General features: G+C 48.9%; 1 protein-coding gene and 3 non-coding genes across 4 annotated transcripts; 3 read left to right on the top strand and 1 right to left on the bottom strand.

Moving 5' to 3' along the window:
* Nucleotides 1-7,140: 7,140 nt before the first annotated feature.
* On the top strand, nt 7,141-42,465 carry Hsd17b3 (hydroxysteroid 17-beta dehydrogenase 3). Its single transcript, XM_047526936.1, has 11 exons — nt 7,141-7,294; nt 10,190-10,236; nt 24,105-24,180; nt 25,597-25,704; nt 27,042-27,109; nt 29,129-29,164; nt 33,126-33,160; nt 34,223-34,304; nt 35,144-35,209; nt 38,300-38,449; nt 42,127-42,465. The coding sequence occupies exons 1-11, from the start codon at nt 7,141-7,143 to the stop codon at nt 42,235-42,237; spliced, it is 933 nt and encodes a 310-aa protein (XP_047382892.1). The 3' UTR covers nt 42,238-42,465.
* On the top strand, nt 7,966-8,040 carry Trnai-uau (transfer RNA isoleucine (anticodon UAU)). The gene has a single exon. It is a non-coding gene; the product is annotated as a tRNA-Ile (tRNA).
* On the top strand, nt 23,811-23,887 carry Trnav-uac (transfer RNA valine (anticodon UAC)). The gene has a single exon. It is a non-coding gene; the product is annotated as a tRNA-Val (tRNA).
* Nucleotides 42,466-46,665: 4,200 nt separating the features above from the next.
* Nucleotides 46,666-46,739, bottom strand: Trnat-cgu (transfer RNA threonine (anticodon CGU)). The gene has a single exon. It is a non-coding gene; the product is annotated as a tRNA-Thr (tRNA).
* Between the last annotated feature and the right edge of the window lie 14,209 nt (nt 46,740-60,948).

Raw genomic sequence — 60,948 nt, 5'->3', positions numbered from 1 at the left:
TAACCTATCGTGAGGGCTCTGACCTCAGGGCCTAATTGTCCCCCAAGGGTCCCATCTCCAAATACCATCACATGGAGGGGGAGAGCTTCAACATACGAATGTAGAGGGAGCAAGAACACAATTCTGTCCACTGCGTCTTGTGAGCAGTGAAGTACAAGTTTATTTAAAAGCTTTGCTGACTTTATAGTCAGATAGTGGCTTGTTATTTGTCTATTACATGGAACTGGATGCGTTTTTTGACGTTGTCAAGTGAAGTTGGGGAAACGGTGTAAGACCAATCGTGCAAGTGATTACCAATCCTGGTAACAGGGAAGTCTATGTTACCCCACACCCACACCCAAATAGCTGCAGGATAAAATTTATTTAAAATTGAGAAATAGTTTAATGTAGAAAAATGTACAGTAAAATGAGTTTTGATTAAGATATACCCCATGAACACAAAATTACCAAGTACAGAGCATCTCCATTCACATGGAAAATTTCCTCAAGACCTAATCTCTGCACCTCTATCAAGCAACCAGTGTTCTGAATTATTTTGCTGAAGATTAGATTTGCCTGTACATGTTTGTAGTAGGTGCATGTGGTAGGCAGCTTCTAGAATGGGTCTCAATGATCCTGCTTCCTCACCTACGGTTCTTTGTGTAACATCCTCCCTGTGAGTGTGGTCTGGACCTAGAAATTTGCTTCTAAGAGATAGAATACAGCACAAGTGATGAGATGAGCCTTCCCAGATTAGGTTACATAAGAGTGTGATTTTTTTGTCTTTCCCTCTCTATCTCTCTGACTCTTGTCACTTTTTGGATGGGATGAAGCTGACCACCATTTTGTGAATTACCCTTTGAAGAGACCCACATTGCAAGGAACAGCTGGGGAGGGATTTACTTCAGGCAGTAAACATCTGAGAGAGCTTTGAGGAGCTCTTGGCCCTGCTGAGCCTTGAAGAGACCTCAGTCCTGGTTGCACCCTTACTGTTGCCTATGGAAGAATTTGGGCCAGAGGATCCAGCTGGTCTGTGGGTTGGGTTTCTGGGTTTCCAACCCACAGAAACTGTGAGCTAATAAATGGCATTGTCTTAAACCATTAAGTTTTGGGTTGATTTGTTCTACAACATAGATAATGAAAGCAGTACTTTTCTGTGTTTGGCTTTGTTGAGGATCAGAAAACAACACTCCTATGTATGGCACTTTGGTATGCCAATTCCTTCAAACTAGGGAATTTAGAAAGCAGCAGTTATAGGGAGGAACTGTCTCTGAAGTTCTCTAACCGACCTAGAGGTTAGATTCTCCAGATCGCTGTGAATCCCTTCCCCTGATATTTCATCAACTGTAAGAGACTGAAACGTATGGGAAGAAGAAAGACCAGAGTTGATGCTGTGTCTGAAGCCCAGGCAGACTTTGTCACAAATTATCACCCATTTGCCCGTCCATCTACCTCCCCTGAAAATCATTTACCCTTCCTTGAAAATGCCTACTTCCCCCTTCCCTGTGAGAAGGTATATAAGCTTCTAAATTCCATTGGGTTATTGGGTACTCGCCTTCCTGTAATGCCCCGAGGGGGCATTAAGATAGCAAAAATTTCCAGTGTAAGAGAAAGTGGCAATACAGAGAGATGTACGTAACCAGCGCCATGTTGGATCTACACTTGCTGGGTGGGGTGAATGGGAGCTTCAGTGCTGGTGACGTGGAGGAAGAAGCTGATGCTCGGGAGGAGTCCACTAAGAACACCTCTCCCCCAGGCTGAGGGCCTCACAGGCTTTCATCTTCTCAGGTTACAAGTGATTCAGAAGAGACGTGGATTGTAAGGAAGCTGAACAGAGAGAGGGTGGCAGGCAAGGAAACCATCTGTGGGTCTCTCCACACAGGTCAGCATGCTGTCGCGGGCAGACCAAATTCACTTCACCAGAGTGGTAGAAAAAAGAGAGGAGGAAGAAGGAAAGGAAGAAGGAAGAACCCAAGCCTTCAAGCCACAAATCTAGTTTAAATTGGTCCAAACTGGTGGTTCATCCAGGCAAGAGGGCACCATGAGTGGGGACCAGAAGAGACGGGAGGCCCATGGAAGAGGCATCGGCTGGAAGCCATCCAGCCCAGGTTAATTCAGCTCTGCTAAATGAAGGGAGGTCAGAAGTGATGCATCCCAAGGAACAGCACTACAACTAAAAAAGGTCCAGTTTTGAAAAGGCAGAAAAGAACTCTCAGAAGTGAAATCAAGATCAAATACAAGCCCCCGTGGGCGGACTCAGCAGTGATCAGACGTATCTGAAGAGACAATTGGTGAACAGAGACAAGACCGGAGAAATGAGGACTAAATCTGTCAGACCAGTGTCAAAAAAAAAAAGATAGAAATATAGGGTGAGCATCCCTAACGCAAAACTCCAAAACCAGAAATGCTTCCAAATTGAAATTTCTGAGTGCTGACAGAAAACAAGGGGAAAATTCCACCCCTGACTCTATGTGCCCGGTTGCGGTCAAAATGCAGGTGTGCTTAAAACTACTGTGTGGAGTTATTTCAGGCTATCGGTAGAAGGTTGTACGTGAAATATATGTGAATTTCATGCTCACACTTAGATCCCAGCCCCAAGGTATATCTTTATGTGTATGCACATTTTCCAAAATATGACAAAAAAAAAAAAAAAAAAAGAAAGAAAAACTGAAATCTGAAATCTGAAACACTTCTGGTCCCTAACATTTTGGATAATCAAGACTTAACCTGTGCACAGAAGGAAAGAACAAAAACCACATAGAAAAATGGCCAGGAGAAAGGAAAAGAAAATACACAGAGGAAAAAAAAAAATACAAATAGCCCTTGGACCCATGAAAATATCTTCAACTCTACTAACAAAATGATTTAAGCTGAATGAGGAGGCACACACCTGTAGTCCCCTACTCAAAGGCTGAGGTCAGAGGATCTCAAGCTTGAGGCTGGCCTGAGCAACCATCTTAAAATTAATAATAAAAAATAAAAGGGTGGGGAGGTAACTCAGGGTTAGAGCACCCCTGGGTTCCATCTCCAGGATCATAGAGGTCAGGTAGAGAGGAAGAATTTAAAATTAAAATAAATCGTATGCTATTTCTCACCTTTTAGAAAAATCCCAACATTTCCCAGCATACTCTGTTGCCAGGGCAACATATTGCCCTCATACATTGTTTGTAAGAATTCAAAATTAAGCCTATTTGCAGCTCAGGAGAAAGTTTTTTTAAGTTGCTTTCTGACCAAACACCATGAGTTCTCTTTTGGTTCCTGGTTACGCTCTGACCTCAAGCATAACGAGAAGCGCCTTTTAGACACAATCTGCAGTACAAGTTAGGTGAGAGGAGGCATCCTCAGAGATGGGTGATCTCCCTCCCAGGCCAGGCAGTCTTCCTGCGCCTTCTGCTGCTTTTCACAGTGTTCAGAGAGAACTGGCATTTCTACCTCCTAAACCTCCAGTCCTTAAGGAATGCTCTCACCTCTAAATGTTTCCAAATTTTTCAACAGTTATTACCTATGCCACTGTTTATTTTAAACTGAAGCACAATTATGTCACAAAGCACTAATAATTATAAGTTTGATGTGTATTGGCAAGTGAATTCATCCATGTGTGACCATCGTCATAGTCAAGTTATAGAATGTTTCCATTACCCCAAGACGTTCATTTGGCCACTTTCTCCAGCCCCCAGCCTCAGGCAACCATTACTTTGTTTTCCATCACCATAGCCCTGTTTTGCCTGTTCTAGAACTTTACTTAAATGGAAGCATAAAGAGAGTATCTCTGGTGTCTGACTTTTTAAACTTAGGAGAATGTTTTGGATATTAGTGTAGTTGTGTGTATTAGTAGTTTATTGTTTCCTGAGTAGTGTTCCTATTTTGTTATATAAATTACAAGTAATATTCTATTTTCTTTACTCATCCATCTGTTCACAAACATTTGGCTTACTCTTCATTTTGGACCATTATAAATAAAGCTGCTCTGAATATTCATGGGCAAAAACACATTCAAAGTGAATGAAAATTTGACAATACCTAGCTGAAGGACATAAGAATTTACCTTCTGACCCAGCAAGTCTACTTCTAGGGTGAATGCCCAAAGCTATTTACCATAGCACTATTTTTGTTAGCAAATGACTGGAGATAATCCACAGATTATGCACAGGGGTGTCAATGAATATGGTACATCTTCATTAGAATGCTATGGAGGTATAAAAAGGACCAAAGGGAAGAATATCTCTATGTCCTACTGGGGCAAATTATAGAACCTATTGTTAGGGAAAAAGAAGCAAGGTGTAAAAAAAGAGTGTTGTGCTACAGTTCATTAAAAAAAAAAAACAAGTGTGTGTGTGTGTGTGTGTGTGTGTTTGTGTGTGTGTTATACCTAACTCGTCTGTATGCATATAGATGTGTCTATATGTGAAAATGTATCCTTATAAATTTAATGGATATCTTATGAAATGGATGAATATCAAAATCTAAATAAAAATGTAAGGTTTCCTGTAGGGAGAGGAAGCAAGTAGAATAGAGAGCATTAAGATCAACTCAAGACTTTTTTCAAATGCATTTCCTTTGTAAATTTGACTTTGAAATCATGTGACTGTTCTACACTTTTATAAAACAAAATGAAATCACAAAGAATAAAAAAAGATGCAATTTCCAAACAAATAAGAGCAAAAGAAACATCGGTATATACACCCCAGACATAAAAACAAAGATCATGCTAGGAATCAAGATTATGAGTATCAGAGAAAGACAATCTGAATACAAAATCAAATAAGTAAAACTCAGATAAACCTAAATTCTAATGACTCATGAAGTATATTCACTTAAAAAAAGTTTTTCCTAGTTTTGTCCTAGTAAGACTTAGAAATAGTGACAAATTCAGTAATAGCTATTAGGTGTTCAAATGAAGGTATCAAGTAGGTGGTCATGCAAGTCTGGATGTCAGCCAGGCTGACTAGCTGAAGTGATAAACCTGGGGCTTCTCAGCAAGCAGGGAGTCCATAAGGTCAAGAGGCTGGATTATATCACCCAAGAAATGAGCAGAGGGCCAAAGATGACTCCCAGCACATGCTGGTGTCATGCCCTGAACCTCTAGAACTGTGAACTAAATCAACCTGTTTTCTTTACAAATTATCCAGCCTCAGGTATTTTGTTATAGCAACATGAAACAGATGAAGACAGTCATAAAGAAAAATGAAATGATGGCATTTGCTGGCAAGTGGATGGAAATAGAAACCACCATGCTAAGTGAAATAAGCCAGATGCAGAAAGTCAAGGGCTACGTGTTTTCTCTCATACGTGGAAGCTGGAGCAGAATAAGGGAGGAAAGGGGGTGGATATTGGATATCAAAAAGACATAGGGAAGATCAGTGGAACAGGAGAAGGAGATGAAGAAGGAAGGAGAAGGAATGGGAAAGGGGAGGAAAGGTGGAATAAATTTAGTAAAGTCATGCTCTTTGCATGTATTAATACACCACAAGGAATCCCACCTTTATGTATATCTATAAAACTCCAATCAAAAATACATAAGTGAATTAAAAAAAATGGATGCAGAAGATGATTTCACAGTCTCCTCACCCTCCATCTCTCCTCACTGATCTTCCATCTCTACCCCACGGCCGCCTTCTCTCAGCACGTACTGACCTTTTGGAAGTACAATTCCATAAGTCCCTGTGTGGCTTCCTGCTGCCCTTAGACTAAATTCCAAACTCCTCACCAAGAGGACCTGGTGGCTCCCCCTCCTCCGGCCTTCTTTCCCCTCCCTGGCTCTCTGGAGACCAGTCCCTCTGCTCTATTGTCCTAATTATTCCTCAAATATATTGATGTTCTCATTTCAGGGCATTGAAGTAGCCACTCCAGGAACCTGGAGGGAAGACCCCCATCTCTGAAGGCCTAGCTCCTTTTCATTCAAATTTTAACCCCAAAGTTCATCTCATCACAATTCTTTCTGGAAGCATCTGCCGATGAGTCACTTTAAAACATCACTCAATAGCACTTTTCTCCCCGAGCACTTAAATCCGACTTTACCTTATTTGTTTGTTTACTGTCTGCCTCTCTTACTGGAATCTGAGCTCCAAGACAGAGGCCCTGCTTCCTTGCTATTATATTCCTAGTGCCTTGAACGTGGCTGCCACAAGCAGGCAGCCAACAAGTATTCATTGAATAAATGAATGAGTGAGTTGATTGGGCATCCTTTTTGGGTTCTGTCTTACTCAGTTTTTCATTACTATAACAAAATATCTGAGTCAGGCTAACTTTATAAAGAAAAGAGGCTTATTTAGTTCACCGTTTTGGAGGCTGAAAGTCCAACCAGCATGGTGCAGGCTCCGGTGAGGGCCTCCTCTGCTGCATCACCCTGTGGTGGATTACAAGAGGCAGCTGTGCTTACAAGGCAGCAGTCACATCTTGAAAGAGGAAGTCAGAGAGAGATTCAGGGGCAGTGTGGGGCATTTGTAACAACTTGTTCTTGAGAGAACTCTCTAGGAGGTCAGTATTCCCCTCTGAGTGCAAACCCCTCTGCCCAGTGACCTAAGGACCACCTCTTCAAGTTCCACTGCTTCTCACATCACCATGCTGGGGACCACACTTCTAGCACAAGAACTTGGTGAGACCAAATCATAGCAGTTTCCAAATCCTTGGCAAGAACTCTGGGCTGCCAATTCTTCTTTGTCTAGGCCTTGCTTTCCTTCCTCCTTTTTTTTTTTTGTACCAGGGACTGAACCCAGGGGCACTTAACCCCAGAGCCACATCTCCAGTCCTTTATTATTTTTTATTTTGAGACTGGGTTTCCCTAAGTTGCTTAGGGCCTCTGGCTAAGTTACTGAGGTTGGTTTTGAACTTGGGATCCTCAGCCTCCCTCCCGAGTCACAGATTACAGGCGTGCACCACCGTGCTCGGTTTGTCATGTCCACTTTTTGTACCTCCCCCAGCTCCCCCAAAGTGACAAAAGTCCAAGAGTGCCACAGAGATACCGGAAAGAATACTCCATTCAAAAGCCCGGGAGTCAGAGGCCGTGTAAAGAAGTTACTTTAATCTCAGTGCCCCGGAGTTGATGGAATGCACCCAGTGACTCCCAGAAGGACACTCGCTGTGCCCTAGGCGGCCCCATCCCAAGAGGCCAGTGGAGGGGGACAGGGCCAGGCTTGAGACAGTATCGGCTGCCATACAGTCATGGAAGAATCCCTAGAACAGTTCTTCGTTCTTGTAGGGCTGCTGGTGTGCCTGGCCTGCCTGGCAAAGTGCGTGAGATTCTGCAAATGTGTTTTACTGAGCTTCTGGAAGGTTCTGCCGAGGTCTTTCTTGCAGTCGATGGGACAGTGGGCAGGTAAGGGGAGCTGTCTATCTCTAACTTATTTTGAAGTTTCTGCCTCTTTTCTCTTTCAGAACAAAGAGATAAATATGGAATTTCAGTTAAATTTGATTTAATTGGGGGGATCTAGAAAGCGTGAGTGAAATTAGAATTGTCTAAAATGCAAGATGTGGTAGAATGCTCCTCTGTCCACTCAGCTTCCTCACCTGGGCTTTCTTCTTTTTGGCGTTCTCTCCTGATACAAATAATGAACAAGGCAGAAACTTCTGTAGCCACATCTCTAGATTTCTAAACCCTAGGTTGTATCTATTTGCTAAAGGGTGTTTAAAAATTCTGAAATACAAATAATGCTAATTTACTTCATTAAAAATCAAACTGGTCAAGCTCCCTTACGAAGTGAGGGTATTGCAAAGTCAAGGCAGCAGAATCTCCATGAAGCCGTTTTCAATATAGTTAGATGTGGCACCTGGTTCGCACCGATTACAGCACTGTCCCTGTGGGATTTGTCTAGTGGAACCACCGTGTGGTTCAGGACTGGGGTTAAGATGAAGACCATGAGGTCTTGGTTTTAGCACCTCCTTAAAGGAAATGCTAAGGTCTTTGCAGGGGCTTATACTTCAAAGTTATACACACACACACACACACACACACACAAACATAGCCACAAAATCCAATAATTTGGGGCTGGGGACATAGCTCAGTTGGTAGAATGCTTGCCTTATAAGCACAAGGCCCTGGGTTCGATCCCCAGCATGCCCCCCCAAAAATCCAATAATTTGTTTTAATTTTAATTTTTAAAAATTCTTTTTGTAGTTGTAGGTGAACAGAATGTCTTTATTTTATTGTTTATTTTTATGGGGTGCTAAGGATCAAACCCAGAGCCTCACCTGTGCTAAGGCAAGCACTCTGCCACTGAGCTGCAGCCCAGCCCCCAATAACTTTTTTTTTTTTCAAAGAATTTCAATAGCTTTAGAAATATCATCCAGGCTAAATAGGAAAGAGTGTTATACCTTTACAGAGCTTTCAGATAAAAAGACAGAATACCCAGTTAAAATTGAGTTTCAGATAAATAAGGACTGACTTTTTTGAATATTGCAACCCAAATAGTGCATGGAATACATTGCACTAAAATATTACTGGTTGTTTACCTGAAATTCAAAATAGCTGGGCATCCTGTAAACTTCCTTGCTAAACTTGGCAACCTTACAAACATAGCAATGGAAATTTAAAAAAATTACCACATGGAAAATTGTTTAGAATGGCAAGTGGTGCTTCTTACATTTGCAGAGGGTGTGTGTGTGTGTGTGTGTGTGTGTGTGTGGGCACTTCTTCCCTCCTGGGATAGTATGCTGTCTCCAGTGAACCTACCAAGTGCTGAGCCTGTGTGTTTTGGATCTAAACACCCTGCTCCACAAAGATCAAATGCTGACCCACCGAGTGGACTCGGGACTCTGTTTAGCCCCTGCACCCCTGATGTAGGATACGGCTCCTCAAAAAGAGTTCAAGTGGACCAGAGAATTAGACCATTTGTAGACTCAGAGTGTAAAGTCTAACCTTTAAAAAAAAATGTTTTTGGTGGGAATTGAACCCAGGGGAGCTTTAACCACTGAACTACATCCCCAGCCCTTTTAAAAAAATAGTTTGAGACAGCATCTTGCTGAGTTGCTTAGGACCTTGCTAAGTTGCTGAGGCTGAGTTTGAACTTGGGATCCTCTTGCCTCAGCCTCCTGAGCCTCAGGGATTCCAGCTCTGTGCAGCCACGCCCAGCCAACCTAACCTGCTTTTATGAGTAAGACTGAATAGTTACCACTCGCAAGAGTATAATGTTATTAAGTCATAGGAAGATTTCAGGGAGGACAAGCAAGGGGCAAGAGGAAACCCAGGCACTAGAGACAAACATTTTCAACTCCACAGATAAGAGAACACTGATTTCCTTGATTACTTCACTCGTATGTCTTTATAGGCTTGTGGTCCCACAGTCAGATGGCCTGGGTTCAGATCCTTTGGTCCTCACTTTCAGCAGTGGTTTCTTGATCGGGTTGAGAATGTCTCTCTTTTGGAGCTTCCTCAACGATGAACAAAGTATCACGATGCCTTCCGGTCTTGCTTTGAGCATGCGATGAAGTCATGCACCTAAAATGCTTGAAAAGGTGCCTGCAGGAAGAATCATGATCAGTCATCATGATGGAGACGTTACCTTAACAACAGCCCGTGGTTTTGAAGTCTCCCCACGTGGAGGGGAAGCCCAGACGTACAATGACCTTGAGCGAGTACTTCACCTTGCGTTGTTGGTCAGAGGTCATTTGTGGGCGTGTGTGGACTGAAAGCAGTGAATGTCCAAATTGTGACATTCGAGTGAATGAGGTTCATTCGGGACCTCCTCACTAACGTGTACAATGTTGGGGACAAAAGGACTATAAGACCTATTTGACTGTCGGATATTGATAGAAAGTTCTATCGAGTGCAAATTCTCCAAGTCCCTTCAAGCCACTGCATTCCCTTTGTGCATTTCTCTATTTTCTGCTTTGCTAGGTCCCTTATCTTCCACAGGCTTTGAGTGCTGCAGGGGTGCGGGGTGGCGGGGGCAGAACCCCGGGCACAGTGAGGAACGGCAGGGAGCACTGCTTGCCCTTGACCCAAGTTATGGCTTAGACTGTTTAGATGCTCAGGTCTGGATACAATGTTTCCAGGCTGAATTTCTCTGCTGTATTTCCCAGCACATTTCCCATAGTCTCCCCAGACCCTCAAACACACCACCACAAAGGAACAAACCAAACCCTCCAAACCACATGCCCTTCCTGCTGGAGGTTTAGAGAGAGTTGGCCAAAACCTGGAAACCCTGGCGCCCAGAAGAGAAGTATAGAGCGAATTCTCTCCTCTGTTGTTTAAAACCGTTCCCACCTTTTGCAGTGGTCACCGGAGCAGGAGACGGGATCGGGAAAGCATATTCACTGGAGGTAAGGTGTCTTCTACTCTTTTTTTTCTTTGAGACAGAGCTTTGCTGGCTTGCCCAGGCTGACCTTGAGTGCCTGGGACACGGGTGTGCACTAACCACTGAGCCGGCTTGGAGACTGTCTCCTTAGAGACAATGTCCCTTGTACTGAACACAGCAGGGTCAGGCGACACCCACCTCAGACACTAGTTCTTTGAATATATAAAAGCAATAGACATTTACTTAAGAAGGAGCATTTCTATAGAAGAGAAGACTTGAAAAAAAAAACAACCCATAATCTCATCCCCTGGACACTTTCTTTAAAAAAACAAAACAAACAAACCACACCAAACCAAAACAAAACAAAATAAATATAGTGGTACTTAAAGGTGACAGTTTCTCCACCTAGGGATTATTTTAGGAATTATGGGGGCATTGCTATTTTCTGGTGTAATTGTGTCACAGCATTTATGTAACTTATATACTTAAGAACAACTTAAAAGTTGGGCGCGATGGTGCACACCTGTCATCCCAGCAGCTCTGGAAGAGGCTGAGGCAGGAGGATTGCAAGTTCAAAGTCAGCCTCAGCAATTTAACAAGAGGCCCTAAGCAACTCAGCGAGAACCTGTCTCTAAATAAAATATAAAGAAAGGGCTGGGGATGTGGCTCAGTGGTTAAGCATCCCTGGGTTCAATCCTTAGTACCAAGAAAAAAATAAAGAAAAAGAGTCCCCCCCCAAAATTTTAAAAACTATAAACACTTTCTTTTTATTTATGCTTCACATACAGCTAGGGAAACTATTGCTTTAAAAATTATTTGCGTACGCAAGTTGTGTTACTTACGACTTTCATTTCAATAAGGTTAATATGTGTTGCAAAATATTATATGAAAGAATGTCTGATGGAGCTGAGAGGTTTGGGAACATGGATATGCTGTTCTGTGCTTGTTTTTCTGCAGATAGGTCGAGAGACTTTTCCTTTTTGTTTTTGTTTTTGAGTTGCTGGGGATAGAACTCGAAGACCCACATATCCTAGGCAAGGGCTCTACCACTAAGCTACACCCTTGGCTCAACAGATATAAAAACAAGCACTTACAGCGTATGTGGTTTTATATACTATTATTATTGCAAATTCTACATTTCCATTAATTATTGTTTCCTATAATTACTATTCCGATAATTACTGTGATTTTCTATAATTACTATTCATTTTGTTTCTTCCTTATTTCTGTAATGCCGACTTCTAGAACTATGTCAGTACAACGAAAGAAATAGAATCCTGGAAATTATAAAAGGAAGTCTGTTAAAAAAATCAGTGACATTTTAAAAATTCAATGAGAGACATTTCCATTCACAATAGAAGAACAAATGATACTAGAAAGAAACAACATAAAATTTACAGTCTTCAAAAAAGAACACTACAAACTTCCATTGAGAAATATGAGAGACTGTGAATCAGGGAGAAAAATACCACCTCCTTCAACAGAAAGATATTGAAAACCTTGCAGTTTTCCCCAAGTCTGGCTCAAATCCCAGATTACACATGCCATTATTTTATAAGTGCTAATTTTGGTGGTTAGCATTTTCTTATGTCAAAAACATGATTTTTAAATGGGAACATAATGTTCTACTGAATGGCTGGATACTCTATAATTCCACCATTTACTTACAAATTTCCTTCATTTTATACAGAATTGGGGACATGCTGTGTATAAAACATACACTTTTATGCTCATCTCCGATTATTTTAGGAGCTGATTTCCCTGCAGTGGACTTGGTGGCTTGTGCTTCCCACTGAAGTCATAGTAATTCACTCTAACTTCTGGAATAGACGTTGTACTGGCTTGGGCTATTAAAACCACTTACTAGGGCTGGGGAGATAGCTCAGTCAATAGAGTGCTTGCATGCACAAGGCCCTGGGTTCGATCCCCAGCACCGCAAAAAAACAAAACAAACAAACAAACAAACAAAAAAGAAAACAAAACCACTTACTGTATCCCACCCTCGTGACCTGATTTGTACTTCCCAAGGCCTCGCCTCTGAATATGATCACGCCAGGGTTTCGATGCAGGGATTTTTTTGAGGGACACAAAGATTCGGTGCCTATGAATCTATGATCAACAGGGGTGCTCAGGTGTTCTCACCCCAAAGACAGCATCTTAACAAAGCCACGTCGTGCAAAGTGACAGGTGTCCTGGAGGCACTTGACAGACACCTTGGGGATGCTAACAAGCCAAACCGTGCCTGTTAGAAAAGGCTCCTTGTGCTGGTCTCACGCATCTGCCCCTATTTTCCACCCGTGTGCTGGAGGCCACTATTTTCCACCTGCGTGCCGGAGGCCACTGACCTGCCTCAAGCCTGCATCTTCGAATTCCTCTTCTCTTCTCTTAGAATGGCTCATGTCAGCACTGGTTGACCCTCGGTAGATGGGTTGCGTATTTGAGTGCTGAGGTTGGAGAAATGCTGCAGCAGCTTCTTTGCAAAGCAACGTGCCTTCCATCCCCCCGAATCAGAAGGTAGCCTTCTGAGCTGTTTGCATGAAAACTACGTCCCCCAAAAGCCAATGTCCCCAGCCTGTGATGCTGCTGGGAGGTGGCAGGACCTTTAAGAGGCAGGTCCTAGTGGGAGGAAATCAGGTCATGTGGGCCTGCCTCTGAAGGGCTATTGGACCTCGGTCTCTTCCTGCCTCTCTTTTAAAAATTCCCAGCGACCGTGAGGTGCGCCGCTCTCCGCTCTCCTGGGCTACGTGCTCCCGCCATGACGCACTGTGCTAGCACAGGCCCAAAGCAGGGGGCCAGCAGGAGCCAGGACAAGCCTCCCTCCTCCAGGGTGCTTTTCTCAGGTTAGCTCGGCTCACTCACACACTCCGTAACCTTGTGCATGATGATTCCCACCTCAAGGCCTCACCCCGCCTCCAAAGGTCCAGGGCCTTAGCTCTTAGTCCTCAGGATTACTGAGTCATAGGGTTCTTTCTTTTTAGTCTCCCAGATTCTTTCCTGAAATTCACCCTGACCTAACCCTGACGTGGTCCCAGTGATACCTCAACACGCAGATACCTTTCTTCCTACTCAAGGAGGTCTCCAGTGGAACTTTCCTTAGGCTTTCCTTTCTCTGCTGATTTGCAAAGCAAGGGCCTGGAGTTGGGAGTTGTGGGGTCCAGTCCTCACTCTGCCACTAACCAGCTGGAGATTTTGGACAAGGCTTGACTCCTTTCTTGGCTTCTGGTTCTCTGTGAGCACAAGAGATCCCTCCCAAGAGCCGCCAGGTGCAAAATTTCGGTTCTGTCCTTGGCTCATTCTTGCTTTGTTCTTCTCCTCGTGGAATCTACTTCTTCTTTTCCTTGTGTTCTTTTCTCAAGCTGATTAAACAATTTCCAGAGCTCCCGATTCCTCCTTGGTGCGGGATTTTTCTCATTTCCAGAGAGCCCGTTCTCTCTCTGCTAACCGCTACTGCTAGGTAAGCAGTTCAGAAAGGGGGTGGTTGGGCTTGAGGCTGGGACTCAAGTGTGTGTGTTCAAGTCCTGCCCCTGATGCCTGCTGCTGAATTTCCACACCAGGGACCTGGAGGTGATGGTAGCCCGTCCCGGGCTTTCCTAAGGGTGAAATGAGGAGGGCAAATTGCTTTGCATGGAGTGAGCTTTCTGTGGTTAGGCACTATTCGTATTGAATGTTTAAATAAACTGTGTTTCCTTTACATACATTTTTTTTGAGCCAATTGTGGACACACACACACACACACACACACACACACACATTTTTAGGAATTGGTTCACATGATTATGGAGGCTAGATATTAAAAATCTGCAGAGTGAGCTGGCAGACTGGAGACCCAGGGAAGAGCCAGTGCCGTTGTTCAAGTCTCAAGTCGTCTGCTGGCAGAATTCCCTCTTCTTTCAGCAACGTCAGTCAGGAAGGGGAATATGCTTTACTTGAAGTCTACCGATTTAAATGTCAGTCTCATCTAAAATATACCTTCGCAGAAACACATAGATCAAGTCCTTGGGAACCGTGGCCTAGCTACATTGTCACATAAAATTAACCATCAGAGAGAAGGACAATGTATGGTGCCTACCCACATTTTTCTTTCTGTTCCTTCCTTCCCGTATTCCAAGATTCCTTCTTCTGTTATTTTCTTTCTGTTTGGAGAACTTCCTGATCTATTCTTCTAGGGTAAGTCTGCTGGCAACACATTCTTAGCTTTTCCTCATTCCCTAGTGTCTGAATTTCCCCTCATTCCTGAAGGATAGTTTCTCTGGAGCTAGGATTCGTAACTGACTTCTTTTCTTTCAGCACTCTGAAAACACTGTGTCCCTCCCGGTGGCCTCCAGGATTTCTGATGACAGATCTGAGGCCTCTGGATTGCCTTCCTCACAGATAAGGTGCTGCTTCTTGCTGCTGTTAAGAGCTTTTCTTCGTCTGTGGTGGTCAGAAGTGTTGCGATGGTGTTTTTTGGCTTTATCCTGTTCACTTGGCCTCTTGAATCTGTAAGTTTGTCTTGTCACAAGCTTGAAGACTTTTCCGCCGTCATTTCTTCAAGTTTCAACTCAGCCCCGCCCTCTTTTCTTCTGGCACCTCATCGACACAAACTTAGATCTTTTTATGGTGAGTCTCTGAGATCTTACTTTTTCTAGTATATTTTTTCTTGGTTGTTTAAATTGGTTAGTTTTATTGTTTTATCTTCAAGTTTGATTCTTTTCTTGGTCTACTCCATTTTACTATTGAGCCTATCCATTGAGTTTTGACATTCTTGGTTATTTCTATTTTTCATTAAACTTTTCATTTGCTTCTTTATATCTATTTCTTTGCTGAGATTCTCTGCTTTTCATGCATTTGCAGTGGCTCGTTGAGGAATCTGTGTGCTTTAAAACCTTGCCAGATAACGGGTCATCTCAATGTTGTCACCTGATGATTTCCTTTTCCCCTCCAAACTGAGATTTATTTTGGGCTTTTGCATGATAAGCAATTGTTCAGTGAATCCTGGACATTTTTTATTTTATGATGAGACCGGATCTTATTTAAATCTGCTTGTCCTATGCTGACATTTCTTCACTGTGGGGAGGAGAGGGTACCAACTTTTTCCTACCAGGTAGGATGGAGACCCACGTTCTCCCCTTGGCCTCTGTTGGAGGGGTGCTAACTCCTTGCTCCTGCTGGTTGGGGTGGGGGTCCTGGCTCCCTCCTAGGTTTCTGCTGGTACCACTCTGACTGGAAGGGGTGGGAGTACTTCTTTGCTGTTCCCCATAAAGCCTCCAATGATATTTGGGGGGCTGGCCTCATGACCACTGTGTGGTGAAAATCCTGGGTCTCCTCTGTTATCATCCCAGGGGAAGAGAGAGAAGAGAGGAGTGAAGGGTGCTTTGTTACCGCTGGGTGGGGTATTTGTTAGTCCCTTTGCCATTGCTATACTCAAATACTTGAGGCTGGGTTCTGTATATTAAAAAAAGAGGCTTATTTGGAGGCTGAAAGTCCAAACTTGGGCGACTCTCTTTGCTTGGAGGGCTTTCTATCTTGCTAGGATTTCTCTTTTCTTGTCCTTTGGATAGAGAGAATGGACTTTTCTTGGAATTTTTATTTTATTTCTTTTTCTTTCTTTCTTTCTTTTCTTTTTTCTTTCTTTTTTTTTTTATACATTTGTGCCCATTGGCATTTCTGGTCTTCCAGCTTCTCCAGCAATTAAGTTCCAAACTCCAGGAAGACAAGAGAAAGCCCAGGAATCCACCACGGTCCTGTTCTTCAGAGTCTACCTTCCTATCTGGGTTTTTAGTTTCATTTAACAGAAGGAAAAAGCGAGGGTCTTCCATCCCACCCTCCTCGAAGCCCATTTCTTCTGGACTGATCTGTAGCGTGGCAGCAGAGGCTCTGCCTCGTCCCAGGCTCCCAGCTCCTGGAAGCAGGTGGAACCAGCGTGATAGGCGTGGCCTCCGAGGCTCGGCCGCCTCTGCACCTGAGCCCCAGCCCTGTCCTCGTTCTCCCGCCCCGGGGAGACCGGTGGCCACAAACACCTTCCGTGACCCGGGCGCCCCACACAGCAGAGGGAGAACAAGGCCCATTGTCAGAGCAGCCTCCGTGCCTCCCCAGGAAGGGCCTGGGGTGAGCCGTGGGAGGGGCGGTGGCTTAGCTGCGGACGAGGGGCAGCAGAGCCCGTGCGCAGCCGGGACTAAGACTGATCCTGCTCAAGCAGACAAAGGGAACATGGTGGCCGAGACGGCCTCCCGGGCCCGCCCTTCCCGGAGAGGAGGCTAGAGGCCCCCCTCTGTGGGTGGAGCGCACCCTTTGTGCTCAAAATGCAAACTGTTCTCCATTTAGTGGCGGGTTTCCCCTGCGGGCTGTGCCACAAAGGTGCTTGGGTTTGGATGGATCCCAACACTCAAAAACAGAGAAGCAGGTACGGGATTTTCTATGGAGAGAAAGAGAAGGCTTGGGGGTGCCCCTGGCAGGGGTCCGCTCTGAAATGGGCCAGTTTTCAGTTACACATTTTTCTAAAAACGTTCTTTTATTTCTTAATAGATTTGATTTTTAAGGGGAGAGAGGGGGTCCTCTCAGAGAGGAGAGGGACAGTGTGCCTTTCCCCCACTCCAGTTTTATTGGGGTTCCCAGGGAAGTTTCCAGAGAGTTCGCCCAGGTCCGCCTCTTGACTTTGACTGACGGCAGGGTGACATCAGGCTGTCTAGTCCTCACTGCTGGGCAGACGGGCTCCATGGTGGGCCCAGCAGAGTTAGGGGACAGACAGATGAGGTTCAGAGAAACAGTCTATAAAATGGGCTCGCTGTGCTGAGCCCACGTGGTCTCTTTGCCAGAAAGCAATTTACCTGCAGCCCTGCCCAGCTAGGTGGGCAGCCATGTCATTCCTCAGCACACTACTGTCATCTGCAGGAGAAATGCAGGCAGGAGATACGTAGACAAGAGGGACCCAGGTTATTTTGAAGGGACAGGATTTGTGACCTTTTTCACAGACGAGACTCCAGAAGATAAGGATACTTCTCCGAACCATAAACCGGTAAGAACGCTGGGTTAGGAATCCAGTTAGAACCAGTCGGCACGGGCAGGAGACTTAGAGCCACCATGGCAGTGGGGACTCGACAGTCTGATGTCAGCCTTCTGTCAGTCAAAAGTCAAGAGGCGGACCTGGGTGAACTCTCTGGAAACTTCCCTGGGATCCCCAATAAAACTGGAGTGCAGGAGATGCACACTGTCGCTCTGCTCTCTGAGAGGGCCCCTTTCTCCCTTGAGAGTGTCCCCTTTCCCTTTTCCTACCCCTTCAAGAGACTCGTGCCTGTTACTCCGAGCGACACGTCTGCCATCTTTCTGACGTGGTCCCAAGAACCGGGGCTTGAAGAGGGGGTCTTCGTGCCCCTTGGAGGGTCAAGACTGAAGGGCTGCAGCCCCCATCCTGACAGGCACCAGCAGAGCTGGGGTGAGATGACCCTGCCTGGCCTGCCCAGGGCAGCTGTCCCCCTGCGTCTAAGGTGCACGCCACCTGGCTTTGGTTTCTGGACACTGTGACGGCTTGCAGGAGACGGGGGCAATCTAGCTCGATCGAAGGTGTTGAGTTCACTTGTCCTGTTTCCATCTTCGGGCTCTTCCCCGTGGGAGTGGGTGGCTGGATCCAGGCAGCAGGACAGGCGGGGTCCCCGGCTAGGCTGGGTCACGTCCTTGAGCACAGCCAGGTGGCCGTCTGGGGATGTGGATTTGCAGACGGATGCGGTGGCCGGTTGGTCCTCCGTGTGGTGGTGACTCCGGTGCTCCCGGGGACCTGAGGAGCCTATTCACTGAGCACTTGTTGGCATGAAAGGCTGTACGTCCACCTTTCGCCACTGTGATGGCGTAAACCTGCTCTCTTGGCTGCTAATGCCAGAGAGGCCCAAAGGTCGTCCGGCTTTGTCCCTCCACTTCTGGGCAGTTTTTGTGACGTTTCCCACCCTCTGGGAAGGCGCCAGGTGGCAGAGGGCCGTCCAGTCTTCTCAAGGTCCTGCCCTGGCAGCTCAGGGGACAGAGTTGGCCTTAGAATCACCAGCTGGCTGCGTCTCGTGCCAGCCCGGGGAAAACAACCGTCTGCTCTTGGGTCGCTCCCTCTGTTTCCTTTGCAGTGTGTGGCGACGTCTTATGCCAGGGAGGAGATTCTTCTTGATGTCTAAATGACTCCAGCTGCGCTCTCAGCTCATCCCCCCCCTTCGTCTGGCCTTCGATGGAGACAGCGGCTTCTAATTGTCTTGATGTTCCTCTAGATTCATTGTGTTCCTGTGCTGCTTGACTTCAACCCTGGAATTTTGGATCCAGGCTGTGGCTCTCTTGTGCCCACTGTGGTTTGCTGTGACTCTGTGAGACAGAGAGAAAGGGGAGGGACGATCGAGCAAGGGTGCATGTGATCCATAGAATCGCTACGGAGCTCACAAAAGTCATGAGAATAAAGACTCCTGTGTCCTCGATCACCCAGCTTAAACACACGACATCACCAGCGTCCTCGAAGCTGCCTGAGTCTTACCCTTTACGTTTCTGTTCCCTCACCCCACAAATGTGAACACCGCGTTAGTAATTTCCCTGCTTTTTAATAGAATAGTTTTATTACTTACGCGTGCTTCCTTAAACAACACACTGTTTGCGTTGTTTGTTTTGAACTTCATGTAAATTGAGTCGTAGGTGCTTTGCAATCTGCTTCATCTATACCAGTCAAAACCATGCTTTTGAAATCCATCCATGCTGATGTGTGTGGAACATGGTTCATTCATTTTCAGTGCTGTGTAGTATTCCATGAATCCAACACTATGGCATTTCATTGTGTCCAGCTTTAGTTTTTCTTTCCTCTGTTGACAGATTTTGAAGTTATTCCTCTTTTTCTGGTAGGAACGGTTCTGTCTTCTAGAGGAGAGGCACAGGGAAGTGGTTTCTCACTTCCTGCCTGCAGAGTGGAAGTCTGGAAGCAGGATGGATTTATCTGGTTCTCAGGAGAGCTCCTGTCTGAGTTCAGGGACTGGAGAAGGGCCCTGGGGCCAGTGACTTTTCAAACCCCTTTCCAGTCTTCCTTATCTGGCTTCTTCCTCACCCCAGGGGTGGTGCTGGCATTGCCTGAGATTTTTGAAATTTTAGTGATGTAAATGTTGGTACCAACTCATCGAATACTTCAGGATTTTGAATGTTCCCAGCACAGGGGACTGATGTCTGTTTGCAGTGGTGTAGCTATGCCAGTTCCCCTGCTGTGGTCATTACGCACTGTGCATGTACCCACCTGTCACATCGTAAAATCGCTGTGTCAATTAGAAAATTCATATTACAAAGCAAACAAAACAAAAAAAAATCTCTTGGCCAGTTCTGAGCTGCCGGTGTTCCTGGTTTGGACTTCAGATCTTGCCTGTGTCTTTTCCAGCAGGCGTTGGGGGATGGCTCCTGCCTTTGCCGTCACCTTGCCGTGGACGTGTTGGCCTAGAAGACAGCACGTTCCTGCGGTTGACAGAACTTCAGGAGGTGGCGAGGCTCCGTGCTCCCCTGCCCTCCTCTCTCCTCTCTCTGTCAGACCCAGGTTGTGTCTAGGGCCGCCCAACGTTCCTTCCTCGCGTCCCTTACTGCTCCGTTGTGCTTTCTCCTGCTTTGCTAGAGCACGTTGCTGCGGACCTGTCAGTCTTACTATTTTCTCAAAGAACAGACTCTTGGCGTGTTTGTACGCGCTCATTTCATCAGGTGTGGCGATCACCAGGCTGACCTCTCGGCGTCCTTACCAAACGCGCGCCTCCTCCAACAACTCCTCCCAGTGCCAGGGAAGATCTGCCGCTGGGATGGTGTACCCGCCACCTCTTCCGGAAACCCTTCCCTGTAAAGCCATTCAGTTAGGAAGCCAGGACTGGAAATGTCATATCTTCCTGAGGGATTGAACACTTTACTGGTTTTAGTTCCAGTGATCCTACTTGCTTAACACCTGTTTTGATTAATATTAACCCTTTTTCTTTTTGGTTCTTGTTAGCTACTTGTCTTACTCTGTTCCTGCTGCTATGTTGAGTCATCATGGATCCTGAAAATGAATTTCCCAGTTCTGGGGGCTGGGAAGTCCCAGACCAAGGCACAGCAGATCTGGGGTCTGCTGGGGCGCCTTCTCTGCTCCCAAAACGCCAGCTCTGGCTGGGTCCTCTCCTGGTGAAGAGCAGAACCAGGCTGCTCTCTGAAGCCTGTTCTGTAAGGGCATTGATCCCGTTCAATGGGCATTGATCCCTCAGGACCTAATCGCTTCCTGAAAGGCGCCTCTTAATACCATCACCTGGGAGTTCAAGTTCCAGTGTATGAATTTTGGAGACCTACACATGTATATTATGGTTTAAATATATGGTTCATATGTGTGTATAATTCATATACACATGTACATATGTCTGTATGTGTATATGTACATATATACACATGTACTTATGTGTACACTCACACACACACACACACACACACACACAGACTATGACCTAGATCCCTGAGTCACTGCGTGGAGAGGCTACCCTGGGCTGTCATATTACCTGCAAAAGATGGCGTGTGTGTTACCGTGGCTCTGCCTGTCCTAGTCTGCCTAAAGGAGAAAAAATAACAATGAAGATTAAGTGAATGGAAGAATTAAAACAGGACAGCAGAAGCTGTTGTAACACAATCTCGATAAATGGGACTTGGTTAAACTCACCATAAATAACAGACACTCAGACGAAGCTGAGAAAACAAATCCAATGTTGAAGGAAGGTCGAGAAATCAAGGAGCGGAAAAACAATCAACTTGGAAAATGGAAACAATGGGACAGGAGTAGGGGCGATATTAGCGTCAGACAAAATACGATTCAAGATAAGAAACGATAAAAAAGAGAAACGTCCACACTGAAGGAATTCAGATTACTAATATTGAACGTATTCTATTCCTGACAGTATCATCTCAAAATATCAGAAATAGAAACTGATCAAAATAGAAGCGATTGAAAAATTTGTAACACTGGGAGATTATCATGTCTTTTTCAGAAATAGAAAGATAAAGAAATCCAAAGTATAGTCAGTGTTTTCAATTAGCAGGACCCTCCGGACGCAGCTCCGTGGTCTCTAATCTGCTCACTGTGGGTTCCTTCTCTGCCTCTAGTCCTGTCCCTCTCTGACCCCTCTTAGGTGAAGCAAGGTGCTCGGTTCCATGGTGACCAGTGTCCAGGCTCCTGCAGTCCCCAGCATATGGACATCTGATCAAAGTCACGCCTACCCCCATCCCCTGCCACAGAAGAAAAAGAACGTGATAAATAACCCAGCAGAAGAATGGGCAAAGGGTACATACCTGGAATTCACACATAAGCAGAGAAAGAAAGAGCTGTGCTGGCCAGGTGCGGTGGCGCACGCCTGTAATCCCAACGGGAGGCTGAGGCAGGAGGCTCGCCATTTCAAAGCCAGCCTCGGCAACAGCGAGGCGCTGAGCAACTCTGTGAGACCCTGTCTCTAAATAAATACAAAATAGGGATGGGGACGTGGCTCAGTGGGTGAGTGCCCCTGAGTTCAATCCCTGATACCCCAAAACAAAACAAAAACCTGCACCGATAATTGGAGAAATGCAAATTAAAACAATGAAGGGATACTATCAGGTTGAAAAAGGTGTGAACATCAACTATGTATTAATGAGATGGAGAGATGACTATAATTAGGCTTTTGATGGTACGGCATGAAGGGAGGGCAATTTGACCATAGTATTAAAATTTAACAAGCATGTACCCTTTGACATGGAATTCCACCTGTGCACTCCGGGAGATAATTTATCCATGCACACCAAGAAGGGCTTCTCCTGTAGTGATACTGGCAAGAGGGAAACTTGAAAATAACCTACGTGCTCACCCGCAGGGGAGCTACAGAACACTAGGAAGCAATGAGAAAGGAGTCAAGTGGTCCTTCAGGGGTCCGCGTAGAAGTGGATACAGCCTGGGAGACAAGATACATCCTTCCCTTAAAAGGAATGTTGCAAGACAATACTTAAAATGTCAGCGAGGTAGGATGTGGGGACATTAATCCTGCCAAACAAACTTTCATTCCTGTAGGTACCTATACATGCCCAGGTGCAGAGAGGTTAGGGAACTGTGTGGGGAGATGGGACTAGGGGACCCTGGGGACACTTCTTGCCTTGGTATTGTTTGAATCTTTTACATGACAATGTATCTCTGTGATTAATAATGTGTCTACTAAATTAAAATAGAAACAGATGTAAATGTTAAGGCTTCAACCCTGGAGATTTTTTACTTGGGTGGTTTTGGTGGGAATGGGTGGTTTTTGACATCTCCCAGGGTGGTCCTGGCACCCTGGGCCTGAGGAGTGACCGAGAGGCTACTGGAGGCCACGTATCCTAGTCCATAATCCAGTTCCTGCTGTGTTTTACACAGCATATAATTCTCTATTAAAATCACAGCCCATGCTGTTTGGGCAGCACATAAATGGGAACGAGACAGAGGGATTAACTCGGTTCCCAAGGGTGACATGCACGTTTGTCAAGTATTTTGCATTTTTGTTAAGATGGCACACGGTGTATGTATTTTTCCACAATCAAAAGGATAACAGGCTGTGCATGGTGGCGCGCGCCTATAATCCCAGCTCGGGAGGCTGAGGCAGGAGGATCACGAGTTCAAAGCCAACCTCAGCAACTTGGTGACGCGCTAAGCAACTCAGTGAGACCCTGTCTCTAAATAAAATACAAAATAGGGCTGGGGATGTGGCTCAGTGGTCAAGTGCCCCTGGGTTCAATCCACCCCCCTCAAATGATAACACTAAAAAAATCACGGGACTAAAACTAGGAAGTTTTCAGTAAGCTGGGCCTTGTCGCTGATGAGCACCATCAGTCTGTTTAAATGAGTGTTGATTTTTCTTTTTGTTTTTCCAGAAAAAGTTCCCCACCTCACTAGGTGTAGAGGGTCTTGGTCTTTCTGTGACTGTCCCCAGGGCTCACCCGCCTCCCGGGCCCTCTCTCTTCCCGCCATGTCTCGTCCTGCCCTCTGCTTCCAGCTGTCACTCAGTCCTTGAGTCTAGGCGGCCTCCCGCTGACCTCAGGGGAAGTGTCCGCCTCTTTCCCTGGACTCTGCTCCATTTCCCTTCCTGTTGGGAGACAGAAAGCAAGGGGAAGTTCTCAGTCAAGTGCACCCCAAGAAGAATGTCTTTGTAAACAGCTAGCAGCTCAAAAGTGGCTGCAGAAAAGCTGTTTCACATTGTGGGGTGCCATCCTGGACCCTGCTTCCCCTGTCCCTGGGCGTCTGAGCAGGACTGGTACCCCTGTGGAACCGACGCCCACCGAGGCTCAGATCTTTGATATAAAACGACACTTTGTCTACGATCTGTACACATTCCTCTTCCTCCGGGTTACTCACGGTGCCTCAAGTCGCGCACGTGCGACTGAAGTGGCTGTTGCGTGTTTCGCCTGATGAGGGAAAGAGGTCTGTGCTGCTCGGTACGGGCAGCTATTTCCTCCCAGGTATTTCCAACCTGTGGTTGGTTGACTCCAGTGATGTGGACCCCTGACCGTGTGTGGCATGTGAGCCCCAATATTTTGAGTTTCTACGTGCAGCAAACCCCGTGCGTTTCAGGTGTTGGGCCTGTAGTGGGAAAGCATTTTCTGGTTCAAAGGGAACACGCGAGGGGCTGGGGAGATAGCTCAGTTGGTAGAGTACTTGCCTTACAAGCACAAGGTCCTGGGTTCGATCCCCAGCACCGCCAAAAAAAAAAAAAAAAAAATTACTGTCGCCCTGTGGCTCTCAGCCCTAGCCGCCGGGCTGTGTTGCCCTCAGCGCAAGCCCTGTCTGCGTGTTGAAGCAGGTGAAGCCAGAGCCCGATCCTGCGACCAAGAGCAGCACCCGAGACCAGTCCACCTGGAAGCTGCCCCGCACCCCACGATTGCTCACCATCTCCGTCTCCCCCCCCCCACGCCCCCTAGTTAGCCAAACACGGACTCAACGTTGTGCTGATCAGCCGGACGCTGGAGAAGCTGCATGTGCTTGCCCGGGAGATCGGTGAGTGGCCCCCACGACCCTCCCGCCCAGCCTGCCCCTGTCCTCTCTGTGGGCTCCCGGTTGGGCGCTTGCGGCCCGGGGTGCCTTTTGTGCTGTGGAGAGCCCAGTTTACGGGGTGACACTCAAGGGTTAGGGCGCAGGCTTCAGCTGGTCATGGATTCTGGGGGTGGCTGAGGCAGCGGGAGGCTCAGGCGTAAGTAGGTCCACTTCTTCAATCCAGTGGCTGCATCTTAGCATGACATCCGCTCACACGGAGGTCCCAGCTGCCTGGCAGCTTCTGCTGCTCTTTTCAAAAGCAGGACCTGTGTTTGGGTCTTCCTGTGACTACGCTTTGCTCCTCACAGGAGGGTGAGTGACAGTGCCTACTGGTGCTCTTTAGATTTTTAAAAAGAAGATCTGGTCAAGGGCTGCCCTGTATGGTTGCAACAGCTGGACACTGAACAACCCCGAGAGGCCGCTTGTATGTTATGGTGTTTTATTATTATGATTCGCTTAGAAATGCAGATAGTTAATGTGGGCCATCTATTTCCTTTTGGGTATTTGAACATTAATACTTGTTAATTTCTTAAATAATAAGCTTTTTAATTCAAAGGGATGAATATTTGTGAGGACCGGAGCAGGCTGCCTGAGAGCAGCCTGATTTATGTGGGGGTGGTTTGGGCTGGGAGATGGGATGTGGGAGGTGTGGGGCTCTGTAGTCACACCACGAAGGCTCAGTGACCTTGGATGACTCCTGCTTTTGTTCTGTGTCTGGCTGTTACAAGTAACTTTTCCTAGGACCGAGATATTCTTGAGGACTTTCCTTACAATGGAAAATTGTGCTTTCTATCATCCTTTTGAAAAGCCAGTAGTGTCTTCAAGAGAATCTCACATTCCCAAACTGTGCCTCATGGAAGGGGGATTAAGATAGGATATTGCCCAGGTAAATGCTCAGGTGCTGGGCAGACAAGAGGGCTGGTGTGTCCGCTGAGGGACCCGACCCCGAGCAGAGGCAGCATCAGATCTGACTCTGACCGGAGCCTGGGGTCTCAAGCTCCAGCCTACCGCAGTCGTCTGGAGCTGCTTTGGAACAGGTCACAGGCCCCACGCCTGAGTTTCTGACTTAGCAGATCTGTGGGGGACTCGAGAGTTTGCACTTGTAACTAGTCTGGAGATGAAGCTAATGCTGTGGTCCGGGGCCCCCTGTGTTACCATTCCGGCCACCTCAGTGCACACCCTCGCCGAGTTCCTCTGGGAAACACAGCAGCTGCTTGCCACCCTTGCGGTGGCCATCCAGAGCAGTCCCTTATTTCCCAGGGTGTCTGGTGGGCCTCTTGAATGTCTGCTTAGGTAGCTGAGGAGCGTCGGGGAACTTCCTGGTCACGAGAGGGATTTGCATGCTGGTTCATTAAACACCGCATCTTGGCTCCAACGCAGAGCAAACCACCGGGAACCGTGTGAAGGTGATACAAGCCGATTTCACCAGAGATGACATCTATGAGTCCATTAGAGAAGAGCTTCAGGGCTTAGAAATTGGAATTCTAGGTAAGTAAATTGCAAAATGCGAAGCTTGTTGTGAGATAGCCACAAAAATAATCATCTTGATGACTCTTAATTATTTCCTGGTAGCTTGAACTTAACCCACGACCATATTTTAAGCTGTAGCATTGAACCGAATACTCTGGAGTCATCAGGGGTTAAAAAATTAATAGACGGTTGTGGAACGTGTCAGATTTATATATTCTGACCTTCCAATCTAGATTTTTAAAAGATGAAAGTGAATTTTCTTTCACAGACCTGATATTGACCCTTGGTAGAAAGAAGGATCCCAGACACATTGGCCTAAAGGACTTAGGTTAGCACCCAGACTTGGCAACGATCCATCCATGAGTACAGCCCGCGTGGCGGGTCGAGAGCTCACTGTCTTTCTCGTTCAGAACACGAGATGGTGTTTTTCTGTAATGATTTATAGGGAAGTTATTTTATAGCCACATGCTATAAAGGTACAATGTGCTGTATATAAAGTAAGATTTGATTTCTAAACTCCCTGTCGAATTTAAAAGATAATTGTGTTTTCACAAGTAAAAATGTAAAACATCTCATTGCAGAAAAATTGGAAAGAATTAGGCACATGAAAGAAATATGAATTTCCTCCTCCTCCCCCCCACCCCCGCTCCTCCTCCCCTTCCTCCTCCTCCTGTTCTTTGATACGACGAGGGACTGAACTCAGGGTGCTCTACCACTGAGCCACTTCCCCAGATATTTTTATTTTTTATTTACAGACAGGGTCTCGCTAAGTTGCTTAGGGCCTCGCTAGGTTGCTGAGGCTGGCTTTGAACTCGTGATCCTCCTGCCTCAGCCTCTTGAGTTGTTGGGATTACAGGCATGCGCCACTGCACAAAATTCTTAAAATCCCCCAAATCCAAGATTGCATCTTGGTGTATATTCTTCCCTCCATATATACATATTTTCAAAACTGGGATTATATGTACGTACTGTTTTGTAACATTAAAAATAAGCTCACTGATATCACGAAGGTCTTCCCATGTCTGTAAAATTCTAAGCAGCCATCTATATATTTTTATTTATTTGTTCCTCTTCGTCATACCCGACAGCAGGGTGCATTCTGACGTGCTGACACACGTGGAGTGCGACTGGCTGTTCCCAAAGCCACAGTGCTTAGTGCCCGTGCTGTAGACCAGCCTGCCGGGAGCTGCTTCGGACACTGATATGGGACCAGTGTTTTTTCCATCTGGTTTCCTCCCTGCTATCAAATCGCCTGCACTGAACAACATTGTATCTAAAAGTTTTTGTTCATGTTTCTGTAGGAAACCCGCCCCCGCCCCTCTTCTGACACTTCTCTGTTTTGCGTCTTTTGTCAGTCAACAACGTTGGGATGCTCCCGAACCTTCTCCCGAGCCGTTTCCTCAGTGTGCCGGGCGAGATCCAGGTGGGCCGTGTTCTTCCGGGTGCGGTTTGCGCTCTCCCAGGTAGACAGGGAGATCACTCCCTGGGGGCTCGCTCCTGCTCTGCTTTTCCGGAGAGTAATTCTGCCCAACGAATTCAGGGGCAGCATGGCGCAGGCGGGAGCAGCCCAGCCCTTTGGCTTGATTGGCCGTCCTAGGTAATGAGAGCTGTCAGCTTCAGTGTGAGGGAGGCACAGTCCCCCCTTAGTACCCAGGGGACGGGTTCCAGGGCCCCCTTGGATATCTAAGTCCAGGGATGGCACAGAATTTGCAGAGAACCCCCCACATCCTCCAGGGTGCTCTAAAACATCTCTAGATTGCTCATAATACCTAGTAAAATGCAAACGTCACATACATAGATGTTCTACTGTATTGTTTAGGAAATGCCCACAAGAAAAGTCCGTATGCATTCAGTACAGTTGCAATTTTTCAAAATAATTTTGATCCCTGACTGACATGGAGCCTGTGGATGTGGAGGGCGACTCAAACTCTGGTGGGAGGTACTGGACGCTCGGTGATCTTGGCCAGGTCCACGGTCAGGAGAAAGCCTGAGCATTTAGCAGTCCTGAGAGGCACATTCGTTGACTGTTCTCATGGCCCTGACCCGTGAAGTCGGGGGCTTGCGCAGTCTGAGCGGGCTGCTGTGCTTCCGTTCCTCAATTCTGCGTGTCTCTGGGGTGCTCTTAACCCTTGTGGGTGCCACGTCGGCCTGTGAGGCCAGGGTGCCGGAGCTTGGTGCTCGTCCTCACCAGAGTCCTCTCTGGGGTCCCGCGTCTGTTCTCCACCCTCCCTCTTTCTGGAACGCATCTGTGTCTCTCCTTCAGCAGGTTCCATGATTACGTCTCTTTATGTCTGCATCTGTGCTTGTGTCTTCTGTCCCTCTTGGGTCTTGGGTGATCCTGATGATTTCTGGACCTGTCCCCTCGGGTCCAGAACCTCTGTCTGTTCTCATACGACCATTCACGTTGCCATCCTCTGTGCTGTTGTCTCCTGGACCCACACGCCGACCCTTCCTCCTTCAGCTGGAAATCGAATCCAGGGCCTCCTAGACCCACGATGGGGCTGCCCCCCCATAGCCCCATCCTACCCTGAAAATGCCTAAGTAGAAAAAAATCGACCTGAACTGAACGTCGTGGCTGGTGGCACAGCGCTCACGGAGGGGATTGCTCCCCGGGCGGCTGCGGGGGTTCGCTGCTGCCATCCAGCGGTTCATGAGGGAATGCCTTTGCACACCTGTGATCCCAGCATCCTGGAGGCTGAGGCAGGAGGATCGCTAGTTCAAAGTCAGCCTCAGCAACTTAGCGAGGCCCTCAGCGACTCAGTGAGACCCTGTCTCTAAATAAAATATAAAAAAGGCTGGGGATGTGGCTCAGTGGTTAATTGCCCCTTCTTCAAATAAAAGAAATTAAAAAAAAAATGAGGGTATTGTGTCACATGTTGTTGCTGGTCCAGGAAAAGGTCCAAATGCAAATTATGTTTTCTACCATACAGGTATTGGTTTTCCACCTGTGAAGGTGAACCATCCTAAGTCAGGGACACTCTGTATCTTCTTGTGACAAAATGTATTCCCCCTCATTTTTCAAGGAGACTCTTAATTGGTTTCTATTCAAGATCACATCTGAGCTGGGCACTGTTGGCCATGCCTGCAACTTGGGAGGCTGAGGCAGGAGGAGCTGCAATTTTGAGGTCAGCCTTAGCAACTCAGTGAGATCCTTTTAATTAAGAAAAGGGCCCGGGAAGCGGCTCAGTGGTAGAGAGCCCCTGGGTTCGATCCCTGGCTATACCCCCACTCCTCCCAAAAACTTCCCAGCTGGGTGGAACATGGAGTGAATGTCTGATGGTTCCAGGTTCTGGGCTGAACAGCACCAGGAGCCCCTGTGCGGGCCGAGGTGAAGCACCTGCCGCCCTGTCCCTTGTCCACCATGGCTCTCGAGCACTGGACACCTCCCAGCATGGTTCCTCTGCCGGTCAGGCTGACTCCAGGTTGTGATTTTCTATTTCAGAGCCTCGTCCACTGCAACGTCACCTCTGTGGTCAAGGTACGTGATGTGCACGTGTGCCGACTGCCTTGCAGTGTGGTAACCCTGGGGATTCGGAAGTGCCCCCTCCGCCTGCAGGAGGAGGATGGCCTGAGACGGAGCCTCCGTCCACGCAGAGGCCACGCCTGGCCTCCGACTCTCTCGGCCGTGGACTCGCTCTCTCCAGATCCTCTCTCGATCTATTTCTGCATCACACGTGAGGCACGTAATGCTGGACGTGTTCGGAATTCCAGGGCAATTTTAAAAAATTCAAAACACCTTCTCTGATTTTAGTCTTTGTAAATAGAATAAAGTCCACTCTGTTGGGGAAAATGTCAGAGGGCTTGACTTAGACTTTTGTTGCTCCATAGGAATTTGTTGAATTGAAGTTCGAGGTCATCTGTACCATTGCCCTCCTTCCCCGTGGTTTTGCTCTCCACAGTTTTAGGTCTCTGTGGTCCACCCTGGTCCAAAAATATCACCTAGAAAATCTCACATGTGTTTGTACCAGGGATTGAACCCAGAGTGCTTAACCACTGAGCTACAACTCCAGTCCTTTTTGTTTTATTTGAGATGGGGTCTTGCTAAGTTGCTGAGGGCCTTACTGAATGGCTGAGACTGACCTTGAACTTGTGATCCTCCTGCCTGAGCTTCCCGGGCCTCTGGGGTTTTAAGTGTGTGCTCCCACACACTTAAAGAGAGAGAAAGCACATTCACATTACTTTTATTGCAGTATGTTATTATAATTGTTCTACTTTGCTGTAGGTGTTGCTAATCTGCGACCAGGTCTAGTGTGTAAATTAAACTTCCGTCGCACACGCAGGGTAGTACGTATGTAGATGGTTTCAGGCATCCGCTTAGGGCCTGAAAGTGTTTTCCCTGCGGGTCAGTGGGTACTACTGCACTCAGACCCAGCTAAGCTGCTGGTTAGTTGGTCAGCACTGGGCAGTTGCCTAGCCCCCTGGAACCTCAGATTCTGCACCTGTTGTTAAGAGCGCTGGACCAAGCGGTTCTTAGGTCCACTCAGCCCGCCTCCTCTGGTTCCTCAGCTGCATTCGCATGTGTAGCGGGACTCCCTCAGAGCTATCCTAGACTCTGCCTTCGCATGGAAAAGAGAGGCACCCCTCTAGGGACAGACAGTTAAAAAAGCTTCCACTTAAGAATGGACACAGCCTGATGCCACAAGACTTGGTGGGTAGATGATGCCTTTTTTTATTTTTGGTACCCGGGAGATTGAACCCAGGGCGCTTAACCACTGAGCCACACCCCCAACCCTTTTTATATTTTGCTTAGAGACAGGGTCTTGCTGACTTGCTTAGGGCCTCGCTAAGTTGCTGAGGCTGGCTTTGAATTCACGATCCTCCTGCCTCAGCCTCCTGTGCCGTGGCACCTGGTTAGCTGATGCTTTTTTGTGAACCACATGTTTCCCCTTCCTCTGAGGGCATGGAGTCCCCTCCCTCTCCTGCAGCGAGTGAGCCAGCCCCCAGCTCTCCCCTGCAGTCACCACGCACCCTGAGCACCCTGCTTTGTCCCCAGAATCGACAAATGCCAGGCATCCCTGGTGACTGCTCTGGAAGAACTGCGGCACTGCAGTCGTGGATAAGGTCTGATCCCTGATTCCAAGGAGCTGGGACCCCGGATGGGGAATAGGGGGAGCTCAATTTCACTAGGCCAAAGAACGTGGACGGGCAGTGAGGGCAAGTGGCAGAGAGGTCACTCAGCGAGAAGAGGGAGAGAGTGGATCACACACAGGAATCATTTCCAGGTGGGGGACCACAGTCATTTCCACCGAGGGCTGTTTTCCTGTGAGCATGCTGGCATTTTATAGTTTCCTGCTCGGTTATTACTGAGCACACACATTCTTTTCATGCTGAGCAATCGATGGCTTTTTAAAGCTCTGGGCTGATGTGATTTTAAGTTTTATATGTCAGTGTAGTCTGCAGCCTTACCGCTGGCCTCTTTCACAGTATTCCACACGTTGATCTCTCGTCTCCGCCTGTTTGATCATTTGGGTGTCCCCAAACGGATTTGACAACCTTCTGATTCCTTTAACCGAGAAATGCTTTGATTTGTTTAAAAAAAAATTGTTTTATTTATTGACAGACACTCAGTTCCCTAAGTAACAAAGGAAGAAATGAGAGGTTAGCATCTCAGGATGCCAGGCCCTAATTAGCCCTGCTGGTTGGGAGCGTGGCCAGTGCTGGCCGATGACTTCAAAGTGCCATCTGGAAATGGCCGTGCTCTCTCGGTCGAGGGCAGAGTCGGGGGATGAGTGGGGAGCAGGCGTTGGTGTGAGCTTTGGGACAGGCACCCGCCATGTCCAGGCTGCCTCCCATCACGGCTGGGGAGTTGGTGGGGAGGCTTCGGGGACGGGCTGTGTGTCCAGCAGGACCTACTGTTCCCCAAGGAGCCAGGAGTCAGGGAGGGTGTGGACGCTCCAGCACCTCCATTCCTTCTCCACCTCCCTCAAAGCCCCGTTCAGGGGCAGTCCAGGGGATTCTAGAGAGTTCTGCTGCCCCCCCCCCCCCCACGGGCCCCAGTAGTACAATATTCTCCAGAGGCTCTCGGAGACAGGGAGAGGGCCTGGCTATGGGCCCAAGCGTCTTGTAATCCTAAGGGACAGGCACAGCCATGTGCTCTGTCCTCGAAGCCATCGCAGGGACAGGAGCAGAGTCAGGACCCAGTCCACTGAGAAGCTGCTACAGGGCCCTGGATAGCACAGAGAAGCCGGCCAACATGAGGATTCCCAGGCTCCTGGGTTTCTGTCCCTTTCCTTCCATTTGAATTCTTTCTGTCTCAGACTTGCTTCAAGGACAAAGCCTGATTTCAGTCAATCCTACTTTAGAAAACATTTCAGTCCATGACTGCCTCCTTCTTAATTCTTTTTTTTTTTTTGGGACTCGGAATTGAACCCAGGGTCCTTAACCACTGAGCCACATCCCCAGCCCTTTTTATATTTTATTTAGAGACAGGGTCTTGCTGAGTTGCTTAGAGCCTTGCTAGGTTGCTGAGGCTGGCTTTGAACATGGAATCCTCCTGCTTCAGCCTCCAGAACAGGGATTACAGATGTATACCACCACACCTGGCTTTCTTTTTTAATTCTTAAAATGTGTGCCTTGTTATTATTTAGTGAAAAGCATTTTTTTATTTTTCCAATACTGGAGATTGAACCTAGGTACTCGTGCTAGGCCAGTGTTCCACCACTGAGCCACATCCCCAGCCTTCTCTCTCTCTCTATGTATCTATTTTAAATTTTGAGACAGGATCTCACCGGGTTGCTTAGGGCCTTACTAAATTGGCCGAGGCTGGCCTCCAACTTGTGTCCTCTTGCCTCAGCCTCCCTGAGTACCTGGGATCACAGTGTGCACAACTATGCCTGGCAAAGAAGCTTCTTTAATAAACATCTAGGCTTAGAACTAGCAGGGGAGACCTTTCCAGGGGTGGCAGGTTGGGATGGAGAATGGACTTCTCAAGCGTCTTGTAATCCTAAGGGACAGGCACAGCCATGTGCTCTGTCCTCGAAGCCATCGCAGGTCACACTGCAGGCTGCGTGTGCCTCTGCTGTTGCACTGAAGAGGTGTTTGTGAGACGCTCTCAGAGTCTCGCTAGGTTTTCTGATATCCTCGCTCCAGCCCATGGCCGAGGCGCACGGTGGGCAGCCGATGCTGCCTGCCACCTAGAATAGAGTGGCCTCAGGACCCGGGGAGGCCCCTCAGCCACAGCCAGTGCCCACGATTCCTCAGCCCCTTCATTTCCCAAGGGGACTTTAGAGGAAGAAACCAGAGGCTTCTGAACAGTTTGCCGTTGGTGTGAGTCGCCTCCCCTGGACGCCAGCCGGAGGCCGGTGCTGTCAGAATGACCTCTAGTGTGTGCCCGCAGTTTTTGGTCATCTTCCCACTCTCCTCCAGCGCCTGTGTCCCCGAGCCTGCTGCCTGTGGCCGCTCAGCTCTCTGTCAGGCTTAACTGCCACCTTCTCTTTCAGATGACACAGCTCGTTCTGAAACCCATGGAATCAAGGTAAGGTCCCGGTCTGGAAAACTGTGGAGCCCACGTCTTCCTGCCTGGTTGCCGATTAACCTGGGGACTTGGGGATGGGGTTCATCCAGCTGCTGCCTTAGCCAGACGTAAAATCTATGAGGAAAGGACTCGGAAGTTGTGGGGGAAACAAAAGGAGCCCTCTGGGCCAGGCCAGCTCCTCAAGCAGACGCTTGAAGGTCAAGTGTGGCACAAATTGGAGGCAGGAAGGGGTCAGCGGCTTCAGCACACCTTGGATTAAACGAAATTGACTCGTGTTGAGCATAAAAGCAGCAAGCTGGCCGGAGGCCGAGAGCATGTCATTGTCATTAGCTTTCCAGCTTTTGTCGGAACGAGTACTCCAAGGTTCTGGTAAAATCTCCTCCGCGTGGGTTCCTTCATTTACTGTGTGTTTATATCTTCCTGTCACGATAGCCGTTGGGGCCCCGGCTTTTCCTCAGATCCTGTTCATTAAAAGCAAATGGTTGATAGCTTCATCTTCCCTAAAGGGGGCTTGGCTTTGTGTCCTAACTTGTAGTTTCTTGTCCCCACTCCCCAGTGCATCTAACTGGGAAGGACTGAGGATGTTGAATTTCAAAAAGACGAGTAAGGTCCCTGGAGGGAACTGTGTGAGCAAACGATGCCCCATCCAATTCCACCTGGATGGGATTCCACCGTGTGACATCTGTCCTGTCTTGGGGTGACTTCACGAGCCCAGAGAGACCTGGAGCGCATATGTAGGATGGAAGGGTTCCTGCCCCTTGAGTCTCAGCTAGGCTGAGCTGGCTGTCTGTGTTTTGACATGGACACCCTTGTCCTAGCAGATCCGTTGTTTCCAGTAAAAAGCCTTCAATGTCCCATGACTGCGAGTGACAGCACTGTGCAGTGTCCTCCTCAGGAACTTAGGGGTTGTTCTGCTCTTGCTCTGGGAAGCAGAGCTCCAAGCACCCATGGGAGTGGGAGAGAATGGGGTGGACGGTGCTCACAGGAGACCCTTTGGCTTCTTTCTGCTCAGGCGGCATCAGGCGGTAAAGCAATGGAAACTTTTGCTTCTTTGCCTTTTAGGCGGAGAGGCCTCATCTTGAACATTTCTTCTGGGGTAGCCCTCTGTCCTTGGCCTCTGTACGCTCTGTACTCAGCTTCCAAGGTGAGTGATGCACTGAGTCTTCCTTCCTCCTCTCTTTGGGCCCAGTTGGTGCTTTGCTAGTTGACGGTGTCAATCTTACAGGTACAGGGCAGAGCTAGCCAATGGGGAGCCTGCATGCAAATCATACAGAGATGCTCCCTCTGCGCAGCAACCCAGGGCGGAGCCCTGCCTCTCTTCCCACTGAACCCCGTGACTTCCTCCTGGCGTAGACGTCTAGCCTGGCGTCTGTGTGCCCGGGTTGCAAAAACAGCCCCTGGGTGGCAGATGCCGTACCAGGGAGACCATCCCCTGTAAGTTAATTGGTTCGCAGTGGCCCAGGGATGTATTTATCCTTAAATACGCACATTTGAGTTCCTGATGCTCCAAGGGGCTCTTCCGAGGCCAAGGAACGAAGTGCACAAGCCCATCGTACAAGCTGCTGCAGTTTCCTCTACTTTCCTGTCCCCTGCCCCAACTTTATTCAGGTGTAATGGACAAAGTCTGCATGTGAGTCCCAGCGTAGGGCACATGCTTTGATGTGTGCAGGTGTTATGAAACATCGTCAGCACGACCTTGACCTCAGGCACTTACCGTTCTGCGGTGAGAACACTGACCTACCGTCTTAGCGACTTTCAAGTATATAATATGCTGCGCTGTACCACAGAGCTCTGAAAACCTTTATCCTATGGAACCGAAACTTCCTACCCTTCCATCCATGTGTCCCCCAAGCAGGTCGTGTCTCTGCAGCGTAGTGTCTCTGCAGCGTAGCGTCTCTGTGGTGTGCTTTGAAATCGGAGTAAGCTGGTCGTAATGGAGAGAGCAAGCTCTGGGACCTTCGGTGTTTCTTTTTCTTACTGCAGGCTTTTGTGCGCACATTTTCCAAGGCACTGCAAGCGGAATATAGAGCGAAAGGAATCATTATCCAGGTGAAGTAGACCGTTGTGAGTCCTTGGGAGAGGAAATTCTGACCCTCTGTGGGGCAGGGGCCACTGCCCCTGCAGGACTGGCCGTGCAGACTCACCCAGTTGTGTGGTGGACTGAGTGGATGCTATGGGGGTTCTTGGTATGATTGCAGAAGCAGCTGCAGCCACTGTGATCCCATCGCTGTGGTTTCTATTGTCCTCACTGGAGCCCTGGGTGCTGGAGAAGGAAATGAGGCAGGGAAGTAGTTGCTCAAAAATGCTGTGCAACTCCTTGCCACCTCCTGCTGCATTAGAACAGAAACTGGACTCTGGTCTAACATCCTTCCTCTCTGACTCAGACCCAAAATATGGGCTCACACGGGAGGAATTGTGAGACAGAACAAAAGAGAGCTGGGCACTGGGTCCATGCTGGAATTAGGGGGCGGGAGGGTGATGGGCCGCAGAGACCCCTCTGCTCTGGATCCTGGGCAGGGAGGGGAGGGCAGCCTGCTTCTGTGCAGAGCTGTCATGGAGATCAGCCACCTCTACCTAAACCGGGCTGGGTGGTGGCCGCCCTCTGCAGACTGACCGAGTGACTTGAGGTGCCGATGACCTACGCCCTTGCTTGGTTCAGAGTTCGGGGGTGTTTACTTTGTGTTGCTTGCTACCGTTGTCTGGGAAGGGGCCGGGCGACTCATCGCCACGCTGCACACACTGATTTTCCACGAGGTGGCCCAGGTGAGAGCATCTCAGGCTGCCATTACCTTGACCAAACCAGCTGAGGAACAGAGCTTATCACAAGGGAGGGTGTGTCGATGGTGGGGCCTTGGCCAGACACCCATTTCCCTTGCCATAGGGCGTGACGGTGACTGCTGTGTCACTGTGCCCCGCTGAGCCAGGCCCTCCCGCAGGGCTGTCGGGCGGCCTCTGTCCACTCCCAGCTGGAGCCGGGACTCCCCTTTGGTGCCGGTGCTTCTGCGCTCTGGTTGAGTTTGCTGCCGTCTAGAAGAAGCCCTAAAATCTCGGTGGTTAGGACAGCAGAGCCCCCTTTGCCTTCCTGCCACTGGCTCACCGAGCGCTGGCAGAGCACACCTCCTGTGTTAATGATGGGCAGCTGCCATCGTGGAAACGGTCCATGGACCCGCCAGAGAGAAAGCAGCACAGATTCTACAGGATCTTGCTTTGGCAATGAAGTGCTCTGGCCCAGAAGAGACGCGTGGCTTTTCTGCTCATACTTACTGGCCAGACGGAACGTGATCTCACTCTCCACAGGGATCCAGGAGGCTCAGTTGCAGCTTGTGTCTGGAGGCAGAAAGAACAGAAATCCTTGGTGACTTTTTTTTCCCCTTGTTCCCGGTACTGGGGATTGAACCCAGGGGTGCTTCACCGCTGAGCCACCTCCTCAGTCCTTTTTACACTTTATTTAGAGACAGGGTCTCACTGAGTTGCTGAGGGCCTCGCTACGTTGCTGAGACTGGCCTTGAACTTGTGATCCTCCTGCCTCGGTCCCCTGAGCCGCTGGCATTACAGGCGCGTGCCAGGCCTTGGTGACTTCTAAACGTGCACGCTTGCCCTAGCCACCTGCTCCCTAGCCAGGTGACGCTCCTACCATCAACTTGATCTTGATTCCTGTGGATCAGAGATGCTGCAGCCGCCCAGGCAACGGGATGGCTGAGGCTACAGAGTCGGGAGGAGATGGAACGGGAGAAAGGGGCTCCTTCCCAGCTACAAAGCCCCGGAGCTGTCCTCCCGGTGAAAAGGCTGTGGTCTTTCAAAAACCCACAGGCCTCTCCAGATGTTGGTACTCCGTAAATACACGGTAAACCAGCGAGGAGGTATGTGCCAAGGCCCGGGTTTGAGTTGGATCTCAGCTCTGCCACTTACCCCCGAGCAGTCTTGGCTCACTTCACGTCTGTGAGCCTCCGTTTCCCCAACCGTAAACAGGTTTATACTAGCTTCTTGTTTCTCTGGATAATCGTGAAGATCTAATGAATAAGTAAGTACGGAAGTTTAACCATCTTACTGAGCCGCTGCTTTGTACGCCTTTGTGTACCAAAGCTCACTGTCGGGATGAAAACACTTATTACTAGTTCCCTATCTGCAGACTGGGTTTGACGATGATGTGATTTTTCTCAAAGAGGAGCAATTTTTTTTTTTTTGCAGTGCTGGGGATTGAACCCAGGGCCTTGTGCTTGCAAGGCAAGCACTCTACCCACTGAGCTATTTCCCCAGCCCTAAGGAGGAGCATTTTGAGGACCCTAAATGAAGAGTGTCAAATTAATCACAGCGTTGAATTTTGTAAGAACCAATTCAATCGGGTGGATGGACTCATAATTGCGTTCAGTTAGAGAACGATGTAATTTCAAATGTGTTGTGAAGGAGAATAAAAGTGAGAAAGCTAGCCTGGATCTTTTTCCTTGTGAAGATGCCAGGATCCCTGATTCTGGGGTGAAGTAGCATAAACCCCACCATGGATCCTCAGGCCAGGCCAGCGTACCGACGCAGCGGAGAAACGGTTGCGGGTTTCCGTGGCACACATTTATTTTTCTCACCATGAGAGGAAAGATTCTGAGGTCTGTGCGGTGGTGCCCCAGCGGGGTGTGACACGGGGACTCCAGCCTGCTCCAGTCCGTGCACTTGGTGACGTGTGTTAGAGGTGACCTTCTGAAATAGGTTTCTGATTAAAGTAGCCAGCATCCAGCTAACTTTGAATTTCTGACGAATATGAACAGTGCTTCACAGGAAGTCCATCCCGCGCCCCGTGTGTGGAATTATGTTGAGATTGATTTGTTGTTTGCCTGGACTTCCGCGCTTCCTGTGTTCCCAACTTGCTGAGTGCGGCGACCCTGCTCCTGGACAGCTCCTGTCCCCTCTTGATCACCCTGTGTGCTGCAGCCGAATTTGAGTCACCTGATGTCGTGTGCCTAAGGCTCACGGGAAATCCACCTTTCTGGTTCCCAGCTTTGTGTGGTTCTGCACCTTCTGTGTTTAAGGACCCTTAAACCTTTTGTGGGAAGAGAGAAGCTGGGAAGGGACAGGGTGGTGAAAGGGCGCTGACTGGAGTCTCCTCTGGCACGCACGCTGCTGTGTCATGGTCTTTATTTCACTTTGTAGGTGCTGACCCCATATGCGATCTCCACTCCAATGACAAAGTATCTGAATACCAACATGGTAACCAAGCGGGCCGACGAGTTTGTTAGAGAATCACTGAATTATGTCATGATTGGAGATGACACCTGCGGCTGCCTGGCCCATGAACTCTTGGTAAGCCACTCCTTCTTCTTCTTGAGACCAGCGGAGGGACGTGCCAGGTCTTGCTGGTCTTCCTGGCTGTTGGAACACTCAGCCATTTTCTCCCGTGGCACCCATATGAGGCCAGGGAGTGTGGAAGGGAGTCTGGGGGGCAGGGGAGAGGCTGGAGGCCTGGGGAGCAGCGGAGAGGCTGGAGGCCTTGGACGCCTGGCTTCTCCCTCCCAGGAGCTCAGGGGCAGGAAAGAGCAGGACACCTGGAGCTTCTCTCTTCCTTGGCTCGCTGTTCCAGTAGCCATGCAGCTGTCAGCCCTCTGGGGGGAGGAGAGAGGGACCACTTTGACTTGTATCATTTGCTGATTTCCATGGTGTAAGTGTCCCCACCAGGAGTGATTTTAAGCTACCAAGATGACTTTGCTGCACATGAACCGGGGAGAGGTGCATATAGTTGGCTCCTGGGAGCAGGCACACGTCAGGTCCAGCATGCCTCGGACCCCACGGAATATGGAAATGAGGTTCTGCAGCATATGACATTGGTGTGCTTACCACTCCTGGGCTGAAAGACCAACACAGACGTGAAGCAAAGGTGGACTGAGCATTGCACACTAATACTGACACACACACACACACACAGAGTCAATGTACCTTAGTTTCCAGCCCATCCACTTTTAGGTGGATCCTGTCCACTGAACGTCATATGTCACTTTTCTCCTCTGCCTCCGGTGCTGTTCAGTCTTGGCGTGGTAACTAGTGTCCTCCCTCTCTCCCTTCTCCTCCACCTTCTCCTCGTCCACCTCCTCTGTGCTCCCTCCCTTTCAGGGATGCTAGTGGGCTTCACGGCTCCATGCACCCTGTTCTCCGTTCATTTACCTCCTGGGACTTCCAAAGACTTCGACGAGAGAGGCTGAACTTTCTTAACACCATGGCCTGGTTTTTCCTGCGGAGCCTCCGCAGCATCACCAGTTTAACCCACACGACACCAGGGACATTGGGAAAGAACGTGAGATCTTTATTTTTCCTGTCGTTGATCTGGTCTTCCTCCCGTCTCCATTTGGCTGCAGGAAAACTAATCAAATGCCAATGAGTTTTATCCTCGGTTTGATCCTTTTAGTGATCACACAGAGAAAAATGCTCCGTGTACCTGGGAGCCTCCCTTCTTGCTGCCCCTCTTACTAAGATGCTGTTGTGGCGAGGAGTCCTGTGATTCACGTTGGTCCTTTAGTGGGTGTGACTGAAGGGCCCTTCACCTTGGCTTGCCTGGCTGTTCACCTTCCGGAGACACATGTCTGTGGAGGGTGAAGGGGCTGAACCGGGCCTCCCCAGCTCCCGAGAGCTGCAGACCCCTGAATCTCTGCCCCAGGCGCCACCCAGGGTCGGGCTCACTGTCCATGTGCAGCTTTGGCTCAGGAGACCCTCTGGCTTTCATTCTGCATCAGCACCATTGTGGCCTGAGCAGAGCTGGGAGCCCAAACCCCACCCCTGCCGAGAGGGTTTTCTGGGGTTGCACCCCGGCAGACTGGAGGAGGCGGTAAGCTCTCTCGGTCCTCAGCGTCAAACTTCACTTATTTATCACATGTCTTTATTTTGACCCCAATGCCCGCAGCCCCCAGGACAGGCCCAGAGGCCACCCGGAGCAGAGGGCACGTTCTCACCACTTCCTCTCTCCTTCCACGTCCCACGGCCTCCCAGGCAGGAAAGGTCAGACCTCCTGCACTCGTTCCCCATGTCACAGGTCACCAGGGTTAGCTATCTCCTGGTCACATCCCCGTGCTCCAGGACATCCTAAAGGGGCTCCATCGCCTCTGGACAACCTGTCCTGGGGACCGTGGCGCGTGATGCTCTCGTCCCTGCCTCGCTGCAGGGCCAGTGCTACCTGTCAGCAGTGGACTGTTCTCCTGGCCGCTCTCCTTTGCTTTCTTAGGTAACGGACTCTAATCTCTTCAGGCAAATGGATGCCGAGAACAGGCTGGGGAAAAGGCAGTTCTGTGCCCGGTGAAGCAGGAGAGAAGTGAAAATGTGCCCAGTTCAGATCAGTTTGGCACTTGTTAGCATTTAGGAAGGTCTTTGAATCTGAAGAGAGGGTCACTGCGTAGAATCAACAGTAAACAGCGAAGGCAGCATGCGATGTGCCCAGGAGGAGCTCAGGCAGGGCCGGGGCCCCAGCCTGTCGCAGGTGGGGACTTCGTGTGTGCTGCCGGCTGCCGTACCCTAATCATCTCGGGGGTCATGCGCTGTGGATTTGTTTTTTTTTTTTTTTTTGTTTTGCTTTTTTTTTTTTTTTGTGGTGCTGGGGATTTGAACTCATGGCCTTGTGCTTGCAAGGCAAGCACTCTACCAACTGAGCTATATCCCCAGCCCCTGTGGATTCGTTTTTGATTCAAGGAGACTGAAGCTCAGAGCTGAGTCCACAGGCCCAGGGCCCCCGGCTGGCAGGGGTAACGCTGATGTAAGTCCACGTCTACCTGATGCGGCCGACTTTCTAGTTCCTTCTAAGTGGCCCTTCCAGTTCAGGAGGGGATAGACAAAGAAGGAGATGAGGAAGGATCCTTCTGGAGCATTTTCTTTTTTCTTCTTCTTCTTCGTTTTACAGACTGCATTTTGATTTGTGCATAAACGGGGTACAACTTTTCGTTTCTCTGGGTGCATACCGTGTAGACTCACCCTTCGTGTGATCGTACGTATACGTAGGGTACTGGTGTCTGTCTCAGTCCACCATCTTGCCTTCCTTTTTGGAACATTTTCAAGGGTCCTGGAATGTTAATTAATTCGTTCATTTTTTATGGCTGAGCTCACTAATCCAAAACATTTAGTTCAAGACAAAAGTTAATGGAAGGGCTTGACTTTGCTGTGAGGCCAAAACGGTCTAATTGGGAGAAAGTTCTAGAGGAAGGAGCTGTGTTGATTCAGTGACCTGGCCAGCGAAGAGTTCAACTTGGCTTCTCAGACCGTTGACGTGGAGTATCTGCGAGAAGCACAGGGACCCGAGGATCTGGGCTGCCTGAAGAAAGGGCTCCCTGAGAAGCTCGGGTTTTGGGGTTGCAGTCCTGTAGCGTAGGAAGTAGGTGGACGCAGGTGCGCTGGACTAGCAGGAGCCTGCTGTGGGCCACACGCGGCTCCGGGGTGCAGGGCCTCTCTGGTAGGACACGGGCAGACTGTCCCAAGGCCGGTTTCCACAGGCATTCAGGCCTTCATGGGGGGCCTCCTCTCTGGGGGAGAGCAAGGGCCCCAGGCTGGCGCTTCGCACGCAGTTTTCTGTGAATGACCTTCACTCCTGAACTCATGGTGCATGTGCGTACTTGTCCATACATGTCCAGGTGGTGGACAGCATTCTATTCTTGGAATCTCCTTTTAATAGACCAGGATGGGAAGGACAGGGCAGCCCCTGGGCGATGGAGCACCCGGAAGAGCACGTGCTCACTAAGAGGAAGGGCCTGGGCCGTGGGGTGGGGAGACTGGCAGGGACAGAGTCCTCGGCGTGCGGAACTCCCTTCGGGATGATCCTACCAGGGTGGGCAAAGGGAGTTTAAAAGGACCACGTTGGGGTCTGAGGAAATCTATTTGCTTAGAAAGGGTCACAGTCCCTTAAATTTCAGAAAAAAATCAGTCTTAAAGACCATGATGCTCACTGGGCTGCCTGATGTCTGAGGTCTCGCTCGGCTCTTCTCCAGACTCTCTCTCTTTGTGTGTTAAAGGCCGGCTTCCTCAGCCTGATCCCGGCCTGGGCCTTCTACAGCCGCCCCTTCCAAAGGTTCCTGCTGACGCGCTACACGGATTACCTGAGGCAGAACGCGGGTGTCAAGTAGTCCAAGGCCTGCGTTGCTCCCTCCTCGCCCAGCTCTTGGCTGGCGGCAGGGACCAGAGGAGCTGGAGGCGGCCGGACTCAGAAGACCCCTCAAGCCCGGAGACCTCTGGGAGGCGGTGGCATAAAACCACAGGTCGCACGAGGGATCTGGAAGGTTTTATGCCTGAGGGGGAGGTTCTGTGGGTGTCTTGGCAGAAGGTCCAGGGTGGGCTTTTTAAATAAACACAGTGAGAAGAAATCTCTGAGTCTTGGATTATTGAAAACAATTATACCCAGTAAGTTACTTGGCAGCTGTGTGCAAAAATCAGAACTTACAAGAATATCCAGGGTGCCAAACTTCTTCAGGACTTCCGTCGGCTTGGAGGATTCGCAGGTTCTCAAACTGGGTTCCTTGGAGACCCAGGAAACTGGATGGGGAAAATGGGGGGGGGGCCCAGCTGCATCAGGCTGGTTTCTGTCCCCCAGAACCCCTACTTCAACAAATGGGGCACTGGCTTTATCTTTTATATTTACACTTGGGTTTCGATGAAAGACTAGGTTTGTAAAAATAAAAATGGAATGTCGCTAAAAATAGTTTAAAACAATCACGCTCCTGCCAGAAAGCTGACCATAGAAATGGGGTTTTGTGGGTCTCTGGCTGTAGGGTGCTGGGGACACATGGTGGCATGTCCAGCACTAGGGTTGGGATACCCTGAAGGACTGTGTCCTTGCCACCCTGTGACTGAAGGGGCTGCTAGTGGGGACTTGGGCTGGGCCTGCCCCCTGGCAGCTGTGAGTGGCCCAGGTGGCCGGGTTCCAAGCAGAAGCATCCCAGAGAGGCCCGGAGGGAGCTGTACCGCCTTGGAGGACCCAGCCTGGGAGGTCGCATCACATCTCGCTAAGCCCTCCCACATTCAGCAGAGGGGAACCCCAAATCTGCTTCTCAATGGGAGGAATATCAGATATGTAACAAGAGACCCTGACCTGGCTCTCTTAGGAACAAGCAGTGTGCCACACTAGCTAATTTTAGGTTAAGTGTTTGTCCTCGCATATGAATTTTGATGAATTACTTGGTCTTCCAATTAGGGATGAAGTAGCTTATAAAAATAGATACCTTGGGGCTGGGGAGACAGCTCAGCTGGTAGAGTGCTTGCCTCGCAAGCACAAGGCCCTGAGTTCGATCCCCAGTACCGCAAAAAAAAAAAAAAAAAAAAAAAAAAATAGATACCTCGTGTTTCTGGAAACTTCATCTCAAACCCTGGTGAATCCATGCTTTTGGAAGAGCTTCCGTGTCCAGCAGTTAAGGTGAGGAAGAGGGACCTGCCGTTTGCAGAGCGGAGGGCGGGGCAAGCCTTCAGAGCAGGAGATTCGCCAGTGTATTAACAGGCTGATCTGGGAGGCTGCTCAACACGCTTCCTGAGAACCTTCAGAGAGATTCCTTCATAGGTCCTATAATTTGGATCTTAAGTGTCCCCTGAAGGTCCTTGGTTTGATCCCCAGTCTGTGCCACTGTTGGGAGGTGGCAGAACCTTTAGGAGGTGAGTCCTGTGGAAGGAAGTCAGTCACAGGGACAGTAGAAGGAGATGGTGGGACCCCAGCCCTCCCTTTCTCTGCTTCCTGTCCCCCAAGAGGTGACTGGCTTTGCTTTGCCATGTGTTCTGTCTCACCACAGGCCCAAGTGACCCTGGACTGAAAACCGCACGCCAAAATAAATCTTTCTTCTTTTAAGTTTATTTTTCTCATGTACTTTGTCACAGCTATGGAAAGCTGGCCAACACAACAGCAAAGGCCCCAAGACAGCGAACTGGTTTGTGAAACTGGGGATAGAAAAGCTCTGTATTTTAAGACCTTTATCTCCATCACCCTAGCATGAGATGATAGTGTTTACTACTAATCATGGTCAGGGACTACGTGAAGTCCCATGATGACTTAAGAAGTAGGTGCTATTATTGCTGCTTCCGTTTTACAGATGAGGAAACCGAGCACACAAAAGTAATGTGTGCACATTTACCTGTGCAGCGAGAGGCAGAGAAGGGATTTGGATGCCGGTCATCTCCTTCTCCAACACACACCTAAATAAAAATACAACAATTTGGAGCCCCGTCTGGGCTAAAGCTATTTCTTTGGCAAGGGATGAACACTATGTCCCTGCTGTGGTTTGGATAAGTGTCTCCAGATGCTGTGGGCTAGGGGCTTGTTCTCCAGCCTGGTGCACTGCTGGGAGGTGGTGGAGCCTTTAGGAAGTGGGGGGCTAGGGGAGGAAGTTGGGTCACTGGGGTGTGCCCTACAAGGGGACATTGGGATGCTGGTCTCCTCCCCTCTCTCTGCTTCCTGGTGGCTGCTTCCTCTGTCACTATGTGCACACACCATGATGTTCTGCCTCACCACAGGCCCAAAGCAGTGGGACCAGGTGCCACGGCTGAAACCTTGGAATCCATGAACCTCCTTACAAGTTGATGTCTCAGGTGTTTTGTCACAGTGAGGAAAGGCTGGCACAACCTTGGCTCTGTATTCTTCACTCACACGTCCTGGGCTCCTCCCAGGATGCCAGAGCCTGGAGAGTCCCTCAGGCAACACTGGGGGCGGGAAAATGAGGTGATCGTGGGTCACTGCTCAGAAAAGCCCGGGTAGCTGCTGCCGGGCGGCTCCCTGGGGATCCCCCTTTTCTTGCTCCTGTGGATGGGAACCAGAGCGCCCACTTCAAAGCCCCTGACCCCAGTGCTCGCCAGCGAAAGTGGAAGACTGCCATCCCGGGGCAGCACGATGCTAGTCAGGTTGGTCTGCTGCCGAGGCTCCTAAAACCTGTGCTGACTGTCCATCATCCAGGGCGCCTGGGCCGTGGGGGCAGCGGGCCGACTCGCTGCTGCCCTCTACTGGTGTTGGGGAGGCACTGCGGGTCATTCCCACCTCATCCTGCAGACGTTTTAGAACCGATTTGGGGAAAGAAATCCTCCTTTTTCTTTTCAGTTCTTTCGAACTGCTGTGTGTGTGTTGTTTTCAAGTTTCATCCATGCTGTGCTGTGTCAGGACTTAATTTCATTGTATTATTATTTTAATATGCCATTGTATGACTATTTTTGCAATGTCTGGACACATTTTTGGTTCTCACACCTTGACGAAGGAGAATGCTCTTGATAGAGACAGGGATGCTTTTGAAAATTCTGCAAATATTGTCTCCAAATATCCATCTGGTGAGAAATGGACAAGGTGCCTGTCCCTCTATTCTTGTTTTCGTCCATCCACTCTTGGTTTTAGGCTTATGTTAAATCTTGCCTGGTCAGGTGATTAAAGCATCATCCTCTTAAATATTCACCTTTGGACCAGATGTCTTCTGTCACTAAAATCTAGTGTGATAGATTCCATTCACTCCGGGGGTATGTCAAAGCCCACCAAGGGTCATATATTGCTGGATATGACCGTAGCAGGACACTGAAAATCAAGGAGGCAGTAACTAACCAGATGTGATGATGACAATTAGTTACTACTGTTTATAATACCTACCGCGTGTTTTAGACAGGAACGTTGTCACTCATCACTGCACACAATGGAGCAGGGAGTGCACGAGGTTTAAGTTCACTAGGTAATTGTGTTATAGAGACTCCAACTGTGACTTAAAAAAGGAAGATACATAAAAATCTTTAAGTCAGCAGTCTGGGGCAGCCATGCCATCTCCGTTCCATGAAGTTTTAAAGTACCAGGTCCCTGCCAGTTAGCCATGTCTCATGTGTTCAAAGTGGCACCTGCATCTCCAGCCATCGTGTCTACATCCAGGCAGCAAGATGGGAAGAAGGGAAGATGGAGGAGAAGCAAACAGCATGTGCCATGTTGACCTGGGGAAGATTCCTGGGAGCTGTGACACGATGCATGCCTTAGCCTCTCACAGGTAGAACTTGGTCCTTTGGCCAAGCCCAGCAGCAATGGAGGCTGGCCTCCTGTGACACCATGCACACATCCTGACACTTCTGTCATTGAATAAAGGGGTGACAGATATCAGAGACAGCAGCAGTCTGCAGTCTTTGTCCTCCTTCCAGAGATGACGTGCACGCTTGAGGGCGCCGAGTTATTTTAGAGACGTTAAAAACGCCAGCCCTGGACTTGACCCTGACCTCCGTTTGTATGTTTTCCTGCTCTATCACCTTGCCTTTCATAGGATGAGCAAATCAGGAACCAAGACATGAATCAATCGTAAAACCGTGCAGGTGTTTTGGAAGCGTTAGACTAGGTGGCCCGGAGCAGTGTCCCCTGCTGCTGGCTGGGTTTCCAGAGCTCAGCTGTGCTGACCCCACCCCCAGGGTACAATTCAGACCCTTGGGGACAGCACCCCGGAATGTGTGCAGCAGAGCCCCTCACGGCCGCAGGGAGTTGGTCAGTTCACCAGAAGATCGGCTAAGGCTGGGAATCACAGGTGGGGTAACGTACTCCTGAGATGTTGTTGTTGGGTTTTTTTTTTTTGCGGTGCTGGGGATTGAACCCAGGGCCTTGTGCTTACGAAGCAAGCACTCTACCAACTGAGCCATATCCCCAGCCCACGTACTCCTGAGATGTGGCCCTTAAACGTCATTGAGGGAAATTCCAGATAGAGGCAAAATCACCAGACGTAAGCTGCCCCGTGTCCTTATCACCTGGGTTCAGCGTCTTCTGTCATCCCTTTTTATCTGCAACTCCTTCTTTCTCCTCCCCCTCCCCCGGGGCTTCTACATTCTATTTTCTTTAGGTAAAATTTACATATATTAAAATACAAGACTCTTAACTGTACGGTTTTGACAGAGGGTGTGTGATTCACAACCCTGTCAATGCATCAGCCATTTCCACTACGCTGGGAAGCTTCTAGGATTGTTCCCCTATAGATGAATTTTGCCTGTACTAGAGTTTTGTGTAAGTGAAATCATACGGTATGGGATCTTTTTCGCCTGGCTCCTTTTACTAAGCGTCATGTCTGATATGTATCCGTGTCATTGCACGGGGTATTATTTCCTGCAGGAATACGTTACAATTTGTTTATCCATGTTCCTGTTGACGGACATTTGGTTTCCTGCACGGGGTAACATGAACAGCGCTGCTATGAGCATTTTTGCCTAAGTATTTTTGCGGACATATGTTTTCATTTCTCTTGGGTTTATACTCAGGAATGGATTTGCTGGGTCAAAGGGTTGGTGTATTAAACATTTTATTTTAACTTAAAACATACAAAACTCTATTATTTTGCCAATCTTTTGATGTGGGGCCAAGTCTTTTCCTTCAAGTACGGGCCTACTGATTGGAATTGCGGCTTGTCTTTCTTCCATAAATCGCATCAAGGGCGACGTGCAACTTGGATTTCTTCAGAGCGGCATGAGAACTTAGTGACCTGTAAGAGCACTCTGAGTGCAGAATCCTTTCGGATTCTCAAAGTTCCCCTCAGTGATATTTTACGGTTATTTTGTCCACACTTTCTTCCGTAATAGTGACTTTCATTTATTTGCCCTTTGGGATGGTTTGACTGTGACTCCCGGAAGTCCGGTGTGGGACACTTAACCCTCCAAGCCATGGTATTTGGAGGTGAGACCCATGGGAGGTGACTGAGTCACCAGGGCTATACCCTCAGGATTGGACGAGCCCATTCCTGGATTCCTGGGTTTTCAGGGAATGGTTTCTCATAAGCCAGCTCTCTGGTGTGCTTGCTCTGTCTTGTATGATGCCCTCTGCCATGTTACAATGTATTAAGAAGGCCCTCGGCAGATGCCAAGCGGATGCCGGCACCATGTTCTTGGAACTCCCAGCCTCCGGGGCTGTAAAACTTAAACTTCTCTTCTTTACATATTACCTGGTCTTGGGTATTTTGTTATAGTAACCTAAAGCAGACTAAGACACCCTTATTGAGTCTTTCCCAAGCATTCACCATAGTTTTCATAATTATAACATCTTTTTAAATCCCAATTTCATTGGTTTATATATTTTAAATTCAGTTGTGTATTTATGACAATGAATAGAACTGACATTGGCAGGTTTGGGAACAACACGATGCCTCTTCATATGCACACAGCTCCATTGGGAGAACAAAAGGGCACCAAGCAGACAGTGGCTTTATGTTTGGCAGTTAAGTGTTTAGGAAGGTGTCTACTCTCTGATCTGTAGTCGATATGCTTTCCAGAGGGAACAAAAGGTGTGATTCGTTCTGGTTACTACCGCCGGGTAATAAGTTATTCTTAAACTTAGCAGCTTAAAGCACCTATTCAGCTTGGGGGTTTCTGCATACCCTGCTTGGACAAGACTCGTATCTGCTTCCAGGTGTGGGGCACTTGACAGGAAGCCTGGGTGGATGGGGGTGACCGTGGCCAGGGACCGGGCGTGCCTGAAGGTCTCCTCCTTACGCTTCCTTCCTTCCATGTGAATTTTTGTCAGGAGCTGTGCACCGAAGCCTCTCCACCGTGTGCCTCTGGCCTAGTTGCACGCATGGGTGTCTCCAGGAAATTCTTTCCAACTCCTCTGTCCTTTTCTGACCTAGTGTAGAGTTACTTCTATCGCTTTCAGACGAGATCAGGCACGATCAGGGCGGTATGGCCGACTTGTACCCACTTCAAGTAGATGACGGAGAACATCTTTTTATGCCATCCAGTATCTTCCTTGATGAAGTGCCTGTTCAAGTCTTTTGCCTATTTAATTAATTTATTCACTCGGTACTGGGGATGGAACCCAGGAGCACTGAACCACAGAGCCACATCCTTAGCCCTTTTTATATTTTTAATTTTTAATTTTTTTTTTTTTTGAGACAGGGCCTCTCTAAGTTGCTGAGGCTGGCTTTGAACTTGCAATCCTCCTACCTCAGCCTCCTGAGCCCCTGGGATTACAGCATGCACCACTGTACCCAGCTGCCCATTTTATAAATTGGATTTTTTTTCTTAGTGCAGAGTTTAGAGAGTTCTGGGTGTATCTGCGTTTAAATCTTGTCAGTTATGGGTTTCAAATCTTTTGCTTGTCTTCTGATCTTTTTAACAGGGCTTTGGTCAGAGAAACAGTTTTAATTTTAATGAAATATTTTGACCAATATTTTCTTCTGTCTTTGATGTCTTATCCACAAATTTTGTGCCTAACCCTGGGTCATAGACACTTTCTCTTACGTTTTTCTCTAAATGCTTTTTATTTTACATTTATATCTATGATTCAATTTTAGTTATTTTTTACAATATGTAAAGTTTAGGTTGAAGTTAATGTCCAATTGTTCAAATGCTATTTGTTGAAAAGAATCTCTCTTTCCATTGAGTTGTATTATATTTTTGTAAAAAATCAGTTGGCCCTGTGTGGGTCTATTTCTGAATCTCTGTTTCCTTGATTTGTGTCTATGGCTCTGTCAATATCATATTATCTCAGTTGTGTAAGTGTAGTAATTCTTAAAAACAGGTAACACAATTCTTCCAACTTTATCCTGTCTCAAAATTGTTTTTGTGATTTAGTTACTTTGCTTTTCCATTTAAAATTTAGATTTAGTTTGGCTAGATCCACAAAGAATCCTGCTAGGATTCTGATCGGTTTTACGTAAAACCTGTAGATCAATTTGAGAATGCACATTTTTACTATGTTGGTCCTAACAATGCATGAACATGATGTGTCTCTCCATTTATTTAGATCTTCCTTGATTTCTTTTGAATTTTGTAGTTTTCAACATATACTTCCTCTGAATGTTTTGTTAGATTTATGCCCAATTTCTTTCCTCTCTCCCTTCTTCCTTCCTTTCTTTTCCTTCCCTCCTTTTCTTCCCTTTCTCAGAAGTTAAAAATATTTTGTGGTTTTAGTTTTAATTTCCAATTGTTGATTGGTAGTTTACAGAAATACAATTCATTTTTCTGTGCATACTTTATATTTTGTGGTTTTGCTAAATCCATTAGCTCTAAGGGTTCTTTCTCCTTCTCCTCCCCCAATCCCTTTTCTTCCTCTTCTTTTGTAGGTTCCTTGGCATACTTTATGTAGATAGTCATGTCATCTGGAAAGGAGAGTTTTATATCTTCTTTTCCCCAATCTGCATGCCTTTTATTTCTTTTTCTTGTCTTATTGCACTGGCTATCCAGGGCTTCCAGTATGTCGGGGTTGCGTACGGACCCCTGGCCCTAGGTGGAGCCTGGCCAAGATGGCGCCTGGCAAGCTGCCAGTGCGGTTGAAAAACTGCTATTCTGCACGCAAACAACTAACTTCACCTTGAGGAAGTCTCAGTAATTGGTCAGGGCCTCTGCATGATTCTTGCGTGATTCTTAGGTGCTTCAAGTTATACCCATATACGTCTATCTTCTCCCCACATATCATGAATATTCTAATTAGTTGATATAACCTATATAAGTGACAATAACTTCCCAAAAGGAGGAAGAAAAAAAGAAGAACCAGCTGTTAATAAGGAAGTTTGCCACCCATCACGTCTCCGGGTCGTTCTTGCTGGCGAGAGCGACACCAGTATGTTGAACAGGTGTGATGAGAGCAGAAATTCTTGCCTTGCTTCCAATCTGAGAGGCAAGCACTCAGTCTTTAGCCAATGGTAGCTGTAGGTATATAATATCACTTTTAATGGCTACATAATATTCTAGTATATTTAGCCAATGTCCCTATTGGGCATTTAGTTTGTTTCCCCCATTTTTTTTTTTTTTTTTTTTTTAGTAAATAAATTTACAACAAATTCTTTATGCACATCAAAATCTTCACCATCAGTTTCTCTTCCACTTCTGGATCATTCTTGTCAGCATCCAAATAAGGTCTAGTATGCACCCCCCCAAAAAAAAATCCCTTCCTTGTCCTTGTGCTGCAGCTGCTGTCTCCCCTCTGTTCCCTTCGTGAAGCTTCTAGAAAGAGTTTGCCTGTATCACCGTCCCTGCTTCCTCTCTTTACGTTGCCTCCTCAACTTATTCCAATCAGTTTCTGTTCTCACCTCTCCATGGAGACGGTGCTGGTCAGCACTGGGCCTAATGTGATCAGTCCCCTGGTCACTACCTGGCCCTTACTTGGGTTGTTGCCATGGGCTTTGTGTGACTTCCTGACACGGCACCCTAGTGTCCTTGGACCTGACCCTGTCTGCTCATTCATCCTCCAGCCAACCCTGGCCTCAGGATTGTGTTAGCCAAGGAAAACGAACCTGGGAGTTTTCCCTTGGTTTCTGTCCTACAGCGCAGTTTAAATAGCAAAGACATTTCCAATTCCTTGAGGGTGTGAAATTACTTGCTTCTAAAACTGCCTGGGCCAGCATATATTTTAGAGATGATTCTTAGTTAGTGCAATCAGTTTATTCCACAACTCTTGACTCAGAATTCCTCTCTCTCTCTCTTTTTTTCCTTCTCAGTTCTTCTTTGCTTGTTGGACAGTGACTTAAATCACAGACTACTGGCTTAAATCTTGTTCACATTTAATGGGCCTTATTCTTTTCATTCCAATGTATTATATTCCAGTTAGCCCTAGAGAATGACCTTCTCTTGGGAGAATGAGTCTGTCCATGATGTTCCTCAGGGACGCTGTGCCACACAGAGGGTGGAGTAGAGGAGAGGAGAGCTTGAAGCAACTCAGCCTTCAGCAATAAAGCTCTTCTAAATCACTAGGGAATTTCAACCCAGAGTCCAAACCCCAGTTTAAAAAAAAAAATATTAAAGCTGCAAATTTGTTTGGACAAGTCATATAAAATCGAACTTTCCTTTTTCTTTTAAAAACATACAAATCTACAGGAACAAACACTCGTGTGAGCCCAAATCATGATTCAAACCACAGATGTGGAACTTGTAAAATTCTGGGGAAAATGGAACAACTGTTTGGGAGGCACCCAGGAGAAAAGATTTGCCAGGATCTGCTGCGGAGTCACTGTTGGGAGGCTTCCTGGGTGGCTCGTGGAGGGGAGCCGCTCTCCCCGGGGGAGAGCAGGCTCACCAGGCGGGCCAGCAGCCCAGTTCACGGATGGCCGTGGGCAGGCTCTTCCTTCCCGTCTCCATGCCCTCCTCAGGGGGGCCATGCCCTGCTGGTGGGTTGCCCCGGGAGGTTCCGAGGCTTCCAGGGAGAGAAGGAAAGAATATTCCGTCCCCGACTTGACCATGTTGTCGCCGAGGCTGCGTGTGAGTCAATGCAGACAGCTTAGGGAAGTGCAGGCTTTTCATTAGCACTCAATAAACGTTAGCAGTCATTATTGCCATTTAAGTACTGGTACCTGATTTTATGAAGTCTCCAGTGGAGAACAACACAGATCTGAGTTCCCGGGACCCCTTGCCTCCCTGTTAGCCTCAGGGGTTCCAACTCGGGCTTGGAGTCGGGCCTGGCGTGTACCACAGCATTGGTCAGAATGACCCTGGGACTCTGCCCTGCTTTGCTTGGACAGCCGGAAGGGCTACACCCTCTCCAGATCGTTTCCATAGACGACTCCTAAGAACCACTGCCCCAGATCCAGACGGACGCCAAGTGACTTGCACATCCCTTGGCTCACCTGCTCCACCTGGTTCTTTCCCTCTAGCGGAGGACAATATTGGGGTTGAAGACTTTCTCTGGAATGCAAATCCACACTAAGCAGGGTCTGGTCACCATCTCCCTCTCAGGCACTAGGCTTAGAATTCATTCTACAACCTTCCATAACAAGAGCTAAGGAACAGACGTGACCGAGTGCGGTGGTCAGCCCAGGCTGCCTGTGACAGGATACCACAGACCGGTGACTGAAGAACTAGAAGTTAGTTCTCAGCTCTGGAGCTGCAAGTCCAAGTTCAAGTCCAAGTCCAAGGCGCTGGCAGCAGCAGCTTCTCCTGGACCTTTCTCCTTGGCTTGCAGATGGCCGTCCTGGCATGGTCTTCTCTCTGTGCACACCCCTGTGTCCAGCTGAACCCTCTCCTCCTCCTCCCCTCCCTCCCTCCCTCGCTCTTCCTCCTCACCCTCCTCCTCCTGCTCCTCTTCCTTCTCCTCCTCCTTCTTCTTCCTCTCCTTCTCTTTCTTCTTCTTTTCATGATAGATCAATGTATAAGAACAAACATTCATATGAGCCCAAATCATATGGATGTTGAACTTGTAAAATTCTGGGGAAAATGGGACATTTTGGGGGGTACCCAGGAGAGAAGATTTGCCAGGGTGACTTTGAAGAGTCGCTGTCGCTGAGAGGGCTTTCCAGAGTGAAATTAGCTTCTCTCTCCAAGAGGTCCAGCCCAGGAATTTGAGGTACGTTGTTTATAAAAAACAACTTTACTGGAGACAATGCTGACATGTGACATACAATAAGCTTATACCTATTAAAATTGCATCATTAATGGGTTTTGAAGTTATCACCACAATCAATCGCAATGAAGACAATATCGATCACCATCCACTGTCCTCAATTTCCATGTGCCCTTTGTAACTCACCTCTCTTGCCCCATCCCTAACCAGGGAACCAATGATCTGCTTCTGTCACTATAGATTCATTAGCATTTCCTAGAAGTTTATATAAGTGGGCAATCACACATACTCTTTTTGGTCTGGTTTCTTTTTTTGAACATTATTATTATTATTTTGGTACCAGGGATTGAACCTGGGGGTGCTTAACCACTGAGCCCCATCCCCAGTCCTTTTTATATTTTATTTAGAGACAGGGTCCTGCTGAGTTGCTCAGGACCTCACTAACTTGCTAAGACTAGCTTTGAACTCCCAATCCTCCTGCCTCAGCCTCCTGAGCCACTGGGATGACAGGCGCTGTGCCCAGCTCAACATAGTTATTTCGAGATTCATCCATGTTATTGCATAAGCCAATAATTGATTTTTTTTCATACCTGCATAGTATTTCATGGACTGGCTGAACCACAATTTATCCATTCCCCTGTTGGTGGACATTTTGGGGTTATTACAAATGAAGCTGTTATGAACATTCATGTTGGAGTCTTCGTATACACAGGTGTTTTCATTTCTCTAGGAGTCGAGCATCTGGGTCAATAATGAGAGGCATATGTTGAACTATTTGAGAAGCTGCCACATGGTTTTCCAAAGTGGTTGTACCATTTTATATTCCCACCAAACAGTGTATGAGAGTTTCAGTTGCTCACATCTTGAAGGATCTGCATTTCTAAATAACTATCCCCGGATAATGAAGCAACAGGCCCTGCACAGCCTGAGACTGTTCTTTGGCCATATGGACCTGGGCAATGCTCCCAAGGACCCGGACCAGCTGGACTGAGGCCTGAGTAGGTGGTGGTGGTGGGGTGTCCCTCTGTCCGAAATGTGACACAGCATCACGGACAGCTGCCATGAGCTACCACTCTGAGGCCCGTTCCTCTTGGACTGTCACTCTCCTCTCTGCCAACTGAAGTCCTAACACCAGGGGCTGTGACGGAGTCTCTTCTCTTTCTGAACTTCCCACCCCTGGGCTCCTCTTCCACAAGATGCCGTGAGAATGACCTGGGGTTTGGAGTTGGGCACATGCGCGTTTTGAAAGTCATTTTGTTTCTTATGCTACCTCATTTCTGCAAAACCAGGGTGAAAGATGCAGCCGCGAGGCTGTGTGGGGTCACAGGCGCCATTTAGGCACCTGGCTGCTTTCATGTGAGGGGCAGGAACTGACTGTCACCTCAACAGGACTTGGTGTTCCCGCGGCACCTGCCCATAAACACAGGCATGGGGCAGCGCGTGGGAGTGTACTGACCTTGCTCCTGGGTTGGGACTTGACTGCACTTGCCACTTAGGGGCCCTGAGAATGAGGCTCGGCCTTCCTGGGAGCCCGAGTGGCACATCTGACCCTGCTCCAGAGGCTTTATGATTTTGCTGACTCTGTGTGTGTGTGTGCGTGTGCGTGTGTGTGTGTGTGTGTGTGTGTGTGTGAGAGAGAGAGAGAGAGAGAGAGAGAGAGAGAGAGAGAATGTCATGGAAAGAACAGGATCTAGGATCTAGAAAGAGGGGTCTGGGCGAATGGGAATCCCAGGCAGGGCAAGGTCACGTACCCTGAAAGGCGTCCTGTCTGTTCCGAGAGGCTGGGAAGCATGGCCTGGCTTCCGAGCCCCCTGGTGTGCTTGGAGGCCACCTGCAGATGTTCCCGTGTAAGGTGGCGCCGGCAGTTCCAGGACCTCAGGGGCTCACCGTGCACCTGCCGCTCTGTCGCCTGGAGGGCCTCTCTTATCCCCAGACTCACTGACCTTCCATGAGGGCCGGTCCAGAGGCATCTTACACGGTCTGGTCTGAAGCTCTGTAACCCGGGGTTCTAAGAATGCAAACGTGGGTGCCCCGAGGGAGAATTCACAGGGGGGCCTCTAAGAAGGGATGGGGCCTTCACCCCCCACCCAGCAGCTGGGTCTTTGGCCCTGCTCACTTCCCTGTGGTTGGTGGCAGAATTTGCAGAGAGATGCATACATATTTTATTAAAAAAAAAAACAAAACTATTTCCCTGGTCGCAGGTGTGGCCCATCTTGGTAGCAGGTGGTCGCAGGTTGGTGGGCCACCCCAGGGGCCCAGCTCCAGAAGAGGAGCAGGGCTGGCGAGCTGCCTCTTTCAGGGTGTGGGGATGGGAAATGGAGACAGGAACGTGTGAGTGTGAACGGTACTTTGAACTTGGACCCGACAGGCTGGAAGCCACGCACAGAGATGTGGGGCAGAGCCGCCTGCCAGAGCGGAAGGCCCCTGGTGGGCAGTGAGGAGGGGCACGGAGGCCAGGCCCGTGCTTAGCTGCAGGCCAGTGTGCCCACGGAGACCTGCAGGGCTGCAGATCCTGCTCCACCCGACCTTGGGCTGGTGGAGGTGGGGTGGGGAGGTTCCTTGTGAGGTGCCCGAGCGGGAAGGCGCGCTGGAAAGCACTAGAAGGGCTGCGGTTTGATAAAATCCCTTGGCAAGGGGACGGTTATACTCTCGCTGTGTGCGTGCAAGCCCTCGGTCACACTCGCCGCCCTGTGAGCTGCACAGTTGTCCTCCGGTGTGAGCAACGCGGGTTTTAATTATTTTCCCGGACCAGCCCTTCAAACCTGTGGCTTCCTAACTCCACATCTGGAAAGTTCTCCTTGCCAGCCTCGGGTGGCGCAGATGCTCGTGGACCCATCTTTAGCTACCATGCAATGATTACCGTCTCATCTCCACATCTCTTTAGCTGGGGAAGCGGGCACGTGAGGGGCCCGGGCGGACCCCGGTCCTAGCGAGCGGGCCGAGCGTCTCCTCGAGCCACCGCAAGAGGGCAGTGTGTCCGCGCGCCAGCGTCCCGCGCTGCACAAGGACGTCCTGGGGCCGCGGAGTCTGCTGCGCGGAAGACATCGGAGTAGTTGGTAGCGGTGCGTGTGCGTGCGTGTGCGTGCGTGTGCGTGTGTGTGTGTGTGTGTGTGTGCGCGTGTGCGCGTGTGCGCGTGCGTGTGCGTGTGTGTCCCCACAATTAGAGTGGAGGAGAGAGCACCTTCTTGCATGTATTGGGATTGTGCCCTCAATTCGCTCTTATGGAACCCTGCGCACCACCCAGTCTAGGGTCCCAATTCCAGCCCCAAGTTGTTTCGAAGTGATACTTGTGTCCCTTGGAGGACGGGCTCCAGCACACGTCATCTATCCCCGAACCCCCGCCCCAATCATCAGATGCTCCAGTTCCTTATATAAAATGGCGCAGGGTTTGCAGGGCCCCTGTGCTCATCCGGGTACTTGAAAGCATCTCTAGCTGCCTTATTACACCTAGAACCATGCGGATGTGGTGCAGATGGTTGTTATAGTATATTGTTTAGAAAATAATGGCAAGGGGGAAAAATCTGTATATGCTCTGTGCAGAAACTTTTACCCGGAGTTTTTTTGATCCTTGGTTGGTTGAATCTGCAGAGGGGAACCCACAGATATGGACGGATAACTGCACTTCCCTGGGACAACTAGTCAGTGTGGTCACCCTGGCCAGGGAAGGCTCTCATGGTCGTTCTTTTTTATGAGAATTTGGCCTGTGGGGAACGGGTCCTGGGCCTCCAAGAAGCTGGTGCAGAGGTTCGCCGGGTCCACTGAGCACTGCCCAGAGGCTGATGCAGGGCCCACTTCCTAAGTCCACTGTGCTGTGGATTCGGTGAGACCCTCAGGTGCAGGCCACTGGTTGTTTGCTGGCTTATCTTTTCACTGAGCAATGATGAGATTTTGTTCCATTTCCTGAACCCGAAAGCGGAGGTTCGACCTTCAACCCTGTCAACTTGAAGGAGGCTTTGGCCATGTCCTCCTGGTCTCCCTGGGAAGGGGCAGTGCCCTCGCTCTGGTGGATACCCTGCAGAGGGGTCGCGCGTACCTCAGCAGCAGGGTGGGCTGCTGAGGGCAGCTCTCTCTTTGGAAGGACAGCAGGCTGTTCTGGCTTGTGTCCGGCTGAGCGCTGGGAGGGCCTGCTTCCAGCTAGCTGGGGGGCCGTGCTGACCAAGGGGACCCGCAGCCCTCCGCAGCCCCCCGCAGCCCCACCTTCCAGCAAAGCGGGGAGAGGCAGGCTTCGTGTCTGGGGCTCTGAGCACTCAGAAGGGCTGGACGGCTCTGCCTCTGTTCCTTATTCTTCCCTGGCTGTTGGAAGTTCTGCTGACAGCAGAAATCTGTCCCAGGGATGGCCCAGGCTATGACTAGAGACACCTTCTCTTTCTAAAAAAAAAAGAAAAAAAGAAAAAGAAAAAAATAAATAGATAAATTCCTGATTCTAGAGTTAATGCCCATTTCATTTTTTCACTTTTTATTCTGAAATAATTCGGGGCTTCTAAAACCAGTGCAAAAATTAAACCAAGGATTCCCGTTTTCCCTGTTCTTGGACTGATGTCCCTTTCTCTCTAAATGCTTTGATCTACATTTCCTAAAAGTCAGCCACAGTCTGGTGATCAGATCAAGACCCTAGTCACCTTTCCCATTGTCCCACTAACACCCACTCTGGACCATACCTGGGCCTAGCTGTTGAGTCTCTAGTTTCTGCTGGTCTGGAACAGCTACTCAACTTTCTTGCCCTTTAGGACTTGGACGTTTTTGGAGGGTATGGCCCAGGTATTTGGTAGAAGCCCTGAGCCTGGGCTTGTCTGCTCCTTCCTCACGATTGGACGGGGCAGATCTCACAGAAGTGGGGCATCCCTCCAGGAGATGGTAGGGACCATTGGAGCCACTGACTTATCACTGGGTTGAGAGAGGCTGCCAGCTTCTTCCACTGTATAGGGACACTTTGGGGAGACACTCAGAGGCTTTGGGAGAATCCCATTTCTCATACACATAGAACATTTTAGGTAATTTTAAAAATATAGTCCAACCAAAAGAAAAACAAAGCCCTCATAGCTCAGCGTCGGGCAACTATCTGCCGTTGGTCAGCCCTGAGTTCTCTAACCCACCTCTGGGGCACCAAGGAGACGGCCTGAAGCAGAAGCAGAGGGTGATTCTTACTGAATTTTCACGTCTAGCAGGGGAGGGCTGGTTTTAAGTTGGTGAAGACCTTCGGCTCTCCAGCGTTCCACACCGAGGCTCCCTCCAGGCAGGGGAGACGGAGAAGGAAGGCAGCCGCTCGCAGGTGTCGTGGTTTGGATATGAGGTGTCCCTGGAGCTCCTGTGTGAGGCATTGCAGGGAACGAGATGGTTGGACTTGATCACTGGAGGGCTGTGACTTCATCAGTGTGTTAACCACTGATATGGATTAGCTGGGCGGGTGGCAACTGGGAGGTAGGGTGTGACTGGGGGAAGCCGGTCGCTGGGCGCGGGACTCTGGGGTTTCTGTGTTGTCCCGGGGAGGAGCGCTCTCTGCTTCTGGTTTCCACGTCCCCAGCTGCTCTCCTCACCACAGGCTTCCGCCATGGAGTTCTGCCTCACCTCAGGCCCAGAGCGATGGAGCTGGCCCAGCGTGGAATCAACCTGGGAAAACACGAGCCAGAGTAAACTCTTCCTCCGCTGCGTGGGTCTCATCGGGACTTTCGGCCACACTGATGAAAAGCGACCGGAACACCAGGCCTGACCTTTGCCCTGGAGGACAAAGGGACGGACACTGTGCCCACCAACACCACCCTGGAGCTTGGTGCTTCCTGCCACTCCTCCTGGAGGGACCTGAGAGGCAGGAGGGGAAGGTGGCAGGAACAAGTGAGTGCCGAGGAGCCCAGTCTCACCGGGAAGCTTGGGACGCACATCTCAGGACTGTCCAGTCCAAGGGGCCAGGAGCTGGGGCATTCAGACACCGAATCTCTAGAGCACTGAATCTAGGGTTGCTCCTGGAGGGGCGGGGTGGGCGTGCCTTCCTGTGAGCTGCAGGCACATGGCCAGGTGGCCTTAGAGGTTAGCTGCAGGCACGAGACCGAGTGGCCGTGGAGGTGAGCTGCAGGCATGTGGCCGAGTGGCTGAGCGGCCGTGGAGGTTCTGCGGGGAAGCCCTCACACAGCGGTGGGAAGCCAGAGCTGGGAGGCACTGCCAGCAGGTGGGTCAGCAAGCCTGGGGCTGTGCCTCCACAACGTCCCCCCCACACTCATTTCTCTTTAACTCAGCGGCTCCTATCCTGGCCTGAGCCACCGTCCCCTATCATCTCACCCCTGCAGGAGCCTCCTCAAGGGTTTTGCTCCCTAAAAATCCACTGTCCACACAGTACCCAAAATGATGTTTTAGAAACGATCATTCAGACGAATCATTCCTTTGCTTGAGACTCTTTTCCAGCTTTTCTATGGGATCAGGGTGAAGTTCACTGTTTTCCCCTGGTCTTCCGGCCCCTGCGTGATCTGACTGTACTTTCAGTGCTAGAAGCTTGGGAGCGTTGGCTCTCACTGAATGGAGAGGGAAGGAAATGCAATTATGCTGAAGTGTGAATCGCAGAGAAAAGCTTTCACACCTACAACTTTATTTCAAATAGCATTTTATTCTGCTCTTCCCCACCCGCACCCAACCCCATGCAGGGTACTGGCCTCCTGTGTGTTTACTGGACTTGCCAGGTTTGCGCCCACCTTTGGGTCCTTGGGCCGCTGACTGCTCTACCTGGAATGCTCCTGGTTCACATGTCATGTGGCAGCCACCGCTTGTCATTCAACTCTTAAATCAAAGGTTGGTGACCCTAGCAAAGCGCTCTTTCCTGACCAGCCCATCTTACCTTGGATCTCTTCCCCATGTACTCTGATTTCTTTTATGACACCCGCCACTTTGTGAAATTTTCTTATTTCCTTTATGCTGCTTTGTTTCTTCCTGATGGTCCCCATTCCTGACCAGATGCACCTCCATAAGAATAGGGGTCTTAACTCTTGCACCTGAGTCCCAGGTCCCCAGCACCAAACCTGGAACCCAGTGGATGCTCAGTAAAAAGTTAGGGAAGATGATTAAACTTACAGCTGATTAAAGAGAAGATGGCGTTGGTGTGGGTCTGCAGCTGCAGTGGGCTCTGCTGGTTTGGTCCGAAGGAACCATGTCCAGTATCTTCATTTGCCTAGAGGCAGGGCTGACAGCACAGGTGATCTAGGCCAGGGTGACGTTAATGGAAATGAGGTGCGGGAAGGAACTGGGCCAGTGTTTTGAGCACTCAACCTGGCCCAAGGAGGAAAGATGGAGGCCTTACTTGGTTTGTGGCAGAGATGTTCGCATACTGGCTAGTGAAAACGGGGTCCAGGAGATAAAATGATGTTATCAGGAATCCTCTCTGTCTCCAACCTTTTTTTATGTTTATTTGTCTCTATTTTTCCTTTTTGGATGCTGGGGATTGAACCCAAGGCCTCATGCTTGCTAACTGCGTAGTCTACTCTCCAACTCTTAACTCTGGTCCCCCCTACCCCCCAAGACATTTTTGCAAGTGACGAATTGCTCCTGACCTAGATCTTACTGGCTGGGAAACCCTAAAAGGAAGAGCACTATCTCCTTTCCCATAGTGTGGCAAGAGGCAGGG

The sequence above is a fragment of the Sciurus carolinensis genome, chromosome 15 (assembly GCF_902686445.1).
Source record: "Sciurus carolinensis chromosome 15, mSciCar1.2, whole genome shotgun sequence".
NCBI lineage: Eukaryota > Metazoa > Chordata > Mammalia > Rodentia > Sciuridae > Sciurus > Sciurus carolinensis.
This window is presented reverse-complemented; position numbering and strand designations above follow the sequence as displayed.

Bases quoted from the DNA above. Each gene is read 5' to 3' on its own strand.
- Hsd17b3 (XM_047526936.1), top strand. From the start codon at position 7,141: ATGGAAGAATCCCTAGAACAGTTCTTCGTTCTTGTAGGGCTGCTGGTG. The intron at 7,295-10,189 runs GTAAGGGGAGCT...CACCTTTTGCAG, and splicing joins GTCGATGGGACAGTGGGCAG to TGGTCACCGGAGCAGGAGAC. The intron at 38,450-42,126 runs GTAAGCCACTCC...TGTGTGTTAAAG, and splicing joins GCCTGGCCCATGAACTCTTG to GCCGGCTTCCTCAGCCTGAT.